Here is a 72,089-nt window from a genome sequence, read left to right on the forward strand (position 1 = left end):
GATACTTCTCACCTTTTCACAGCTTCTCACTCATTTACAGACTGTCTTTTACAGCCTCTTGCTAAGGGCCTGTTCCCGCACACACCCTATTCACTTGTATATTTCAACAACACACACACACACTCTTTCTCTCTCTCTCTCTCTCTCTCTCTCTTACCATAGCATAAAAAAAACGTTCATTCCCTAGCGTACATATGATTGCACACAATGATCTCTTTCATTGTCCTACAATGCACGTTGCTATAACACATATATAATGAATGTTCTTACATGTTTGTGTGTATCTCTCTCTATGTTATATATACGTATGTGTGTGTGTGTGTGTGTGTGTGTCTATGTTATATATACGTATGTATGTGTGTCTCTCTCTCTATCCTACATATATATATACATATGTAGTTTTAAGTTTTAAGTTGGTGATAGTTTTAAGTTTTAAGTTGGTGATAGTTTTAAGTTTCTTTTCCATTTATATCAAATGCTAGCACAAACTTCAATTCTATTTTTTGCAATCATATGCATGATCGTTTATACATGATGTTCATGTTTTTTTACTGAAGAAGCATCGATAGCATTAGTGTTATGAATTATAAAAAATGAATTACAAACATGCATTCGTATAATTATGATTATAAAAAATTTAAGCACTCTCAAATCTATGTTTTTAAGAAACTAGTGGGCCAACCCGTGCTTCGCACGTCCCCTCACATGGTAATTTTGTGCAACTTTTCTTTTGTGACCCATGCTTCATGTGTATAGAATTGGTTTTGTCAAAAAATGGAACCAATGGGCAAAGTGATAGCATGAAGTCATTGTCAAAGGTTTGAAGGTAGGAATCCTAGCTCCATATTTTTCAAATCCCAGATCAATAAGAGCATACCCCACTCGCTCTCACTCTCTCTCTCTCTCTCTCTCTCTCTCTCTCTCTCTCTCTCTCTCTCTCTCTCTCTCTCTTTTACCGTAGCACAAAAAAGCAAAGTATTCATTCCCTAGCGTACACATGACTGCACTCTTCTCTTGTCCTACCATGTGTCCCTCCTCAATGATTAAAATAGATAGTACAGAAAAAGATATAAATATAAAAGTCATAAACTGAATGTTCCGACATGTATGTGTTGGTTGTAGGTAATGGAACAAATTGACAAAGTGATAGGACATATATACTTGTTGTTAGTGGAGTGGAAGAAGCTATTGTCAAAGGTTTGAAAGTAGAATTCCCAGCTTCATATTTTTCAAATCCTAGATTAATAAGAGCCTGCCCCACACACATGTTAAATTTACAGCAATGTGATAAGCTATGGTGGATCAAATGCTAGAATCAACATCATTAACAAAGAGATTAGACGATGATTAAGACATGATTAGTGAGCAATTAACCGATAGCTTAATGTAGGCATGGATAATCAAAAACCAGCAAATTCTCATTAGGCCAATGTCTCAATTTATAGAGTTTACATCTAAGCATCTAATCCCACTGATATCTCCTTGATTCACTCCACCTCTCTTGCTTGATTCTCTCCACCTCTTCCTCCCACAATATCTCCACACATCCTAAATCTTCTCATGCTACCCTTTATTCTCTCCCAGTAGATACTTGTCACCTTTTCACAGCTTCTCACTCATTTACAGATTCTCTTTTATAGCCTCTTGCTAAGGGCCTGTTCCCGCACACACCCCATTCACTTGTATATTTCAACACCTCCCCTTAAGTGAATACTCCTAGCACACCTGAACCTTATACCAAGTTTCCCTCTTACTTGGTAGTCCACGACCAGTGCCTCAAGTCCCTAAACTCATATAGTCCTTGACACTCTTCTCTCTCTATGTGTCCAAGACTACTACAACTGCCCGTGACCTTGACTAAAGTGCTCACACATACATCTACCACATGGCCTACATCATCGGTGGCTCGGAGGTGGTTTCACTCTGTTGGGGCTACTCTATTGGGGCAGGTTACATTGGGTTGTGGGGTTTCTCTCTCTCTCTCTCTCTCTCTCTCTCTCTCTCTCTCTCTCTCTCTTAGAAAAGATGATCTCACTCCACTTTCTTAGGAGCCTCCATGAAGTTTGCCGATGTCGTTCCTTCTCCACTGGGTTTGTTGTAGCAGTCTCTTGCCATGTGTCCTGGCTTTCCACAGTTGTGGCAAGTGAAGGTCCTTCCTCCTACTCTGCCTCTTCCTCGTCATCATCCTCGAGAGAATCCTCCTGGGGTGAAGAATGCTTTTTCCACTCCAACTGTTGAGTCGAGCCATTTCTTCTCTTTGACCTTGGTCTCTTGCTCTAGTAGAGCTCCTTCTATCTCGTGTAGCTTCAATTCAGGTGCATTCTTTAATGTTGCTACAATGTTTTCATATTCACCTTTGTCTACACTCTTCAGAAGCACTCTTTAATGTTGCTACAATGTTTTCATATTCACCTTTGTCTACACTCTTCAGAAGCACTGGTAGTGCCTCATCATCTTGTACCTTTTTGTTGCCAATGGCTGCCAATTGTTGATTAATATTTTTATATTTGTTCAAGTGTGTGATTAAAGGTTCACTTTTCTTCATATCCAGTTTGTAGAATTGAATTAATAGATTTATCTTTGAATTTTTTGCTTGAGTGCTAAATAATTTATTGAGTTCATCTCGTGCATCTTTTGCCCATTGTATCCCTGTAATGTGATGAATGATTTCATCATTTAAACTGAGTGCGATAAGTCCTAATGCTTTCTTATTCCTGCTCTTCCACTCATTTCCCCACTCACCTCTGGGCATTCATCTCTTCCCTCAACTAGCCCCCACAGATTTTTCCTCATGAGCAAATACATGGTTTTTGTTTGCCATGTATAAAATTGCTCCCCATTAAATTTGGCTATCTCTTGTGCCGTGCTCATGATGATGTGAAGGAGGTCTTACCTCTTGATCCAATTTCAAGACTCAAGGGCAGTGTCTACCCTTTTACAACTCAATGTGGTGTTTAGGTGATGATTATAACAGATTTATCAGCATAAATTCACTAGAAATTACATTAAACCAAGGGTGACAAATCTATACTGAATGGTTGGAGTATCAAACCATCTCTGAATTGTAATCTAAAGTTATAGGGATCTGTATCAGATACCCAATGGTTAATTTGAACCCTCAATTGTACCAAAATATAGTGATTAGTGTTGATTAATCATTGATTAACAAAATAATCCTCTATTTTGTGTGCAAAAAATAGAGTATGCGGGGAGTCCAGATCTGGGGCTTTAGAGTTCAAATGAGCTCAACTCCTTTCAAAGCCATAAATAGCAATTAGTCTAGTAGAGGACTAAGCCAAGAAACACAAGATTTGACCAAACATTGAAAGATTAATCTCTGTTTTACCAAAAGCTTGGATCTCACTGTAGACTTGATGAAATAAAAAACTGTCTTCACCAGCTTGTAGAGCACCCTTGAAAACCCCTGGGTCCAAAAGGAATTAGACGCATTGTACCTAGTGTGCAGACATGATCTCAATTTAACTTCAAAAAAAAGGCGCCTGAGAAATTGCAATAATTTGCATCGCCACCAGAAGGCGGTTTGGCGATTCACGTTGATGGGCTAGAGCATAGGGATTGTGGCTATGTGGGGCTAGAGTCTTGAAGCCTTTGAAAATGACCAGAAAGTTGATTATCTACTAATCCTAATTAACTAGATGATTAGCAAGATATGGACTCATAAATTTGATGGATTTAAGCTAGGCTCTGATACCATGTTAAATTTATAGCAATGTGATGAGCTATGGTGGATCAAATGCTAGAATCAATATCATTAACAAAGAGATTAGACGATGATTAAGATGTGATTAGTGAGCAATTAATTGATAGTTTATGTAGGCATGGATAATAAAAAACTAACAAATTCTCATTAGGCCAATGCCTCAATTTATAGAGTTTACATCTAAGCATCTAATGCCACTGATCTCTCCTTGATTCACTCCACCTCTTTTGCTTGATTTACTCCACCTCTTTTGCTTGATTCTCTCCATCTCTTTCCAGAATATCTCCACACATCGTAAATCTTCTCATTCTACCCTTTATTCTCTCCCAGTAGATACTTATCACCTTTTCATAGCTTCTCACTCATTTACAGACTCTCTTTTACAGCCTCTTGCTAAGGGCCTGTTCCCGCACACACCCTATTCACTTGTATATTTCAACACTACACACACTCTCTCTCTCTCTCTCTTTTACCATAGCACAAAAAACAAAGCGTTCATTCCCAAGCATACATATGACTGCACACAATGATCTCTTTCATTGTCCTACCATGCACGTTGCTATAACACATATATAATGAATGTTCTTACATGTTTGTGTGTATCTCTTTGTATGTTATATATACGTATGTGTGTGTGTCTCTCTCTCTCTATGTTATATATACGTATGTATGTGTGTCTCTATCTCTATTCTACATATATATATACATATGTAGTTTTAAGTTTTAAGTTGGTGATAGTTTTAAGTTTCTTTTCCATTTATATCAAATGCTAGCACAAACTTCAATTCTATTTTTTGCAATCATATGCATGATTGTTTATACATGATGTTCATGTTTTTTTACTGAAGAAGCATCGATAGCATTAGTGTTATGAATTATAAAAAATGAATTACAAACATGCATTAGTATAATTATGATTATAAAAATTTGAAAGTACTCTCAAATCTATGTTTTTAAGGAAACTAGTGGGCTAACCCGTGCTTCACATATCGCCTCACATGGTAATTTTGTGGAACTTTTCTTTTGTGACCCATGCTTCGTGTGTATATAATTAGTTTTGTAAGAAAATGGAACAAATGGGCAAAGTGATAGGATGAAGTCATTGTCAAAGGTTTGGAAGTAGGAATCCTAGCTCCATATTTTTCAAATCCCAGAGTAATAAGAGCGTACCCCACTCTCTCTCTCTCTCTCTCTTACCGTAGCAAAGCAAAATATTCATTCTTTAGCGTACACATGATTGCACTCTTCTCTTGTGTCCTGCCACCATGTGTCCCTTCTCTCCTCAATGATTAAAATAGATAGTACAGAAAAAGATATAAATATAAAAGTCATAGCAAAGCAAAATATTCATTCCTTAGCGTACACATGACTGCACTCTTCTCTTGTGTCCTGCCACCATGTGTCCCTTCTCTCCTCAATGATTAAAATAGATAGTACAGAAAAAGATATAAATATAAAAGTCATAAAACTGAATGTTCGGACATGTATGTGTTGGTTGTAGGTGATGGAACAAATTGACAAAGTGATAGGACATATATACTTGTTGTCTCAGTGGAGTGGATGAAGCTTTTGTCAAACCTCCTCTCAAGTGAATACTCCTAGCACACCTGGGCCTTATACCAAGTTTCCCTCTTACTTGGTAGTCTGCGACCAATGCCTCAAGTCCCTAAACTCATAGTCCTTGACACTCTTGTTGAGATTCAAGCTCGATGTCAGCTTGTGCCAGTTGCACTATGTGCTTGCATGTTAGGTAGTAACATGTGTGGGACATAAATGACCGCATCCAGCTGGTCATAGTGCGTGGACATTAGCTAGGGTTAGCTATGTGTGGACACAACGCAAGTAGTGTGTTGTAGATTATGGATTATGGCTTTATGCATTGGGTGTGTAGGGAGATGGCTTCCCTCTATGGTTAGGGTTTGCATAATACATCAGGGTTTTCTCCTGTGTGTGTGTCTCCTCTCCCTTTACCTGTTTTTCATCATGATATCAGAGCTTGGTGCGCTCTATTAGGGTTTATGAGTGAGTGAGAGAAGAGGGAGAAGAAGCTGTGAAGAAAAGCTGTGAAGAAAAGCCATTGTATCCCTGTGATGTGATGAATGATTTCATCATTTAAACTGAGTGCGATAAGTCCTAATGCTTTCTCATTCCTGCTCTTCTACTCATTTTCCCCACTCACCTCTGGGCATTCATCTCTTCCCTCAACTAGCCCCCACAGATTTTTCCTCCTCATGAAGCAAATACATGGTTTTTGTTTGCCATGTATAAAATTGCTCCCCATTAAATTTGGCTATCTCTTGTGCTGTGCTCATGATAATGTGAAGGAGCTCTCACCTCTTGATCCAATTTCAAGACTCAAGGGTAGTGTCTACCCTTTTACAACTCAATCTGGTGTTTAGGTGATGATTAACAGATTTATCAGCATAAATTCACTAGAAATTACATTAAACCAAGGGTAACAAATCTCTACTGAATGGTTGGAGTATCAAACCATCTCTGAATTGTAATTTGAAGTTATAGGGATCTGTATCAGATACCCAATGGTTAATTTGAATCCTCATTTTCACCAAAATACAGTGATTAGTGCTAAATAATCACTGATTAAAAAAATAATCATTTGTTTTGTGTGAAAAAAACAGAGTATGCAGGGAGTCCAGATCTTAGAGTTCAAATGAGGTCAACTCCTTTCAAAGCCATCAATAGCAATTAGTCTAGTAGAGGATTAAGCCAATTAACACAAGATTTGACCAAACATTGAAAGCTTAATCTCTATTTTACCAAAATCACCTACAGATTTTATGGAGAGCTTGGATCTCACTGTAGACTTGATGAAATCAAAAACTATCTTCACCAGCTTGTAGAGCACAGTTGAAACCCCATGGGGCCAAAAGGAATTAAACGCATTGTATCTAGTGAAGACAAGATCTCAATTTAACTTCGGAAAAAAGATGCTTGAGAAATCGCAATAATTTACAGCTCGAGAAGGCGGTTTGGCGATTCGCATTGATGGGCTGGAGCATAGGGATTGTGGCTATGTGGGGCTAGAGTCTTGAAGCCTATTGTTAGGCCTGGAGGGAGATCAAGCCCCTCCACCAGCTCTGGGTACAGAAGGCTTATTAAAAAATGACCAAAAAGGTGATTATCTACTAATTCTAATTAACTAGATGATTAGCAAGATAATGGGCTCATAAATTTGATGGATTCTAAGCTAGCCTCTGATACCATGTTAAATTTATAGCAATGTGATGAGCTATGGTGGATCAAATGCTAGAATCAACATCATTAACAAAGAGATTAGATGATCATTAAGATGTGATTTAGTAAGCAATTAACTAATAGCTTAATGTAGGCATGGATAATAAAACACGAACAAATTCTCATTAGGCCAATGCCTTAATTTATAGAGTTTACATCTAAGCATCTAATCCCACTGATCTCTCCTTGATTCACTCCACCTCTTTTGCTTGATTCACTCCACCTCTTTTGCTTTCTAGAATATCTCCACATATCGTAAATCTTCTCATTCTACCCTTTATTCTCTCCCAGTAGATACTTCTCACCTTTTCACAGCTTCTCACTCATTTACAGACTGTCTTTTACAACCTCTTGCTAAGGGCCTGTTCCCGCACACACCCTATTCACTTGTATATTTCAACAACACACTCTCTCTCTCTCTCTCTCTCTCTCTCTCTCTCTCTCTCTCTCTCTCTCTCTCTCTCTCTCTTACCATAGCATAAAAAAAACGTTCATTCCCTAGCGTACATATGATTGCACACAATGATCTCTTTCATTGTCCTACAATGCACGTTGCTATAACACATATATAATGAATGTTCTTACATGTTTGTGTGTATCTCTCTCTATGTTATATATACGTATGTGTGTGTGTGTGTGTGTGTGTGTGTGTGTGTGTGTCTATGTTATATATACGTATGTATGTGTGTCTCTCTCTCTATCCTACATATATATATACATATGTAGTTTTAAGTTTTAAGTTGGTGATAGTTTTAAGTTTCTTTTCCATTTATATCAAATGCTAGCACAAACTTCAATTCTATTTTTTGCAATCATATGCATGATCGTTTATACATGATGTTCATGTTTTTTTACTGAAGAAGCATCGATAGCATTAGTGTTATGAATTATAAAAAATGAATTACAAACATGCATTCGTATAATTATGATTATAAAAAATTTAAGCACTCTCAAATCTATGTTTTTAAGAAACTAGTGGGCCAACCCGTGCTTCGCACGTCCCCTCACATGGTAATTTTGTGCAACTTTTCTTTTGTGACCCATGCTTCATGTGTATAGAATTGGTTTTGTCAAAAAATGGAACCAATGGGCAAAGTGATAGGATGAAGTCATTGTCAAAGGTTTGAAGGTAGGAATCCTAGCTCCATATTTTTCAAATCCCAGAGTAATAAGAGCATACCCCACTCGCTCTCGCTCTCTCTCTCTCTCTCTCTCTCTCTCTCTCTCTCTCTCTCTCTCTCTCTCTCTCTCTCTTTTACCGTAGCACAAAAAAGCAAAGTATTCATTCCCTAGCGTACACATGACTGCACTCTTCTCTTGTCCTACCATGTGTCCCTCCTCAATGATTAAAATAGATAGTACAGAAAAAGATATAAATATAAAAGTCATAAACTGAATGTTCCGACATGTATGTGTTGGTTGTAGGTAATGGAACAAATTGACAAAGTGATAGGACATATATACTTGTTGTTAGTGGAGTGGAAGAAGCTATTGTCAAAGGTTTGAAAGTAGAATTCCCAGCTTCATATTTTTCAAATCCTAGATTAATAAGAGCCTGCCCCACACACATGTTAAATTTACAGCAATGTGATAAGCTATGGTGGATCAAATGCTAGAATCAACATCATTAACAAAGAGATTAGACGATGATTAAGACATGATTAGTGAGCAATTAACCGATAGCTTAATGTAGGCATGGATAATCAAAAACCAGCAAATTCTCATTAGGCCAATGTCTCAATTTATAGAGTTTACATCTAAGCATCTAATCCCACTGATATCTCCTTGATTCACTCCACCTCTCTTGCTTGATTCTCTCCACCTCTTCCTCCCACAATATCTCCACACATCCTAAATCTTCTCATACTACCCTTTATTCTCTCCCAGTAGATACTTGTCACCTTTTCACAGCTTCTCACTCATTTACAGATTCTCTTTTATAGCCTCTTGCTAAGGGCCTGTTCCCGCACACACCCCATTCACTTGTATATTTCAACACCTCCCCTTAAGTGAATACTCCTAGCACACCTGAACCTTATACCAAGTTTCCCTCTTACTTGGTAGTCCACGACCAGTGCCTCAAGTCCCTAAACTCATATAGTCCTTGACACTCTTCTCTCTCTATGTGTCCAAGGCTACTACAACTGCCCGTGACCTTGACTAAAGTGCTCACACATACATCTACCACATGGCCTACATCATCGGTGGCTCGGAGGTGGTTTCACTCTGTTGGGGCTACTCTATTGGGGCAGGTTACATTGGGTTGTGGGGTTTCTCTCTCTCTCTCTCTCTCTCTCTCTCTCTCTCTCTCTCTCTCTCTCTCTCTCTCTCTCTCTCTCTCTCTCTCTCTTAGAAAAGATGATCTCACTCCACTTTCTTAGGAGCCTCCATGAAGTTTGCCGATGTCGTTCCTTCTCCACTGGGTTTGTTGTAGCAGTCTCTTGCCATGTGTCCTGGCTTTCCACAGTTGTGGCAAGTGAAGGTCCTTCCTCCTACTCTGCCTCTTCCTCGTCATCATCCTCGAGAGAATCCTCCTGGGGTGAAGAATGCTTTTTCCACTCCAACTGTTGAGTCGAGCCATTTCTTCTCTTTGACCTTGGTCTCTTGCTCTAGTAGAGCTCCTTCTATCTCGTGTAGCTTCAATTCAGGTGCATTCTTTAATGTTGCTACAATGTTTTCATATTCACCTTTGTCTACACTCTTCAGAAGCACTCTTTAATGTTGCTACAATGTTTTCATATTCACCTTTGTCTACACTCTTCAGAAGCACTAGTGCCTCATCATCTTCTACCTTTTTTCCAATGGCTGCCAATTGTTGCTTAATGTTTTTATATTTGTTCAAGTGTACGATTAAAGGTTCACTTTCCTTCATATCCAGTTTGTAGAATTGAATTAACAGATTTATCTTTGAATTTTTAGCTTGAGTGCCAAATAATTTATTGAGTTCATCTCATGCATCTTTTGCCCATTGTATCCTGTGATGTGATGAATGATTTCATCATTTAAACTGAGTGCGATAAGTCCTAATGCTTTCTCATTCCTGCTCTTCCACTCGTTTTCCCCACTCACCTCTGGGCATTCATCTCTTCCCTCAACTAGCCCCCACAGATTTTTTCTCATGAGCAAATACATGGTTTTTGTTTGCCATGTATAAAATTACTCCCCATTAAATTTGGCTATCTCTTGTGCCGTGCTCATGATGATGTGAAGGAGGTCTTACCTCTTGATCTAATTTCAAGACTCAAGGGTAGTGTCTACCCTTTTACAACTCAATGTGGTGTTTAGGTGATGATTACAACAGATTTATCAGCATAAATTCACTAGAAATTATATTAAACCAAGGGTAACAAATCTGTACGGAATGGTTGGAGTATCAAACCATCTCCGAATTGTAATCTAAAGTTATAGGGAGCTGTATCAGATACCCAATGGCTAACTTGAACCCTCAATTGCACCAAAATAGAGTGATAAATGCTAACTTATCATCACTGATTAACAAAATATACGTATGTATGTGTGTCTCTCTCTCTCTATCCTACATATATATATGTATGTGTGTCTCTCTCTCTATCCTACATATATATATACATATGTAGTTTTAAGTTTTAAGTTGGTGATAGTTTTAAGTTTCTTTTCCATTTATATCAAATGCTAGCACAAACTTCAATTCTATTTTTTGCAATCATTTGCATGATCGTTTATACATGATGTTCATGTTTTTTTACTGAAGAAGCATCGATAGCATTAGTGTTATGAATTATAAAAAATGAATTACAAACATGCATTCGTATAATTATGATTATAAAAAATTTAAGCACTCTCAAATCTATGTTTTTAAGAAACTAGTAGGCCAACCCGTGCTTCACACGTCCCCTCACATGGTAATTTTCTGCAACTTTTCTTTTGTGACCCATGCTTCATGTGTATAGAATTGGTTTTGTCAAAAAATGGAACCAATGGGCAAAGTGATAGGATGAAGTCATTGTCAAAGGTTTGAAGGTAGGAATCCTAGCTCCATATTTTTCAAATCCCAGAGTAATAAGAGCATACCCCACTCGCTCTCGCTCTCTCTCTCTCTCTCTCTCTCTCTCTCTCTCTCTCTCTCTCTCTCTCTCTCTCTTTTACCGTAGCACAAAAAAGCAAAGTATTCATTCCCTAGCGTACACATGACTGCACTCTTCTCTTGTCCTGCCATGTGTCCCTCCTCAATGATTAAAATATATAGTACAGAAAAAGATATAAATATAAAAGTCATAAACTGAATGTTCCGACATGTATGTGTTGGTTGTAGGTAATGGAACAAATTGACAAAGTGATAGGACATATATACTTGTTGTTAGTGGAGTGGAAGAAGCTATTGTCAAAGGTTTGAAAGTAGAATTCCCAGCTTCATATTTTTCAAATCCTAGATTAATAGGAGCTTGCCCCACACACATGTAAAATTTACAGCAATTTGATGAGCTATGGTGGATCAAATGCTAGAATCAACATCATTAACAAAGAGATTAGACGATGATTAAGACATGATTAGTGAGCAATTAGCTGATAGCTTAATGTAGGCATGGATAATCAAAAACCAGCAAATTCTCATTAGGCCAATGCCTCAATTTATAGAGTTTACATCTAAGCATCTAATCCCACTGATCTCTCCTTGATTCACTCCACCTCTCTTGCTTGATTCTCTCCACCTCTTCCTCCCAGAATATCTCCACACATCCTAAATCTTCTCATGCTACCCTTTATTCTCTCCCAATAGATACTTCTCACCTTTTCACAGCTTCTCACTCATTTACAGATTCTCTTTTATAGCCTCTTGCTAAGGGCCTGTTCCCGCATAAACCCTATTCACTTGTATATTTCAACACCTCCCCTCAAGTGAATACTCCTAGCACACCTGGACCTTATACCAAGTTTCCCTCTTACTTGGTAGTCCACGACCAGTGCCTCAAGTCCCTAAACTCATATAGTCCTTGACACTCTTCTCTCTCTATGTGTCCAAGGCTACTACAAGTGCCTGTGACCTTGACTAAAGTGCTCACACATACATCTACCACATGGTCTACATCATCGGTGGCTCGGAGGTTGTTTTACTCTGTTGGGGCAGGTTACATTGGGTTGTGGGGTTTCTCTCTCTCTTTCTCTCTCTCAGAAAAGATGATCTCAATCCACTTCCTTAGGAGCCTCCATGAAGTTTGCCGATGTCGTTCCTTCTCCACTGGGTTTGCTGTAGAGCAGTCTCTTGCCATGTGTCCTGGCTTTCCATAGTTGTGGCAAGTGAAGGTCCTTCCTCCAACTCTACCTCTTCCTCGTCCTCGTCCTCGAGAGAATCCTCCTCGAGTGAAGAATGCTTTTTCCTCTCCAGTTGTTGAGTCGAGCCATTTCTTCTCTTTGACCTTGGTCTCTTGCTCTAGTAGAGCTCCTTCTATCTCGTGTAGCTTCAATTCAGGTGCATTCTTTAATGTTGCTACAATGTTTTCATATTCACCTTTGTCTACACTCTTCAGAAGCACTGCTAGTGCCTCATCACCTTCTACCTTTTTGCCAATGGTGGCTGCCAATTGTTGCTTAATGTTTTTATATTTGTTCAAGTGTGTGATTAAAGGTTCACTTTCCTTCATATCCACTTTGTAGAATTGAATTAACAGATTTATCTTTGAATTTTTTGCTTGAGTGCCAAATAATTTATTGAGTTCATCCCATCCATCTTTTGCCCATTGTATCCCTGTGATGTGATGAATGATTTCATCATTTAAACTCAGTGCGATAAGTTCTAATGCTTTCTCATTCTTGCTCTTCCACTCATTTTCCCCACTCACCTCTGGGCATTCATCTCTTCCCTCAACTAGCTCCCACAGATTTTTCCTCATGAGCAAATACATGGTTTTTGTTTGCCATGTATAAAATTGCTCCCCATTAAATTTGGCTATCTCTTGTGCCGTGCTCATGATAATGTGAAGGAGGTCTTACCTCTTGATCCAATTTCAAGACTCAAGGGCAGTGTCTACTCTTTTACAACTCAATTTGGTGTTTAGGTGATGATTACATCAGCATAAATTCACTAGAAATTACATTAAACCAAGGGTAACAAATCTGTACTGAATAGTTGGAGTATCAAACCATCTTCGAATTATAATCGAATTGTAATCAGTTATAGGGATCTATATCACATACCCAATTGTTAATTTGAACCCTCAATTTTACCAAAATGTAGTGATTAGTGCTGAATAATCACTGATTAACAAAATAATCCTTTGTTTTGTGTGTGCAAAAAACAGAGTGCAGGGAGTGCAGCTCTGGGGCATTAGAGTTCAAATGAGGTCAACTCCTTTCAAAGCCATCAATAGCAATTAGTCTAGTAGAGGATTAAGCTAATCAACACAAGATTTAACCAAACATTGAAAGCTTAATCTCTGTTTTATCAAAATCACCTGCTCTACTGATTTGATGGAGAGCTTGGATCTCACTGTAGACTTGATGAAATCAAAAACTGTCTTCACCACCTTGTAGAGCACCCTTGAAAGCCCGTGGGGCCAAAAGGAGTTAGACGCATTGTATCTAGTGCAGACAAGATCGCAATTTAACTTCAGAAAAAAGGTGCCTGAGAAATTGCAATAATTTAAAGCTCCAGAAGGCGGTTTGGCAATTCCCATTGATGGGCTGGAGCATAGGGATTGTGGCTATGTGGGGCTAGAGTCTTGAAGCCTATTGTTAGGCTTGGAGGGAGATCAAGCCACTCCACCAATTGTGGGTACAGAAGGCTTATTGAAAAATGACCAAAAAGTTGATTATCTACTATTCCTAATTAACTAGATGATTAGCAAGATAATGGGCTCATAAATTTGATGGATTCTAAGCTAGGCTCTGATACCATGTTAAATTTATAGTAATGTGATGAGCTATGGTGGATCAAATGCTAGAATCAACATCATTAACAAAGAGATTAGATGATGATTAAGACATGATTAGTGAGCAATCAACTGATAGCTTAATGTAGGCATGGATAATCAAAAACGAACAAATTCTCATTAGGCCAATGCCTCAATTTATAGAGTTTACATCTAAGCATATAATCCCACTCATCTCTCCTTGATTCCCTCCACCTCTTTTGCTTGATTCACTCCATCTCTTTTGCTTTCTAGAATATCTCCACATATCGTAAATCTTCTCATTCTACCCTTTATTCTCTCCCAGTAGATACTTCTCACCTTTTCACAGCTTCTCACTCATTTACAGACTGTCTTTTATAGCCTCTTGCTAAGGGCCTATTCCCGTACACACCCTATTCACTTGTATATTTCAACACCTCTTTCTCTCTCTCTCTTTTACCATAGCACAAAAAATAAAGCGTTCATTCCCTAGAGTACATATGATTGCATACAATGATCTCTTTCATTGTCCTACCATGCACGTTGCTATAACACATATATAATGAATGTTCTTACATGTTTGTGTGTCTCTCTCTCTATGTTATATATACGTATGTGTGTGTGTGTGTGTGTCTCTCTCTCTATGTTATCTATACGTATGTATGTGTGTCTCTCTCTCTATCCTACATATATATATACATATGTAGTTTTAAGTTTTAAGTTGGTGATAGTTTTAAGTTTCTTTTCCATTTATATCAAATGCTAGCACACACTTCAATTCTATTTTTTACAATCATATGCATGATCGTTTATACATGATGTTCATGTTTTTTTATTGAAGAAGCATCGATAGCATTAGTGTTATGAATTATAAAAAATGAATTACAAACATGCATTCGTATAATTATGATTATAAAAAATTGAAAGCACTCTCAAATCTATGTTTTTAAGAAACTAGTGGGCCAACCCGTGCTTTGCACGTCCCCTCACATGGTAATTTTGTGCAACTTTTCTTTTGTGACCCATGCTTCGTGTGTATATAATTGGTTTTGTCAAAAAATGGAACCAATGGGCAAAGTGATAGGATGAAGTCATTGTCAAACGTTTGGAAGTAGGAATCCTAGCTCCATATTTTTCAAATCCCGGAGTAAAAAGAGCATACCCCACTCTCTCTCTCTCTCTCTCTCTCTCTCCCTCTCTCTCCCTCTCTCTCTCTCTCTCTCTCTCTCTCTCTCTCTCTCTCTCTCTCTCTCTCTCTCTCTCTTATCGTAGCACAAAAAAGCAAAGTATTCATTCCCTAGCGTACACATGACTGCACTCTTCTCTTGTCCTACCATGTGTCCCTGCTCTCCTCAATGATTGAAATAGATAGTACAGAAAAAGATATAAATATAAAAGTCATAAACTGAATTTTCCGACATGTATGTGTTGGTTGTAGGTAATGGAACAAATTGACAAAGTGATAGGACATATATACTTGTTAGTGCAGTGGACGAAGCTGTTTTGTCAAAGGTTTGAAAGTAGAATTCCCAGCTTCATATTTTTCAAATCCTAGATTAATAGGTGCCTGCCCCACACACATGTTAAATTTACAGCAATGTGATGAGCTATGGTGGATCAAATGCTAGAATCAACATCATTAACAAAGAGATTAGACGATGATTAAGACGTGATTAGTGAGCAATTAATAGATAGCTTAATGTAGGCATGGATAATAAAAAACCAGCAAATTCTCATTAGGCCAATGTCTCACTTTATAGAGTTTACATCTAAGCATCTAATCCCACTGATCTCTCCTTGATTCACTCCACCTCTTTTGCTTGATTCTCTCCACCTCTTCCTCCCAGAATATCTCCACACATCCTAAATATTCTCATGCTACCCTTTATTCTCTCCCACTAGATACTTCTTACCTTTTCACAGCTTCTCACTCATTTACAGATTCTCTTTTACAGCCTCTTGCTAAGGGCCTGTTCCCACACACACCCTATTCACTTGTATATTTCAACACCTCCCCTCAAGTGAATACTCCTAGCACACCTGGACCTTATACCAAGTTTCCCTCTTACTTGGTAGTCCACGACCAGTGCCTCAAGTCCCTAAACTCATATAGTCCTTGACACTCTTCTCTCTCTATGTGTCCAAGGCTACTACAAGTGCCCGTGACCTTTACTAAAGTGCTCACACATACATCCACCACATGGCCTACATCATCGGTGGCTCGGAGGTGGTTTTACTCTGTTGGGGCAGGTTACATTGGGTTGTGGGGTTTCTTTCTCTCTCTCTCTCTCTCTCTCTCTCTCTCTCTCTCTCTCTCTCTCTCTCTCTCTCTCTCTCTCTCTCTCAGAAAAGATGATCACACTCCACTTCCTTAGGAGCCTCCATGAAGTTTGCCGATGTCGTTCCTTCTCCACTAGGTTTGCTGTAGCAGTCTCTTGCCATGTGTCCTGGCTTTCCTCAGTTGTGGCAAGTGAAGGTCCTTCCTCCTACTCTACCTCTTCCTCGTCCTCGTCTTCGAGAGAATCTTCCTCGGGTGAAGAATGCTTTTTCCTCTCCAGCTGTTGAGTCGAGACATTTCTTCTCTTTGACCTTGGTCTCTTGCTCTAGTAGAGCTCCTTCTATCTCGTGTAGCTTCAATTCAGGTGCATTCTTTAATGTTGCTACAATGTTTTCATATTCACCTTTGTCTACACTCTTCAGAAGCACAGCTAGTGCCTCATCATCTTCTACCTCTTGCCAATGTGGCTGCCAATTGTTGCTTAATGTTTTTATATTTGTTCAAGTGTGTGATTAAAGGTTCACTTTCCTTCATATCCAGTTTGTAGAATTGAATTAACAGATTTATCTTTGAATTTTTTGCTTGAGTGCCAAATAATTTATTGAGTTCATCCCATGCATCTTTTGCCCATTGTATCCCTGTGATGTGATGAATGATTTCATCATTTAAACTGAGTGTGATAAGTCCTAATGCTTTCTCATTCCTGCTCTTCCACTCATTTTTCCCACTCACCTCTGGGCATTCATCTCTTCCCTCAACTAGCCCCCACAAATTTTTCCTCCTTATAAGCAAATACATGGTTTTTGTTTGCCATGTATAAAATTGCTCCCCATTAAACTTGGCTATCTCTTGTGCCGTGCTCATGATAATGTGAAGGAGGTCTTACCTCTTGATCCATTTTCAAGACTCAAGGGCAGTGTCTACCCTTTTACAACTCAATCCGGTGTTTAGGTGATGATTACAACAGATTTATCACCATAAATTCACTAGAAATTACATTAAACCAAGGGTAACAAATCTGTATTGAATGATTGGAGTATCAAACCATCTCCGAATTGTAATATGAAGTTATAGAGATCTGTATCAGATACCCAATGGTTAATTTCAATTTCACCAAAATATAGTGATTAGTGCTGAATAATCACTGATTAACAAAATAATCATTTGTTTTGTGTGAAAAAAATAGAGTATGTAGGGAGTCCAGATCTGGGGCCTTAGAGTTCAAATGAGGTCCTCCTTTTAAAGCCATCAATAGCAATTAGTCTAGTAGAGGATTAAGCCAATTAACACAAGATTTGACCAAACATTGAAAGCTTAATCTCTGTTTTACCAAAATCACCTGCAGATTTGATGGAGAGCTTGGATCTCACTGTAGACTTGATGAAATCAAAAACTGTCTTCACCAGCTTGTAGAGCACCCTTGAAAGCCCCTGGGGCCAAAAGGAATTAGACGCATTGTATCTAGTGCGCAGACAAGATCTCAATTTAACTTCAAAAGAAAGGTGCCTGAGAAATCGCAATAATTTGTAACTCTAGAAGGCGGTTTGGCGATTCGCATTAAATGGGCTGGAGCATAGGGATTGTGGCTATGTGGGGCTAGAGTCTTGAAGCCTATTGTTAGGCCTGGAGGGAGATAAACCCCCTCCACCAGCTGTGGGTATAGAAGGCTTATTGAAAAATGACCAAAAAGTTGATTATCTACTAATCCTAATTAACTAGATGATTAGCAAGATAATGGGCTCATCAATTTGATGGATTCTAAGCTAGGCTATGATACCATGTTAAATTTATAGCGATGTGATGAGCTATGGTGGATCAAATGCTAGAATCAACATCCTTATCAAAGAGATTAGACGATGATTAAGATGTGATTTAGTAAGCAATTAACTGATAGCTTAATGTAGGCATGGATAATAAAAAACGAACAAATTCTCATTAGGCCAATTCCTCAATTTATAGAGTTTACATCTAAGCATCTAATCCCACTCATCTCTCATTGATTCACTCCACCTCTTTTGCTTGACTCACTCCACCTCTTTTGCTTTCCAGAATATCTCCACATATCGTAAATCTTCTTATTCTACCCTTTATTCTCTCCCAGTAGATACTTCTCACCTTTTCACAGCTTCTCACTCATTTACAGACTCTCTTTTATAGCCTCTTGCTAAGGGCCTGTTCCAGCACACACCCTATTCACTTGTATATTTCAACACAACACACATACACTCTCTCTCTCTCTCTCTCTCTCTCTCTCTCTCTCTCTCTCTCTCTCTCTCTCTCTCTTACCATAGCACAAAAAATAAAGCGTTCATTCCCTAGCGTACATATGATTGCACACAATGATCTCTTTCATTGTCCTACCATACACGTTGCTATAACACATATATAATGAATGTTCTTACATGTTTGTGTGTATCTCTCTCTATGTTATATATACGTATGTGTTTGTGTGTGTCTCTTTCTCTATGTTATGTATACGTATGTATGTGTGTCTCTCTCTCTATCCTACATATATATATACATATGTAGTTTTAAGTTTTAAGTTGGTGATAGTTTTAAGTTTCTTTTCCATTTATATCAAATGCTAGCACAAACTTCACTTCTATTTTTGCAATCATATGCATGATCGTTTATACATGATGTTCATGTTTTTTTACTGAAGAAGCATCAATAGCATTAGTGTTATGAATTATAAAAAATGAATTACAAACATGCATTTGTATAATTATGATTATAAAAAATTGAAAGCACTCTCAAATCTATGTTTTTAAGAAACTAGTGGGCCAACCCGTGCTTCGCACGTCCTCTCACATGGTAATTTTGTGCAACTTATCTTTTGTGACCCATGTTTCGTGTGTATATAATTGGTTTTGTCACAAAATGGAACCAATGGGCAAAATGATAGGATGAAGTCATTGTCAAAGGTTTGGAAGTAGGAATCCTAGCTCCATATTTTTCAAATCCCAGAAGAATAACTATCCTTAGACTTAAATCCAATTTATGGAATTAAATCATAAGTTTACCATAATTTTATTTGCATAAAAGCATAAAAAGCCATTTTCTTAACCTCTAGCTTAACAAGCTTAGAGATTGATTTTGAATTAAGAATTTATCATTCATTTGCTTAAGAATTAGTCATAGGAATGACTATTCTTTTGGGGAGAGAGAGATATACTTAAAAAGCATCCTAATTAAGCATAATGATTATTTTTTTTGTGATTAATCATTAGAATTCTTATAGAAAGCTTGATTTGCATTGAAAACAATTAATTTGAAACTTCTCAAGCTTGAGAGGGGTTGAGAAGTGAATTGAATACCATAACAATCACACCACATGATGCATATCTACATCAAATACTTCTAAAGTTGGTGTCTCAAGGCTTCCCATCCTAAGTGCCAAGTGTGTTTTCTCCTTCTTTCCACCAAAAGCCATATGCTCCACTCATCATATGTATCCATTAAAAGGATTCCAAGTGCTAAAGTCCTTCTCTGCATGAGGTTGCTATTTCCCACCATCAGTCAAACTGCCATCCTCAACCCCTATATCCCTTCATCATTTGTTCTTTCAAGTGTGATGTGACATTTTGCAAGTGCTCGAGAGATTAAAGGATATAAGAGTGCTCAATGCTTATGTCATTCTCTCTCTCTCTCTCTCTCTCTCTCTCTCTCTCTCTCTCTCTCTCTCTCTCTCTCTCTCTCTCTCTCTCTCTCACCGTAGCACAAAAAAGCAAAGTATTCATTCCCTAGCGTACACATGAATGCACTCTTCTCTTGTCCTGCCATGTGTCCCTGCTCTCCTCAATGATTAAAATAGATAGTACAGAAAAAGATATAAATATAGTAATGGAACAAATTGACAAAGTGATAGGACATATATACTTGTTGTTAGTGCAGTGGAAGAAGCTGTTCCATCAAAGGTTTGAAAGTAGAATTCCCAGCTTCATATTTTTCAAATCCTAGATTAATAGGAGCCTGCCCCACACACATGTTAAATTTATAGCAATGTGATGAGCTATGGTGGATCCAATGCTAGAATCAACATTATTAAAAAAGAGATTAGATGATGATTAAGCTGTGATTAGTGAGTAATTAAAGGATAGCTTAATGATTAAGATGTGATTAGTGAGCAATTAACAGATAACTTAATGATTGAGATGTGATTAGTGAGCAATTAACGGATAGCTTAATGATTAAGATGTGATTAATGAGCAATTAATGGATAGCTTAATGATTAAGATGTGATTAGTGAGTAATTAACGGATAGCTTAATGATTAAGATGTGATTAGTGAGAGCAATTAATGGATAGCTTAATAATTAAGATGTGATTAGTGAGCAATTAACGGATAGCTTAATGATTAAGATGTGATTAGTGAGCAATTAACGGATAGCTTAATGTAGGCATGGATAATCAAAAACCAGCAAATTCTCATTAGGCCAATGCCTCAATTCATAGAGTTTACATCTAAGCATCTAATCCCACTGATCTCTCCTTGATTCACTCCACCTCTTTTGCTTGATTCTCTCTACCTCTTCCTCCTAGAATATCTCCACACATCCTAAATCTTCTCATGCTACCCTTTATTCTCTCCTAGTAGATACTTCTCACCTTTTCACAGCTTCTCACTCATTTACAGATTCTCTTTCACAGCCTCTTGCTAAGGGCATGTTCGTGCACACATCCTATTCACTTGTATATTTCAACACCTCCCCTCAAGTGAATACTCCTAGCACACCTGGACCTTATACCAAGTTTCCCTCTTACTTGGTAGTCCACGACCAGTGCCTCAAGTCCCTAAACTCATATAGTCCTTGACAGACTTCTCTCTCTATGTGTCCAAGGCTACTACAAGTGCCCGTAACCTTGATTAAAGTGCTCACACATACATCTACCACGGCCTACATCATCGGTGGCTCGGAGGTTGTTTTACTCTGTTGGGGCAGGTTACATTGGGTTGTGGGATTTCTCTCTCTCTCTCTCTCTCTCTCTCTCTCTCTCTCTCTCTCTCTCTCTCAGAAAAGATGATCTCACTCCACTTCCTTAGGAGCCTCCATGAAGTTTGTCGATGTCGTTCCTTCTCCACTGGGTTTGCTGTAGTAGTCTCTTGCCATGTGTCCTGGCTTTCCACAGTTGTGGCAAGTGAAGGTCCTTCCTCCTACGCTGCCTCCTCCTCGTCCTCATCCTCGAGAGAATCCTCCTCGGGTGAAGAATGCTTTTTCCTCTCCAGCTGTTGAGGCCAGCCATTTCTTCTCTTTGACCTTGGTCTCTTGCTCTAGTAGAGCTCCTTCTATCTCATGTAGCTTCAATTCAGGTGCATTCTTTAATGTTGCTATAATGTTTTCATATTCACCTTTGTCTACACTCTTCAGAAGCACAGTTAGTGCCTCATCATCTTCACCCTTTTGCCAATGTGGCTGTCAATTGTTGCTTAATGTTTTTATATTTGTTCAAGTGTATGATTAAAGGTTCACTTTCCTTCATATCCAGTTTGTAGAATTGAATTAACAGATTTATCTTTGAATTTTTTGATTGAGTGCCAAATAATTTATTGAGTTCATCCCATCCATCTTTTGCCCATTGTATCCCTGTGATGTGATGAATGATTTCATCATTTAAACTGAGTGCGATAAGTCCTAATGCTTTCTCATTCCTGCTCTTCCACTCACCTCTTCCACTCATTTTTCCCACTCACCTCTGGGCATTCATCTCTTCCCTCAACTAGCATCCACAGATTTTTCCTCATGAGCAAATACATGGTTTTTGTTTGCCATGTATAAAATTGCTCCCCATTAAATTTGGCTATCTCTTGTGCCGTGCTCATGATAATGTGAAGGAGGTCTTACCTCTTGATCCAATTTCAAGACTCAAGGGCAGTGTCTACCCTTTTACAACTCAATCCGGTGTTTAGGTGATGATTACAACAGATTTATCAGCATAAATTCAATAGAAATTACATTAAACCAAGGCTAACAAATCTGTACTGAATGGTTAGAGTATCAAACCATCTCCAAATTGTAATCTGAAGTTATAGGGATCTGTATCAGATACCCAATGGTTAATTTGAACCCTCAATTGTACCAAAATATAATGATTAGTGCTAAATAATCACTGATTAACAAAATAATCCTTTGTTTTGTGTGCAAAAAACAGAGTATGCGGGGAGTCCAGATCTGGGGCCTTAGAGTTCAAATGAGCTCAACTCCTTTAAAAGCCATCAATAGCAATTAGTCTAGTAGATGATTAAGCCAAGAAACATAAGATTTGACCAAACATTGAGAGCTTAATCTCTGTTTTATTAAAGTCACCCTGCTCTACAGATTTGATGGAGAGCTTGGATCTCACTGTAGACTTGATGAAATCAAAAACTGTCCACCAGCTTGTAGAGCACCCTTGAAAACCCCTGGGGCTGAAAGGAATTAGATGCATTGTATCTAGTGCAGACAAGATCTCAATTTAACCTTAAAAAAAAGGTACTTGAGAAATCGCAATAATTTGCAGCTCCAGAAGGCGATTTGGCGATTCGCGTTGATGGGCTGGAGCATAGGGATTGTGGCTATGTGGGGATAGAGTCTTGAAGCCTATTGTTAGGCCTGGAGGGAGATCAAGCCCCTCCACCACTTGTGGGTACAAAAGGCTTGTTGAAAAATGACCAAAAAGTTGATTATATACTAATCCTAATTAACTAGATGATTAGCAAGATAATAGGCTCATAAATTTGATGGATTCTAAGCTAGGCTCTGATACCATGTTAAGTTTATAGCAATGTGATGAGCTATGGTGGATCAAATGCTAGAATCAACATCATTAACAAAGAGATTAGACGATGATTAAGATGTGATTAGTGAGCAATTAATTGATAGCTTAATGATGATTAAGATGTGATTAGTGAGCAATTAACTGATAGCTTAATGTAGACATGGATAGTAAAAAACCAACAAATTCTCATTAGGCCAATGCCTCAATTTCTAGAGTTTACATCTAAGCATCTAATCCCACTGATCTCTCCTTGATTCACTTTACCTCTTTTGCTTGATTTACTCCACCTCTTTTGCTTGCTTCTCTCCACCTCTTTCCAGAATATCTCCACACATCCTAAATCTTCTCATTCTACCCTTTATTCTCTCCTAGTAGATACTTCTCACCTTTTCACAGCTTCTCACTCATTTACAAACTCTCTTTTACAGCCTCTTGCTAAGGGCCTGTTCCCGCACACACCCTATTTACTTGTATATTTAACCTACACTCTCTCTCTCTCTCTCTCTCTCTCTCTCTCTTTTACCATAGCACAAAAAATAAAGCGTTTATTCCCTAGGTACATATGATTGCACACAATCATCTCTTTCATTGTCCTACCATGCATGTTGCTATAACACATATATAATGAATGTTCTTACATGTTTGTGTGTATCTCTCTCTATGTTATATATACGTATGTGCGTGTGTGTGTCTCTCTCTCTATGTTATATATACATATGTATGTGTGTCTCTCTCTCTATCCTACATATATATATACATATGTAGTTTTAAGTTGGTGATAGTTTTAAGTTTCTTTTTCATTTATATCAAATGCTAGCACAAACTTCAATTCTATTTTTTACAATCATATGCATGATCGTTTATACATGATGTTCATGTTTTTTTACTGAAGAAACATCGAGAGCAATAGTGTTTTGAATTATAAAAAATGAATTACAAACATGCATTCGTATAATTATGATTATAAAAAATTGAAAGCACTGTCAAATCTATGTTTTTAAGAAACTAGTGGGCCAACCCGTGCTTCGCACGTCCCCTCACATGGTAATTTTGTGCAACTTTTCTTTTGTGACCCATGCTTCGTGTGTATATAATTGGTTTTGTCAAAAAATGGAACCAATGGGCAAAGTGATAGGATGAAGTCATTGTCAAAGGTTTGGAAGTAGGAATCCTAGCTCCATATTTTTCAAATCCCAGAGTAATAAGAGCGTACCCCTCTCTCTCTCTCTCTCTCTCTCTCTCTCTCTCTCTCTCTCTGTGCCTCTCTCTCTTACCGTAGCACAAAAAAGCAGAGTATTCATTCCCTAGCGTACACATGACTGCACTCTTCTCTTGTCCTGCCATGTGTCCCTGCTCTCCTCAATGAATAAAATAGATAGTATATAAAAAGATATAAATATAAAAGTCATAAACTGAATGTTCCGACATGTATGTGTTGGTTGTAGGTAATGGAACAAATTGACAAAGTGATAGGACATATATACTTGTTCTTAGTGGAGTGGAAGAAGCTATTGTCAAAGGTTTGAAAGTAGAATTCCCAGCTTCATATTTTTCAAATCCTAGATTAATAGGAGCCTGCCCCACACACATGTTAAATTTACAGCAATTTCATGAGCTATGGTGGATCAAATGCTAGAATCAACATCATTAACAAAGAGATTAGACGATGATTAAGACGTGATTAGTGAGCAATTAACTGATAGCTTAATGTAGGCATGGATAATCAAAAACTAGCAAATTCTCATTAGGCTAATGCCTCAATTTATAGAGTTTACATCTAAGCATCTAATCCCACTGATCTCCTTGATTCACTCCACCTCTTTTGCTTGATTCTCTCCACCTCTTCCTCCCAGAATATCTCCACACATCCTAAATCTTCTTATGCTACCCTTTATTCTCTCCTAGTAGATACTTCTCACGTTCTTACAGCTTCTCACTTATTTACAGATTCTCTTTCTTAGCCTCTTGCTAAGGGCCTGTTCCTGCACACACCCTATTCACTTGTATATTTCAACACCTCCCCTCAAGTGAATACTCCTAGCACACCTGGAACGTATACCAAGTTTCCCTCTTGCTTGGTAGTTAAGGACCAGTGCCACAAGTCCCTAAACTCATATAGTCCTTGACACTCTTCTCTCTCTATGTGTCCAAGGCTAGTACAAGTGCCCATGACCTTGACTAAAGTGCTCACACATACATCTACCACATGGCCTACATCATCACGGTGGCTCAGAGGTGGTTTTACTCTGTTGGGGCTACTCTGTTGGGGCAGGTTACATTGGGTTGTGGGGTTTCTCTCTCTCTCTCTCTCTCTCTCTCTCTCTCTCTCTCTCTCTCTCTCTCTCTCTCAGAAAAGATGATCTCACTCCACTTCCTTAGGAGCCTCCATGAAGTTTGCCGATGTCGTTCCTTCTCCACTGGGTTTGCTGTAGCAGTCTCTTGCCACGTGTCCTGGCTTTCCACAGTTGTGGCAAGTGAAGGTCCTTCCTCCTACTCCGCCTCTTCCTCGTCATCATCCTCGAGAGAATCCTCCTGGGGTGAAGAATGCTTTTTCCACTCCAGCTGTTGAGTCGAGCCATTTCTTCTCTTTGACCTTGGTCTCTTGCTCTAGTAGAGCTCCTTCTATCTCGTGTAGCTTCAATTCAGGTGCATTCTTTAATGTTGCTACAATGTTTTCATATTCACCTTTGTCTACACTCTTCAGAAGCACTACTAGTGCCTCATCATCTTCTACCTTTTTGCCAATGGCTGCCAATTGTTGCTTAATGTTTTTATATTTGTTCAAGTGTATGATTAAAGGTTCACTTTCCTTCATATCCAATTTGTAGAATTGAATTAACAGATTTATCTTTAAATTTTTTGCTTGAGTGCCAAATAATTTATTGAGTTCATCCCATGCATCTTTTGGCCATTGTATCCTGTGATGTGATGAATGATTTCATCATTTAAACTGAGTGCGATAAGTCCTAATGCTTTCTCATTCCTGCTCTTCTACTCATTTTTCCCACTCACCTCTGGGCATGCATCTCTTCCCTCAACTAGCCCCCACAGATTTTTCCTCATGAGCAAATAAACTTTGAATAATTTGTAAATTGCTTTGTTCTGCATTGTAGATTTGCACCAATGCTTGAAAATCTCCGAATTGTAATCTAAAGTTATAGGGAGCTGTATCAGATACCCAATGGTTAACTTGAACCCTCAATTGCACCAAAATAGAGTGATAAATGCTAACTTATCACTGATTAACAAAATAATCCTCTGTTTTGTGTGCAAAAAATAGAGTATGCGGGGAGTCCAGATCTAGGGCCTTAGAGTTCAAATGAGCTCAACTCCTTTCAAAGCCATCAATAGCAATTAGTCTAGTAGAGGATTAAGCTAAGAAACACAAGATTTGACCAAACATTGAAAGCTTAATCTCTGTTTTACCAAAGTCACCTGCAGATTTGATGGAGAGCTTGGATCTCACTGTAGACTTGATGAAATCAAAAACTGTCTTCACCAGCTTGTAGAGTACCCTTGAAAGCCCCTGGGGCCAAAAGGAATTAGACGCATTGTATCTAGTGCAGACAAGATCTCAATTTAACTTTAAAAAAAAGGTGCCTGAGAAATTGCAATAATTTGCAGCTCCAGAAGGCAGTTTGGCGATTCGCGTTGATGGGCTGGAGTATAGGGATTGTGGCTATGTGGGGCTAGAATCTTGAAGCCTATTGTTAGGCTTGGAAGGCTTATTGAAAAATGACCAAAAAGTTGATTATCTACTAATTCTAATTAACTAGATGATTAGCAAGATAATGGGCTCATAAATTTGATGGATTCTAAGCTAGGCTCTGATACCATGTTTATTTTATAGCAATGTGATGAGCTATGGTGGATCAAATGCTAGAATCGACATCATTAACAAAGAGATTAGACGATGATTAAGATGTGATTTAGTGAGCAATTAACTGATAGACTAATGTAGGCATGGATAATCAAAAACCAACAAATTCTCATTAGGCCAATGCCTCAATTTATAGAGGCATTCTCATTAGGCCAATGCCTCAATTTATAGAGTTTACATCTAAGCATCTAATCCCACTGATTCACTCCACCTCTTTTGCTTGATTCACTCCACCTCTTTTGCTTGATTCACTCCACCTCTTTTGCTTTCCAGAATATCTTCACACATCGTAAATCTTCTCATTCTACCCTTTATTCTCTCCCAGTAGATACTTCTCACCTTTCTACAACTAGTTTGCATGAACTTGGGAACAATGTTTTTGCAACATTTTGTGATGTAGAAGCTTCAATCACCATGTCTCATGTGATATTCTCTTTGGGATCTAGAATTTTTTGGGTGGTAAAGGTTCCCTTACAATAATAGTCTTCTCTTTGTTAGAATTTGGGCTACTGAAGCTTTTGTCCATCGCTAAGGAGACTTGGGAATTTGAAGCGGTGGTAGTGAGACTAGTGGTATACATTTATGTTTTTGTCCATCACTAAGGAGACTTGGGAATTTGTTAAGTGGTGGCAGTGAGGCTAGTGGTATACATTTATGTTTTTGTATCCAAATACAATGGTTACCATCGTAGTAGCCTTGAGCTTTCAATAAGCATTTAGGTATCCATTTTGGGGTAACTTATAATTTGGATTTCCTATGACGAACCATAAGGGCTAGGTAATTGAATGGATATTCGTAGAGGTGCTGTATGCTCTCCTTTGACTTCCCCCGGCTTGTGCAGATTTCAGAGTAGCTTCTAGTCGTTTGCTGCTGTTGAATTTTCTTTTCTTTAGCCTCTTGTTGATATTGAGCTTTCTTAGTTCTGCTTTCTCCTTGGTTGCCTTCTTATCATGTGTGACCCATAAGTTTTCCTCGATAAGAAGACCATAATACTTTTTTAATTTACTACCATTAAGAAAGACAATGGTTTCGACCCCGTCAAGGGTTTCAACACACATAGTACCTTGAGGTGCTATTTCATAGACTCAAAAGGGTCCTTTATCGGTATACTTTAGTTTCTTTTTTTTCATTCGCAAACTCCGTACATAAGTAGAAGGTCTCCCTCATTGATTTCCTTATCCTCAAGATTATTATCAAACCATTCTTTTCATTGATCCTTTTCTGATAACATGTTCTGCACTGCAATTTGTCTTTCTTCCTCTAGTCCTTCAAGAATGAACAGCCAGTCGGCCAATATGTTACCCTCAAGTCTCTCAGTCACTACCACCCTTAAGCTAGGTATCATGAATTCCTAGGGCATTATTACCTCAACCCTATATACCATCTTAAATGGTGTGCAACCAATTGCAACTTTCTAAGAGGTTTGGTAAGCCCATAGAGCTACTATGAGCTTGAATTACCAATCGTTGAGCTTTAACAGTTTTTGTTAGTATGAAAATGAGGACTTTGTTGGTGCTCTCAACTTGACCAACTGCTTGTTAGGGGTAGTATGAAGTAGACTTGCGGTATGAGATCATGAACATTGTGGTGAGATGTTGGATTACATCATTTATAAAGTTTTTTCCTTGGTCACTCATTAGCTCAAAAGGACAACCAAAGCAGGTAATGATATTTTCATAAAGAAACTTAGAGGTTGTCACATCATCTGCTTTTCATCAAGCTCTCTCTTCAACCCATTTTGTGACATAATCCGTAGCTATTAAAATATACATTGCTTGGGTGATACATGCAGTTGGATGATTGATGGGTCCCACAAAATCAATGCCCCATTTCATAAAGGGTTCTAGAAGTTTAATAGGGTGCAAGGGAATCATGTTCTTCTTTTGTGGTTTAGCACATCGTTTGGCACTCGTCACATCCTCTGATAAATAGTGCATAATCATTGAAGAGCGAGGGCCACCAATACCCCGATTGAAGTATTTTTCTTACCGTAACATCTCCTACAAAGTGTCCACTGGCTACCCCTTGGTGTGGTTATTCGATGATATATAAGTATTCATCCTTTCTAGAGCAGCATCTCAATATGTCATCCTTACCTCTTCTATAAAGAGTTCTAGCAATCAATTGGTAAGGTTTTGCTTCTTTAAGCAACTTCATTGGCTAGATCTTTCCTTAGCTTCTTTACTTCTAGAAAACCATTAGCTAGAGAGTTAACAATTTTCTAGCTCCACTCTAGTATAGCCTCAACTTTAAATAGTGTAGCATCAGGTAGATCATCATCTATTCTAGTTGGTGCTTCACCAATATGTACACGACATAGATGATTAGCCCATGATATGTTTCTTGCCAGGTTGTACCACTGCTGTGAAATCAAATTCAAGAAGAATCAACAACCATCTAGTGATTTTCCCTATGGAGCAAGGTTTATTAACAAGGTATAGTAAAGCTTGATGATAATCAACATAGAAAACAAATTTATTAGCTAGAAGCTAATGTTGGAATTTCTTCATGGCATATACCATTCCTAAACCTTCACGATCTGTGGTTGTATAATTCATCTCAACCTCAGATAACTGTCGACTAACAAAACTTATAGGGTAGTCTAGTTTTTGTTTGCCTAGCTACGTAGGCTAAGACACACCCAATTGCAAAGTTAGAAGCATCATTATGCACATGGAAGATAACATTCCAGTTTGGCACTCATAGTATGGGAGCACTAGCCGAAGTTTGCTTTAAGGTATCATAGACTAGTTGGCATTCTTCTGTCCACTCGAATATAATAAGAAGCTTGTACAAGGAATGTAAAATCTTGGTATATAAGAGAATGAATAACCTATATTAGCCTACATGTCCCATAAACCTTTGGACTCCCTTATAGTTTGTTGGTGGGGGTAATTCAAAGATAATTTTGATTTTACCCTCATCTGATAAAGTGTGCATCATTCAAATACCTTTCGTAAGCAGGATAAAAGCTCTTTCCATGAGACGAATCAATGCACAAATCATCTAAGAAAGCTTCAAGAAATGTCTTTAGAAAAACTTTAAGGCAATTTTCATAAGCCGTTAGAATGTGGCCGATGCATTTGTTAAGCTAAATAGCATAACTCTATATGCATAAACGTCATGTTTTGTAAATAAAAGCAGTTTTCGCTTGATCCTTCGGAGCAATGGAAATTTGGTTATATCATCCTAAATACCCATTTAAGAAGTTGTATGCTTCCTTGCTAGCTACTTGTTCAAGGACATGTTCTAAATATAGCAAGGGTTAATAATCTCATCTTGGTTATATCATCCTGAATACCCATCTAAGAAGTTGTATGCTTCCTTGCTAGCTACTTGTTCAAGGACATGTTCTAAATATAGCAAAGGTTAATAATCTCATCTTGTTACTACATTGACCTTTTTGATATTGACACATACTCGTAATTTCCCATTCTTTTTCGACACAACCACAATGGGTGACACCCAGTCCAAATGTTCAATCCCATAGATCAATACACATTTAATGAGCTTGTCTATCTCTTATTTAACAATGTCAAATAGCAAACTTTGGATTCATTGGATAAGGTCGCTGTTTAGCATTTGGTACCATGGGGATTGTGTGCTGAACAACCTCAATATGTACTGCTTTCATATCATGATAAGTCCATGCAAAGCAATCCTTGTATTCCTTAAGGAGATTAATAAGTTTAGCTTTTTGATTTGGAGCGAGGTCTTTGGCTGTAAATGAAAAGATGCAGGGGAGAAGTGAGCTTGAGCTCTTGCAAGCACACACACACTCACACAAACCCTAGAAGAGAACACACAAGGTGAGAGGTTGAAAATTCTTCTTCTTCTTCACCCAACAAAAGAGGTCTACCAAGAAGATAAAGTGACTAACACACATAATAGAGTATATACAAGCAGTTCATAATGTGAACACGCTAAGAGGAGTGAGTAGATGTAGACTAGTCGGTGTAGTCCAGCTGTAGACTCTCTAGCGAAGATATGTCAGTGCCAGCTCTATCAAACCCGTCAGTGATATAAATGTAGAAAGGGTAATGCAGGCGCCTCGTGAGTGTCACTCATGTTGAGCTTGACATCTCAACACTCCCCTCACATGTGAAATAGGTGCCTCCTTCATGAGGGAAATTCCCCACACTGAGGTGTCAAAAATGCATCATTTCTTCTAAATATCTCTTCTTTTTTAACTAATAACCTTGTCCTTAGTCAACTCTTCATCTTGGTCCACTCAATGACTGTGATTGCTGACCTACATTTTGTGCAACCACATTTCCACTTACATCAGCCCCAACAACATCCTTTTCAGCAGCATACCAGCTACACATCTCATCAAATACAACATCCCTGCTTACCCTCAATTCACGTGTAGCAGGATTATAACATCTATATCCCTTTTGCTGAAGGGAATACCCAATAACATTTTTTTGCTTTTGGATCCAACTTGGTACGTAACTCATCTGGCACATGCACATATGCAATACATCCAAAAACTTTCGAGTAAGACAAATCACGTTTCTTGCCAGTAAACTTCTCCTCTGGCATTACATCATGTATGGCTACAGTAGGAGTCCTGTTCGTGATATAAACTGCTGTAGACACAGCCAACCTTAGCCCAATAGCTATGTGGCATATTCTTCTCAGCCATCAATGCTCGTGTTATCTCTGCAAGGTGCCTGTTTTTTCGTTCAGCAACTCCATTTTGTTACGGAGTGTATCTACATGTAAATTGTCTCTAAATGCCATTCTTTCACAAGAATTCAAAGAACTCATTGGTGAAGTATTCTCCCCCTCCATCTAACCTTAGGCATTTCACATACTTTCCTGTCTATTTTTCAGCCATAACTCTAAAATTCTAAAAATGAGTGAACACTTCACTCTTCTCCTTCAAGAAGTATGCCCACTCTTTCCTTGTGTGGTCATTAATGAATGTTACGTAGTACCTACAGCCACCCATAGACATAGTCTTCACAGGACCCCATTCCTACTCACATTTCTATCATGTGAAAATACATGTTTTGTTTGCTTTCCAAATTGACATGCTTCACAAACTTTTTGCATACCTTCAACTTTAAACTTAGGCAGCCTTGTCACAACCATTAAAGCCTTGCATGGATTAGGAAGCCCTCATCAACCTTACCATCAACAAAATAAGAAGCCATACACAAAGCACATACAAGCAACAAGAAGCCACACACAAAGCACATACACTTGTAGGCCATCCAAATATTTGAAAAGCCAAAGAAGTTGTTGATTGCACCAAAATGGACTTTTGAGTCCCTCGTTTTGTAACATGTCTATTCAGATAAAGACCATTGGAGGAACCTATTATGCGCATGTGTAGAGAACCATAAAAGCTTATACATAAAGAATTCGGGTTCAGGCTTCAAAACGCATCGATATAGTTTTTCCTAGTAAAGAAAAATAGAAACCATAAGTTTATCAAGCAGTCTATCGAGTTGAGGCACAAAAAAAGCGAGTGTGATTTCTTATGTTGAGCCCCTCTCAACATGAGTAAGGAGACAATTAAAAACATGCCTTGTTCCCATCATGTATTCGGGTAGATAAGCAAAAGTAACCTCATTACTGTGCTACTATTACTATGCTATTGTGCTCTCTGACTAATTCAACTAGGGAACTAAGTTGCTATTGCCTCTTCTTCTTCAACTCCAATTGATACCCTTTGCTAAAAATATAACTCGAGAAGTATTTTAATGTAGGTTAGAGCTAGATAAGAACTCTTGCTGAGTGGCTGATGAAGGCTAGGTTGTCGATAGTGAAGTGCAAAATGTGAAAAAAGAAACCAAAGGCCATCTCATCATATGGTTGCTTGTTTTGCTCAGCTTCACCATCTCATCAAATGGAGATTGTCTTTTAGTAGAGCTGCCCACACACATTAAGGGGGGCTTGCTTTCTCATAAACTAGCATTACGTAGCTAGGAAAGCTTCTCTAGCCTCCCCTTTCCATGCGAGCATCCAATGCATGTTGCCACCATTAATGTCAGAGCTACCACTATCCCATTGGCCCACCTCTAACATGTGTGCATGCCTTACTCAGACTCGAGCATAGACTCTTATAAGTCCTCACATACATTGTAGAGTTAGTTTTGCCTCCTACCTTCACACTGTGTCCCCGAGCCAATGCATTAAGAAAATTGTAAATTGTAGAAGGTGAAGGGATTGGTATCAAAAAGGGAAGGAAGGGGACATAGGAGTAGCCAATGGTAGTCTTCAAGCTCTATCGCTCAGGTGGGGGAGTAGTCCAATAAATGGTAGAGTCTTCAAACTCTACTAGGTAGAGTCTATCACTTAGGTGGGAGAGTAGTCCAATGAATGGTAAAGTTGTCAAACTCTAGGTAGAGTCTATCGCTCAAGTGACGGGGTAGTAGTCCAATGAATGGTAGAGTCTTCAAGCTCTATCAAAAGGGAAGGAAAGGGACGCGGGAGTAGCCCAATGGTAGAGTCTTCAAGCTCTATTGCTCAAGTGATGGGGGAGTAGCCTAATGGTAGAGTCTTCAAGCAAGTGATAGGGGAGTAGCCCAATTGTAGAGTCTTCAAGCTCTATCACTGAGGTGTAGGGTTCAATTCCCAATGAACTCAACTTGCCCTTCCCATTCCCTAAGGTAAGTAACACTCCTCGCACATTGTAGAGAAAAAAAACTAAAGGGAAAGGATAATTTTTTTTTTGTTTTTGGAAATAGATAGACACGTGGTAGCATTCCCTTCGTAAGCAATCTAGTTTGAGGTAACAACATCACTTAAAAAAGCCCCTTAAAAAAAGAGAGTTTTTGCATCAATGCTAATGGGTTTGTGAGGAAAGATACCTTGTGCACCCGTGTTTCTATATATGTATCTTAGAGGTCGACATAGCCAGCACCGAAGCTGAGCTTCCCTTCATTCAGTGCACTCAGTGCCCACTTATTTGGTAAACGCAACCCTAATCCTAGCCCTACCTCTCACCAGATCTGATGGACGCTTTTTGCATCCATGGCTCCGCCATTGCAAAGCTTACATGCTCGCTGATTGCACTCGATCTGTAGTGAAAGGTCTGCTCTCAATCCTTCAGCCGGAAAGCATTTTTGGCTCGTTGTTTGGTTCGAAAGAGCCATGGCGGGCTATGGCGATTACAATCAGAAAATAGACTATGTGTTCAAGGTAGTGCTCATCGGCGACTCTGCGGTGGGGAAATCTCAGCTTCTCAATCGTTTCGCTCGGAATGAGTTCACTCTTGATTCCAAAGCTACCATTGGAGTGGAGTTTCAGACTAGAACGATTGTAGTAGATCACAAGACCATCAAAGCTCAGATATGGGACACTGCAGGTCAGGAGAGGTAAGATTGTTTTTTAGATTTATTCCATCTGCTTTTCTAATATGTTTTTTCCTTTTTGTAAAGAGATCTATGAGCCCGTTATGTTTGATAGGCATTTTGACCTTGGATTACAGTGGAAGCTAGGGTTTGATAGCCATTTTGGCCTTGGTTTGCAGTGCAGATTATAGTTTGATAGCCATTTTGGCTGTGGTTTGCAGTGCAGGGTAGGCATTATGGCCTTGTTTTGCAGTGCTGATTAGCTTTTGATTGACATTTGCACCTGGTTGTCAGTGAAGGCTAGGATTTGATAGCCATTTTAGCCTTGCTTTGTAGGGCAGGCTGGGGTTTGTTTGACATTTGAGCCTTGGTTGTTAGGGTTTGATTGCCGTTTTGGCCTTGGTTCGTAAGGTTTGGTAGCTATTTTGGTCTTTGTTGGTAGGCAGGTTTGGGTTTGAAAGCCTTTTGGGCCTTGATTTGTAGGGCAGGTCAGGGTCTGATTGCCATTTAGGCTAGGGTGTGTTAGGGTTTAATTGCCAGTTGGGGTTTGCTTTGTAGGGTAGGTTAGCATTTGATTGCCATTTTGGCCTTGGTTTTTAGGGCAGGTTAGTGTTTGATTGAAATTTTGGCCTTGGTTTGTAGGGCATGTGTGAGGGACTCCTCCCAAGGATCACCTAATACACGGGCATAAACAACAAGATTAGAGAAACTAAATAAAAGGGGTGTTGGCAAGCTCACCACCCAACCGTAGGTTCGCGTCAACAAACCTCCCTCGAGCGAGGGACTAAGGTTCCACTTCCACGAGTCCATGCGAGTCAGCCCTGGCGTCCCATACCACCAATGCATGCCCAGAGGGTCCTTTTAAGTTTGGCAAGACTACCCATGATCCACCACATCCATGGCAGGAGTAAGCCTCTTGGTCCAAGTCTAGACCACAGTGAATCAATAATAATCCAAGACTCACTTATATAGTGCTTAATGCTACTATAAATAACAGTCTAGTCATAAATAGTTAGTAACCTTGGTTTTATTAAATTTTAACCTTAGCCACTTGAATGCGCTTACTTTTTCTAATCGTAGGGTTTCCCTAACCTTGTTGGATTAGTCCCTAAGCCCAAGGGTTAGTGCTAGGTACTTAACATTCCTCCCCACTCAAGACATTTTCACTCTTGGAAATAAAAGGAGGAGAAACCAACTACTTGCATCAACTGTCTCTGAAATTAGTTTTATACCTGTCTATCAAATCTTCATATCCAGGTATCAAGGAACACATAAACCATCCTTCAATCCTCCAATTTGTCATGGAATTGGAAACCTGAAATCGTGGAGACAACTATCTACTACCTGCAACGTCATACCGATCGTTTCTAGGATTTGGTATCGTACCTAGGGGATATTGAACTTCCCTCTCATTGACTTCTAACTATTTGGCACCACAACCGTGTCTCCTTCAAGCTATCAAAGTGTGAGGGAATATGGTTTTTAACCCAACACCTACCAAACATACTTCCATAACCATATGCCTAGTAGTACCATAGCCAAACTCGACCACAGGGATGCACCTCTCCCAATAAAACAGTCGCCTGGAGTCGTATGCACAAAGCATAACCTCCAAAACCTGATCCCACCCTCTCCGTTTGCCTATCGGAATGAGGATGATCAGAAAAACACAATTTTGTCGAATCTCTGGATAACCTGCTATAGGAACGTCACGACCATAAGAGATTTCTTCCCTAATCTCTGCACAAATCCGGTACACAGACTCAATCATCATGAAACAACAACCCGGTTCAGAATATGGTACTAACTATCTTCCACTCTTTGGAATGATCCATGAGTCTTGGTCTAAATCAATGGAGCCCCCTTAGGGAAGTATACCATGCGAGAGGTTCACACAATACACGCAATCACTTAGTTGTGTCTTCACTCCCAGCTTCTGCACAAGTTTGGCATTAATGAAGTTCAAAAAAGGATGTGCACAGTCTCCCCTAGCACCTACTTATACATATGTGTCAAGTTAAGGCAAATGAGCTGCCTTGGCCTTGGCATTGGGACAACTCTCCTCCATATGGCCCTCCTGACGGCAAGAGAAACTTATGTCCTCCCTAATGTGCTAGAGGATCTACTGATGCTTATGATCCTTCTTCAGATTGGGTTCACCCGAAGATTGGGTTTGGTCTTGTGGAGCCTTCTCAGACTGAGAAGAACGTCTCTGACAAATCCAAGAGCGTTAGGGGGGCCTTGGGATTAGGAAAAGCAGGTGGATTCAGGTGGCTAATGTTCCGCTCCCATCAGTGCATGTTAGTTAACCGCGGCGTCCCATACCATGAGTGCCTACCCATAGGGGCCCTCGGCAAGACTACCCGTGATCCGCCATGTGGTAGGACCAAGCCTCTTGGTCCAAATCTAGACCACAATGAATTAATAACAATCCAAGACTCACTTATATATAGTGCTTATTACTATTATAAATAACAGTCCAATCATAAATAGCCAATAACCTTGGTTTTATTAAATCTGAACCTTAGCCACTTGAATCCACCTACTGTTCTTGATCCTAGGCCCCCCTAACCTAGCTGGATTAGTCCCTAACCGCAAGGGTTAGTGCTAGGTACATAACAGCACGTCAGTGTTGGGCTACTATTTTGACCTTGGTTTGTAGGGCAGGTTAGGGTTTGATTGCCATTTTGGCCTTGTTTTGAATGGTCTGTAGGGCTTGGATTATACAAATCATGTGTGTAAAAGTTATAATCGTGATATTTTGAGGGTTTGATGCTTATTTTCACCTTGTTTGTAGAGTCCGTATCTTCCTTGTTAAAGATAACATTAATGATCTATTAGGACTTGATATGCATTCTGGTTTTCCTAGGGCTTGGATTAGCCTATACCATTTGTGTTGATTTTAAATTATGGTTTGGTACACATATTGGCCTTTTGTTAGCAGTGTTTTATGAAAGTAGGGTTTGATACTCATTCTGGCCATGTCTTCAAGCCTCCGTAGGGCTTGGGCAGCCTGCGTAAACTAATATGGATGGTAGATTAGGGTTCTTGTTCCAAAACTCTTCTTTGGGCTTGGATATTCTGCACGCTTTATTGACCTCACACAGTACATGTAACAGATATAGAGCAGTTACCAGTGCATACTACAGAGGTGCAGTAGGAGCTATGTTGGTATATGACATCACCAAGCGGCAAACATTTGATCATATAGCTCGTTGGCTTGAGGAGCTTAAAAGTCATGCCGACAACAACATCGTGATCATGCTAGTTGGTAATAAGACCGACCTGGGCACTCTCAGGGCAGTTCCCACTGAGGATGCAAAGGAGTTTGCTGAGAAAGAAGGGCTCTTTTTCTTGGAGACATCAGCTTTGGAAGCCACTAACGTAGAAAGTGCATTCTATACAGTGCTGACAGAGATCTACAGAATAGTCTGTAAGAAGTCTTTGATTGCAAATGAAGAACATGGGAACGGCAATATGGCTCTGTTGACAGGCACTAAGATTGTCATTCCAGCGGATGGTCAAGAGGCCCAGATCACAAAGAAGGGTTGCTGTGCATGACTGCTCTCTAAGCAAAATGATCATTGCAAGCATGATACTATCACATTGTAGCTGAAGGTTTCAAGTTGTATGTATGGTCAATGGAGTTTGATGCTCTGCAATTGGGGAGGATATGGTCAGCAAGGTTCTTTGTGTAATCTAAAATAGTGACATGCTATAGAAGCAAAAATACTAAGAAGTCTGGAGAGGCTCTCATGCCGGCAATATAGGGTGGCGTGCTTGGATATTATACTTATTTCCTCTTATAGGCTCGCACCGAATGTGAATGGTGCAATTGTTTTAAATTGGGTCACTCTCTGTATGAGGAGTGCCAGGAAGAAGGCTTCAGATCTGGTCTTTTTTGCCTTGCTTCTCTTTGCAGGCTCGCACCATAAATGTGTGCTAATGTGCTGAGAATCCAACTGCCCAAATCAGAAGTATTAAGTGTGATTCCACAAATGATTGCAGTCTAGTGGAAAGGTCTCCTATACTAATATATATTTTCTGGCTGACCTATGTCACTCATGGTAGGTCTCTGGCGTTAATAGAAGTCGATGAAGAAGGTAAAGTTTTGAGGTAAAGGGTACGCTTCAATCAGGCTTGAGTGATCTGTAGTTTGTAGTCCAGTCACATAGTTAAAATGAACATGGTTTTTTCATTTCAATTTCATGTTTTTTTTAGCATTGCAAGGTTTCTCAAGCCAGTTATGATCACCCAAGACATAAGTGCAGCATGTGCTTATTATTTTCTGCATAGGTCAAATTGAAACTGCAAAGGATGCTTGAGCTCATCAGGGTGCTGGATAAGGACTAGAAATCGAAGATTTGTGGCATTCAAGTGTGTGATTGTAAAGTCTTCTGTCATCTCTTATTGATTAAAAAGTGGATAAGGACTGGAAATTGGAGATTTGTGGCATTCAAGTGTGTGATTGTAAAGTCTTCTGTCGTCTCTTACTGATCAAAAAGCCAAGGTTTGTAATGGCTTTGCACAGTATTTAGAGATGCAAATGACAACTTGTCAAATCCCCAAGGGTCTCCTTGTAGTGCGATCCTGATACAATTCCCGAAACATGCAAAACAAAGCCATAAACTGTGAAGCGGGTGTAGGCCTAACTCACCCAACCATGCTAACTATAGGCAAACCCCACAAGACTAGGCTATCCCCATTGAGCCACGTGTTGAGCTAACTAGCAAGATGCTCCATGATGTCCCATAATGCCACGGAGCTACCCTCATTGCACGGGTCTCGAGATTGTTGTCGGCCTTGGTTGCATGAAGCATGTGCACGTCTACACTAGATCTAGGCTCCTGACCGTAGAGCTCTCGCATGAACTCGCGATACTCTTATTAGCTGATTGACCTTGGTCACTCTTTTATAGGCTCTTGGCCGGTCACCGAGTGTCCACACTTCTTTTGAGCAGTTATCTTCTTGATTCATTCTTAATCAAGCTCTCGTTATTCTTAATTCTCTACACAGATTTAAAAATTTGGTTGATCTTCCCTAGGCTTTTCAAATTTGCACCGTTCTTGTGACTCTAGGGCATGTGTTGCATGTAACATGCGCATATAACCCAAGCACGAATGAAGTTTTCGAGATTTTTGATGCATTTATGCTAAGCATAGCACAATAATCAAGAGTCATTCTCGCTAGCTCTCTTCTAGAGCATCGAGATTATGCAATGCACTTCTAACAAGAATTGGTAGTGAAAACTCCATTTAAGATGGATCTGAGGCAAAAACATTCAGAGTGCAATGCACTTCTAACAAGAATTGGTAGTGAAAACTCCATTTAAGATGGATCTGAGGCAAAAACATTCAGATGCCCTCCTCACCTTACTATTAGATCATTCCATGGCCTTAGATGCGGTATGGGACAGCCTCTACCAAGACGAGATAAACAAGCTGCCCATTTTGTGGAATGACTCCATATGCATGCTCCTAATTGGATAGAGGGCAAGCCTCTTCTACCAGTGCATGGAAGGACTACAAAGGCTACCAAGAGACATAGAGGGATAGGTTGAAAGTAAGGATGCATGGAGTTCAGACGAGAATGGCATGGTTGGATTCAGCCATCCGCTTGCCCTTTAAAGAGAAACAAGTACACCCCTCTCTTGGTAAGGTGTATGCTTGCACATTGGTCTATAAACCAACGTTGACATTGGTATCCCACAAGTCTAATAGCAAGGAGCTTTGATTCTACCAATGGCTCCTCCCATATCATATTCCTTGGCATCTACCAGTGGCTTCTACCATGTTATTTATATGCATGCTTCATCCTCTCCTTTTATAGTAGAGTCTTCAAGGATCATCACTTCATTCCAATGAATCTATCAATTTTCATTGACCTGTCAATCATTGTCGGATTTCCAAAAAGGTGTCGACCTTACTGTCTGTGCACAGCTTTAGGCTAGGAATTGCATGATTTTTGCAATCTTTCCTCCACACATGGTATGCCATCTATAGGAGATTTGTAGTGGATTGATAATGCCTTTTTTCTTTGGACTTGGTTGACATGCATCCCAATTTATTGTGTCCACTTGGGTCCTCACAAAGAGAACATTGGGATGATAACCATGTTACTAGAACCAATACATGCTTACTCCTAAGGGATTATGGAGCTCTTGTAGAAGTTGGAAGGTTACATTCTTCTTTGGTTTCCGACAGTCTATTAAAGGGTGGAAGTTAATGACTAACGCAGCTCTTGCAAATGCAAAACCATTTAACTTTGCTTGTGTTCCATATCAAGAGGAGTGTATTATATTACTTGGAGAGCGTCGCATAGATGCTATGTTAAAACAATACTAGTATTGGACCCGTGCGTTGCTGTGAACGACCAAGGTTCTAGAAAAGAACTGGTTCCCTCTCTATAGCCTCTCTTTCACTCTCTATCACTCCTAGGCTTGCTCCCATCTCTCTCTCTCTCTCCCTCTCTCTCTCTCTATCTTCCCCCCCCTCTAGGCATGCTCCCATCTCTCTCTCTCTCTCTCTCTCTCACACACACACACACACACACATACACACGATCCTCTCTCTCTCTCTCTCTCTCTCTCTCTCTCTCTCTCTCACGCAGACACACTCTCAAATGTTTACATGACTTGTAACATGTTTATCTCATGAACTTCTTAGGGAAGACCACTTTCTCTCGGTCACTCGTGAGATGTTTGAGAACTTACACTCTCTAGACTTGCGTTGCATACATATTGAGGCAAACTCATAGCAGAGTACTATGCGCCTCCCATGAAGCTTTGGGAGGCCCTCCCCAAGAATGCATCACTGCAATCTCTCTATATCGATGCCAACCAAGATTTGTGCCCCTACCACCGGCCCTCAGCACCAACATTGCTCCATCAAAACACTTAGGCTTATAATCACATTAACACTTTTTGAATACGGTCTGTAGAAGATTTGCATTAGTCTCGCTCACAGAACACCATTTCTTTAACCAGAAGACTTCATTTGGCAGGTAGAATCGAAAAATGTGCAAGTCAATGAGAGATGTGTTGGTCTAAAGCATCTTGCCACACTACTGTGAAGGCCCATCTTGGTCAAGTACCTTAGTTCTTGATAGCTTGGACTATTAATGGCATTCTTAATGACCTTGCCCTTAGAGGGACACCATTGGAAAGCAACTCTGCGATCTTAGCCCAACTTGCTCGGAATCATGAAAATGCAAATCGCGTAAAGGTGCTGAAGTCGAAAGGGATTAACCAAGTACTACCCACAGTGGTCTGACTCTTCCTTTGTGGCCTCCCTTATTCAAGAACGTGAGGAGTCAAGGAACACGATGCACCACGTTCTTGTGTTTTGGCTAAAGTATCTCCCAGCATGCCACATAGGAGTCGAGGAAGAAAATACACCATATGTAATAGATGATATATTGTTCTTCATGTGTGGTGATCCATGGGAGGGTCCATGTTACGACCTTCAACAACTAGAAGGCCTAGATAATGAGATCTAGAGAAGGTTAAGCTCGATTTTTGCAAATGGCAGCATCCAAACTTAACTTTTTGGATCCTCTAGAGTCTTCTTCTAAGATATCAACCAAGACGTGACACTGAGAAATTATAAAAACAATTAGCCATGGCCAGCCTCAGTAGCTTTTGTAATCATTTGTTTTCTCTCTTCTTAAGTTTTGGGCACCCAAGTGTGAATAAGGGCCAGTTGTATAAATACTAATTTCTCATAATGCAAAGACACAATCTCCCTTTGTGCTTGTCTCCTTACTCTCTTGTGTGTGTCTATGATGTGTGTGTGTGTGAGAGAGAGAGTTGAGAGGAGAGAGTGCTCTATTCTTAGTGCATGTTCCTCTTGTGCTTGTGTCTATGAAAGTGTAAGAGTAGAGAGGAGTGAGAGGAGAAAGGCAACCTCTTGGTGATAGCTTGAGCGAGGAGATGAAGGAGTGAAGCTAACAACCACTAGTGCAATTGGGAATCTTCAAGAGATACAGGCTTGGAGCCAACAAGTTTCCTATGACACGTTAAGGTAAGAATTTCCAAAGTAAGTACTCAAGGAAGGATAGAGTATCCGTTAACATTTTTGGCACCGCTGTCGGGGAAGCAATCGGTCTCTTTCTACTCTCTTTGTACTCCTGTCATCTTCTTACAAGTTCCTTCTCCCTAGATGTGGCTTCTTGAAGCTCTGTGGATGGTTGAGAAGTGGATAAGGTTTTGAGAAAGGAGAAAAGGAATGGTTGTTTTTTGTTGTTTTTGCATTTTGTATGATTGTTTGCATTAATAAATAGCTGAAAAAGCTAAAAACAAGCCATTTTTTGCATGCGCTTTGCATGGTGGGAGCTCATTAATCACACGACATGATTATGGAATAAAGCCTCTTTTTTGCATTTTTCTTAATTATGAAAAATTAAAAAAATAAGGAGCCATTGGTTCTTTTTCTAATTATCACATTAATATTCATGTTGCAAAGGACCAAACTAGAAACTTTGGACTAGAAAAGTTGAGATTTAACCTCTAACATCGATTTTTTATTAAAACCTGCAGAATCACATCCACATGATTCTACAAACTACAAAATCACACCCGTGATTTTTTATCACAGTCGTGACTAGGTGAGATTCTAGCTATCCCCATTGATCTTGAGATTAGGCATTAATTTTGACCAATTAGATTTGATCTTATCTTATCTTATACAACTGTGAGCATGGTTCATGACCTGATAGGTAAAACATTGACATCATCAATCACAGTGATCTAACTTGGCAATATGATTGGAATTCCAACTAAAATAGTTACTAGGGATCTCAAGGAACTTAGATGTACCACCACTGAACTTGTTAGGGTAAAAATCATCACCGTGATTTTGCAATGAATCATGGCTGTGATTCTTGACCTTGCAAAATCACGTCAATTGAGACTTTGATTTTCATCAAGTTTAGTGCTCAAGGGTATTCCTAATGACACCTTGACACACTGGGGGTAGCTTCAAACAACTAAAAGTGTAAGAAAATTTTACCATGATTCCTAGTGTGGTCACGCCTGTGATTCTGCAAGAATCTGGTAATTGCAGATTTGAGTGATTTCAACTATGTGCAAATTGAATTTTTGCCAATTAAAAAATTTTCATTCACTTAAGGTTGAGAAGGCTTGTTGGTGATGACATTGCCCCTATGACGATAGTGCATCAAACCAACTGGAATCCTCCTACTAAAGAAGCCTAGGGTTAGCTCGCTCGGCCAACACATAAAGAAGTGTGTTTGGTTTATAGAGACTGAATTCTATTGAATCATCAAGTTGTGAGGAAACAATGGAAAACTTTCTTAATGAGAAATTAACGAGGAAGAAGGGCACTTCTTCTCTAACATGATATGGTGGATTCATGGGCTTAGCCCAAGGGATCCTAAGATACACATGTGAGCCTAAAAGAGAAGCTCCACAAGCTAGCAAGTGACGGCCAACGAGCTTAGATAGGGAAATAGACACTGGAAGACTCGAGAGAAGAGGGTAACAATCGACGGAGGAATGGTTTACCAAGAGAAAGCAATGCTCAACCCGTGGTACAACTTACTCCCAAAATTACAAGGGACTCTAAAAGTGCCTAAAGGATGGGTAAAATGTATTTTCCTACTTCTAAGGAACTAGAAAGATTAAGGGAAGCGCAAGCCCAATTTAGGAAGCTTGAACATGAGAACGTGATCCTAGATCTCCACATGGAATTAGTCGAGAGATGTGCCTTTGACATGGCAATGGATGGGGAAGGGCCGTCTAATCTTAGTGGATTAAGACACAAGGAAGACTTCATCGCACCACAAGACAGTGCTAGAGAGATGGAGGAAGGCATGCCACCTCTAGAACTTATTTGTGGAGGAGTCTTGGGAACTTATTTGTGGGGAAGATCTGACTACTATCGCAGCACCTCTCTAAGGAAATAATGATCTATTGAGATAAAACCAACACCAAGGCGGAAGTAGACATGATGATGAGGACCCTAGAGTTTCAAGAGTATATGAGAGGCATGTTGTACCTAGGAGGATGATGATGATATTAACAGAAATGTGGGAGCTATTCCAATACCACCTGACCCAAGGATACATGTAAAGCAACATGCTGGAGCCGCTCGAGGCCGAGGCAGGGGTGGAGCAGCCATCTTGCTCAAACTACCACTTTCTATTACAGACATAGAAAATGAAATAAGCTAGGGAACAAAATTGACTACGTATTGTAGTGCTTAAATTCTTGCTCTTGCCTTTTGTTATGAGCTTTCCTTGGAGTTTTTATGCACCTTGCTTTGGTGGGTTTCTTCGATGAAGGCGTGGTGCATGAGTTTCTGTTGTTGCTCAGGTGGAGCATGAGATCCTACTTATTGATTGGATGGAGGGCGATTTTTTGCTTGCTTCTCCTTGTTTCTTCAATGGAACCTAAGATTTTTTCTTGTTTCTTGGATGTAGCTTGAGTTTCCTCGTGTTGCTGAGGAGGAGCCAAACTTTCTTCAAGTTGCTTAGCTATATATAAATTTAGAGTTTGCCTGTAACTTATTACAAATAAATTTCACTACCACTCTCTCTCCGCATTACAAAGTGGCAAAACCTATTGGTATATATGTGAAACTCATTCATTAATACATATAAAAGAGTCACATAAATCTCATTACATCTACATTGATTTAAAAACTATTTAGTGAGACGAGTCTCATTTCTTTCAAAATTAAAAGTACAGTTAGCACTATGGTTCTACTCGTTTTCTTCTTCCACATTTTTTATAAGCTCTTATCGAAGGATGGTTTCTTCATTGTCAGTTATGTAGCCATACGCATGCCAAGTCCCTAGTATAAATATTGATAAATGTCTCCTTCTTTGAATGACTCTTCTTTCTTGGTTTAATTATGTCCATTTATAGTGATGCGAGTACTGCGGTGGATGTGTCTAAGACATGGGCGGCTATACTTCATTGTGACACGGATCATCGCCCGCATATCCATAGTGCGTCCCAAATGACCACCGTCCCACTAATGATGAAATTAGTATTTGAGGGAATATTCCAAGGAATATTTGCTATACTTTAGTACGGTTGTACCCCTCATCATCTCCTAACCATCAACTATATCACAACTACAACCCCTTCCAGCATCTAAGTTGGGGTTCCCACCACTAAAGATATGTCACCCCTTGCTTCTCCTCATAATGGGGGCCGTGCAAATGTGCACCATACATCAATGTGAGATACATGCTGAGAGGCAGGCATTCAACATATACTAACACCCCCCCTCAGTGTCCACGTGAAGATGAACTAAGAGTTTCTTGGCCCAATGCCAAGTCCATGAAGATGTCAAGAGTAAGCTGGTCCTTCCCAAGAGCTTTGGTGAAGATGTCGATGTAGTTCTGCTTCGTAGAACAGTACTCCAGCTCCACAATCTCATCCTCGATCAACTCTCACACATATTGAATCTCAATATGCTTCATGTGCGAGCATGAAACACATGGTTCTTTGCAATGGCCATGCAACTCTGATTGTCGCATTGTAAGGTCATGGCCGCCCTCATTGGAACTCCCATATCTGCTAGAATCCTCCTCAACCATACTGCCTCACAAGCAGCAAAATAAGCGGCCTTGTACTCTACTTCAGGTTGAAGAAAGTGCCACCGTGGGTTGCTTCTTACTAACCAAGAGAACACACTGGATCCAAGTGAGAAGCAATATCCAGAAATTGACTTTCTAGTGTCACAATCTCTAGCCCAATCGGAGTCACTATATCCCACTAAGGAGTCACCAGACATTTATGTAATTACATACTCAATGGTACCTTTGATGTACGTGAGCACATGCATTGCTACATTCCAATGACTTTCCCTTGGTTTTTTGGAGAACCTTCTCAACACACCAACTACATAGCAACTTAGCAATGACTTTCCCTTGGTTTGTTGGAGAACCTGCTCATCACAACACGTCAACTGCATAGCAAATGTCTGGTCTAGTATCCCAATGTGCTTCATGTACATCTTGATGTCAACCGAAGGTGAAATTTTCTTAGAAGGAAGCCTAGAGTTTACCTCCATTGATGTACTTATTGGCTTGCAGTCTATCATACCAAATGCCTTCAAGATCTTTGCTGCATACTTCTGCTCAGAAATGAAGATTTTGTCAGATTCCTGGTGGACCTCAATCCCCAAACAATAAAGCAAAAGCCCCAAGTTTGTCATCTCAAGCTCAGAGCCAAGCCTTTCTCATGTTTGTTGAATCAAGTCTTCATGGTTGCCTATGATAATCAGGTCATCCACATAGAGAACAGCTATCACATATTTACCATCCTTTCTAAGTACATACAAGTTAGCATCAAATGTACTTCTAGAAAGATCAATATTTTAAAAAAATGTATCTATTCGTTTGGTACCATTCCCTTGGGGATTTTTAAAGCCCGTATAAAGCCTTCTTCAACAACCTGCAAATCTTATTTTTTGATCTGGGTAGCTCAAACCCTGGCGACTAAGAAACATACACCTCGTCCTTGAGATGTCCATTTAGAAAAGTTGATTTTACATCCATTTCAAGTACTGTACGAATGTTGGTCATTCAAGCTGTTGGGGAAAAGGTTTCACTGATATCAAAACCTTTAACGTGTGAAAAACCTTGTGCAACTGGCCTGGCTTTGTATTTCTCCAATGAACCATCGGATGTATACTTAGCTTTTCACACCCACTTGGTGCCAATTACTTTCGTTTTGGTGGTTGATTAACCAGCTCCCAAGTGTTGTTTTTGATGATGCTGTCATACTCTAATTGCTTTGCCACCTTCCACTTTGGATCTGCCAAAGCTTCTTCTACATTTGTGGGCTCCTTCACTAGATCCATTATCTTAGCCACATCAACACAATGTGTTCAAAAGACCTTCTTTGCTCCTCTATTCTCTTTGATCTGTGTAAGCCATCTGTTGAAGTTTCTTCAACATCAGGTGGGGGGTTGTGATCATCAAAGAGTTGCCTTACCCACGTAGGAAGTGGCTGTCCTTTAGGTGGTAGGGGCAGGCTAGTGTGCTTTCTGAGAGTCGTCATCACCCAAACACTCGTCCTCTAGCCTTTGGATCAAATAATCGATATGCCTTAGTCTTTGTACTGTATCCACGGAAGATACATTTCTTGCTTTTGTTGGCAACAAGCTTAGTTCTATTTGCATCTGGTATATGCATGTAACATTCACAACCAAATGTTTGAAAATGAGAAGATGAAGGCTTCTTACCTGAATAGGCCTCATATGGTGTTATTCCTTTGAGCGCCTTTGTGTAGGATCTATTGAGAATGTAAACTGCAGTGTTGACTGCTTCAGCCCCCAGAAAGAGTCTAGTAACCCTTTCCCTTTCATCATACACCTTGCTATTTCCAAGACTTTGCAGTTGTTGCAGCGTTCCACAACTCCATTTTGTTAAGGTGTATGTGCAGAGCTTAGATGGCAATCTATACGGACTCTGGATGGAGGGTGTACTGAGAGTATAGGGAATATATGCTCACAAGCATTGGATACCTTAGCTTGTGCCAACTATGTCCATTTATAGTGTTGCAGGTAGTGCAGTGGGGACGCATCTAAGATGTGGGCGGCTATGCTACATTATTGAAGCAGCTCACTGCCTACGTATCCCCCCATAACGCGTCCCAAACGACCACCATCCACTAACGATGACATTAATATCCAAGGGAATATTCCCTATACTCTCATTACGCTTGTATCTCTCATCATCTCCTAACCATCAACGGTCACAACTACGACTCCTTCCTGCATCTAAGTTGGGATTCCCACTAAAGATATGTGTACCAATGGTTTCTCCTCATAATGGGGGCCGTAGTACAAATGATATTCCAATGCATGTACTCTCTCTCTCTCTCTCTCTCTCTCTCTCTCTCTCTCTATGTTATTGTAACCATGAGTGAGAGAGAGACCAAGTTTTTTGCTCACGTTTTCTATTATTGTAGCCATTAGAGAGAGAGAGAGAGAGAGAAAGAGAGAGAGAGAGAGAGAGAGAGAGAGAGAGAGAGAGGCTCTCTCTCTCTCTCTCTCTCTCTCTCTCTCTCTCTCTCTCTCTTTGTAGCCATTACAAAGAGAGATACATTAAAACATGTTTACAAGCTAAAACTAAAGAATTTGGGTGACCCAATTACAATGGGCACCCAACCGACCAATTGGCATAAATAAACTGGCAACATGAAGAATCAAGATCCGGATTCCATCATCAATAATGGAAACTACTCAAAACTCAAGAAATAATATATAAATCAGGCTAGCAGCCGACAACACAGTAGCAGAGCAAGCTGCTAGTGGCTAGCTAACAGCCTGCAACATGCAAGAGTGACATAGTCCAATGAGCAGTCAAAGTGACCACAAAAATTCTAAATCTTGAGCTGATACAAAAAAAGAAAACTCAAGTTTGAAATACACAAAGTAAAGCATGCTCATAGATGCAATCATGCATGACAAACCATAAACTACAGGAGCCTGATAGCCCCAAAGACTGAGTCCTCAATATCTGGAGTCTAGGCACTCAATCCTCATCAAAGAGAATTGCGGTGTATATTATATGTATAGTCTCTATACGTATATATAAAAGTGTGTTATGTACTATTACACTCTAATGTGTCTTTTTATTACAATGTTGCTTTACTTTGTGATGTATGGATATAGGTTTTTGAGAATTGTTGGATAATATTTTGTGTCATGGTAGCCATGATAAATTTTGGTGTTATATATATGTGCATAAGTCAATATCGACATACGTTGAGGTATATTTCTAGATGGGGGGACCGTGGTGGGTGAAAACGTGGGTTCATGATAGTACGACCCATCACCTGTATTCCCTTTAATGATGGTGCATGCACGAGTGATTGTTCTACCATTCTTTTGGATAACCCAACCCCTCAAATAATATACCTCGGCATGAAAAAGGCCCTTATTCTTTTAGATAAGCCAACCCCTCAAATAATATACCTCAACATGAAAAAGGCCCTCATTTTTTTCCTCAACCAAATTGAAAAAATGTCAAAGAAATTAGTGGGTTAGAGCTTTTACTTTTTGGAGGATAGAATAGATGGGCTCACCTAGAATCCTCATAGCCCCTGCATTATTCACAAGGGCTTTTCACTTCACAAGAAACCATTGCATACATAGGCACTCCCAAGAGCTAGCACCTGCACCATAAGCCTCATCACATCAACACAACCATCCAAATAAATCTTTGGATGGGGGCATGGTGGGCGAAATCCTGGTCCATAGTACTATCCATCTCCTAGATCCTCTTCTAGTGTGAACTTTGAATGTGCAAGAACCTCCAAATATTCTCAAAGAAACTAATTGCTTGCCATCTCCATTGGACCATTTTCCTCTTCTAATGTGCACTTTGAATGTGCAAGAGCCTCCAAAGATTCTCAAAGAAACCAAGTCCTTGCCATCTCCATTGCCTCTTCTTCAACTACCTTCATCATCACAACAAGAACCTCACCACCAAAGAGCAATAACTAACACTCATATCGAGCTACACCAAACAATTCTCGACCACCACCGGTCATTTTGCCGATCAATGAAGGTGGTCTTGGCACATGAATCCATAAAGCAAAGCCATGGACTGCCCTCTTTCTTTGTAGAGGCCTAAACAAATCACAACCCTAGAGATGAGGCCTCACACCAAGAATTTTTATACAGACATTATGCCACATGTTTTTGCGGGTCAAAACAAATAGATGAGGCCTCACAAACAAGCATTTGTATGCCCATATTACACCACATGGAGCCTCGACATGCTTCCTAACTTAAGGGCAACAACCAAACTCTATCTCCAATAGGCTCCGAATCATGTGGATTATTCTCTTCATTAACTAGATCTTTGACCATTCACACCTCTCCAAAATTGGCAACATCATCACCACCAAGTTTGGTGATGCACCATTAGAAAGGGAGGTATGTTAACACTTTGCATGTTAACATAGTTTTACCATTCAAACCTATTATAAGACTTTCATCTAACAAAAACCCATTTTTTGTAAGATGACATTGGACTTTATAAAGCAGCCTTACCCTGAGCTTAATGTCAAATGGGGAAGTAACAAACTACATGTACATATTTGCTTAAGACTAGAACTAGTGCTCATAATGGACTGTGTTTTGAAAATTTTTTGGCCCTATGTGAAAGCTAATCATTTGTATATAAGTCAATTTTGATGTTAATCTTCATTCCCTTACAATAGAGAATACTTTTGAGCTCTTCTTCTTCTCTACTCTTCCTTGCACTTCTTCTCTTCTACTCTTGCTTTCTTGTATTCTATTGGATCTTACTTGCTTGATGGATGCTTTCTTAGATAGATTTGATTGTAGAATCTCTCCCATGAGCTTCTCCTCTCTATTCACCTCTTGTGTGATTGATATCTTCTTCTCACCTCCATCAAGGTGATTGAAGCTTGACCTTCACTCCCTTAGCAAAGGAACCATTTTAGTGAAAGATACATAGCCATTTTTCCACATGGTTCATTAGTCATCACTTTGAGTTTACTCCCTAGCTTCTACTAGCATACAACCTCCATCTCAACAATTTTTTATTAGCCTTCAAAGCTCCCTTTTTTTAGGAGCACACAGGTGTACACAAGTGTTGGGCTTTCCTATCTATCGTATCACATACCACTAATAGAGTATTCTTCTCTATCTCTATTATTATGCAATTTGACTGTGTAATTTATGTTTTAAAGTTTTGTGCTATGAAAGATCCTACTACTGAGTGTGTAATTTGTGTTTTAAAGTTTTTTGCTATGAAAGATCCTACTCCTTATGAGTGTTCTATTGCATACAACACCACACATTATATCCTTCTATGAAGGAACCCTCTTAAAAGCACAAAAAAACTAGCAACAATGAAGAGCTTGCTTAATTTCATCACATGTGGAGATGATGATGCATGCGATAGTTTCATCAAATATTGTCAAGTAGTGGAGATGATGATGCATGCTATAGTTTCATCAAATATTGTCAAGTAGTGGCATGATTTATTTCATCAAATTAAATTAATAAGCCATGTGGGGATGATTCAAAATAACATGACTGGGATGTATAGAATTATTTAAGGATGGAGTTGATGAAGGCTCAAGCTCACCTTAGAGTTTATTTGACATAAAATGTCATCATTTGGCACTAAGATGTTCTCAGAGATCGAGTTGATGAAGGTTGAATCTCACATTAGAGTTTATTTGACACAAAATGTCATTATCTAGCACTAATATTACTAAATTTAGGTGAAAGTCCATGTTCTTGATTCTTGTGTTATGCTTTTACATAGATTTCCATAACCTTGGAATTTTTTAATATCTTTCATTTCTCACATTTTGTTTTTGTTTTTCTCCCAATGTTTCCATAAGTGCAAGTATAAAAGATAATATAAGTGTTGATAAAGTATTACAATGGTTGCAACACTTATATTAATGCTTATAACATTGCTTATAGCACTTACAAGTGCTACAATGTAGCACTTATATTAATACTTATACCGTTGCTTATTGCAAATTTACCTAAGATAGATTGCCATAGCCTTGAAATTTTTGTGAAGTTTTTACTAAAGATAAATTGCCACAATCTTGAAATTTTTACAAAGCTTTCTAGTTTTCAAATGTGGTTTTTTCCTTTGCATTCAAGTTTTCGAGTGCTATTAAAAGTTATTGTATAAATACTAATATAAATCTTGATAAGATGCCACATAATATAGCACTTCATGTACCATCACTTATTGCAACATTTTGTGAAGAGTGTAAATAAACTTCTTTACAATAATGCGCGAGAGATAAAAGTTAATATAAAACTCATATTATGGTTGGGAAATGCATGCTCTAAGGAACGCACAATGAAAGCTTGTTAGGATTGAGAATGTAAGAAATCTCAATGATTATGATCCTAAAACTTCTTAATGATACACAATAGTGCAAGATGTGCTCCTTATATAGTTTTATAACATGCTAACAACTGTAGAATTAAGGTGGCAAACACTAATCTATGGTGTTACCCATGGTGTGTGGGGATAAGAGATAGAGTGAGAAATGTGACAAATTGAAGAGACACTAGATTGCATGACTCAAATATGATTTGATTTGTTGTTTTGTAAAGCTTACACCAAGTACATGCCTTTTGTAGGTTTAGAACCTTACCTTTGGACTCACATATCATACTCACATATAAGCACATGATACATGGCATACACTTATCTTATCCAATTATAGGATGTTCCAGGTGTTCACACATACATACATGAATAAGGCTACACACATACATATAGTTGGACACACATAAGCACAATCACATAACCCTTTGGGGTAGTACACACAAACACAAATAAACACAAATGGGTACACATGTGAACACATACACACATGTGAACACATACACACAGGTACATACGTGAAGCTCCGAACACCCAACAAACCCCCCTTTCGAGCAAAGGTGGTATGACTAAGAAAACCTTTAACTAGTTCTATAATGATCTCGAGACTGTACCATGTTTCCAACTCAGACATGTTTTGCAATCTTTCGAGGTGGTGACTTTGCTACGCTTCTGCTGCTCTAGGTGTTTGCTGCGCTATTCTTTTCTTTGGCTTGCTGCGCGAGTGGTGCCGCCTTACATGTAGGGTGCAGCTGGGTGAGCACCGTTTTTTCTATAATTTTTTCTTGCCACACAAGGTGGTTTCACAATGATTTTTCTTTTTCTTTGACCTTGCTGCTGCAGAAGGTGGTGGTGTTGCTCTGGGTGTGCTTTGTTTTCTGTGCTTATGCTATGCTTCTTTTCATAGCACGCAGGGTTTTTCTTTTTTCTTTTTAATTATTTTTGCTGCATATGTGCTCTTACTTTGGTTCTTGATGGCTGGCTAAGCGTGGTGATCCGCAGGGTGGTGGAGCCATTGCTTTGCTTGTGCAGGCGGCTGAGGCCCTTGTGTCGGCTAAGCTTCCTCCCGCTAAACCCCCCAATGAGCGCCCGGTTCTTTTCTATCAAAGCTTGCACCCTTTTCCTTCCAAGGATTACAAGTCTCACCACCTTTCGTGGGCCCAGTCAATGGCCAGTGACGGGCCCATTTGTAGACATTTGTCAATAACATGTGTTATGGTATCACAAGTGTGCGCGTGGTGTAGTGGATAGGAGTTTCGCCTCCCTTGGCAGGGACCTAGGTTCGAATCCTAGCAAATGCAAAGACATACGGACGGGGTGCCACGTATGCAGGTACCTCGAATTTTAACATAAACCTCTCTCGTGCACCTATCCACTTTAATCCACAAATCCATTATCCCTCCGTCTACATTAAACTGAATAGTATCACTAATCGATACCTAAATTCTTTTATGGTTGCATTGTGTGGTTGGATCAACCCAACCCTTGATCAAGTGCTCAGCTATATTGATACAACACTTGGCATATTTGTTCCCAAAAGAATTTTCCATTACACTATTACTTTGCAGTCGCTCTCTACCATCATATTTTATTTCATTCTTTCCGAACATGATGGCATTATTATATCTCTTTATATGCGGTATCATAACAAAATGTTCCTCTTCTTGATGGGCTTACGTCCCTTTGACATGGTGTATCTTCTCTCATTTTTTTGTGAGGCTGCATTCCATCTTATGCTTGCTTTGGTGCTGACGTCAATCCATCCTATTAAAATAGGCCCTCAAGGCCAACCAAGTGAGATCATCATCAGTGTGAGATAAACACTATGCAAGATGCACATAACAGTAGTAAATGGACATGTGCGGACACAAAACACATACATGCATGTAATGCTCACACAATAACATGCTCTCGAGGCTCCAAAAATAATGCAACAGTGGCGTCCTTCAGGGAAACTAGCCTGCTAATGTGAAACTAGATTTCTGGTTAGATTGGTGCCTTATCCATTGGGCTTCTATAAAGTGTTTTGGACTATCCCATTTTCTTTTCTTCTCCAAACATAAATCATCTTCTTATTTGGTCCTCTAGCCTTTTGTGGAATCTCTTTGTCCCTCTTGCGACTCCCTAGAACATCACCTTGAAATGATTCCCTTTGTTTGGTTGCTTGCCCACTTTGGTTTCTCTCACTAAGGCCACAATTTGTCATGTTTCTAAGAATTTCTAGGTCGTGAAATTTCAATTTTCTTTGGCTTTTGTAGAGCTCTAAATCGTAGTGCTAAATTTGTATCTAAAATGGCTTTTTCTACCTCATACGTTTTGGCGAATGTATCTTCAAGTGATAGTAGCCTTGCTAACCTCACATGGATTTGCAATGCTAGTTGTAAGCCTTGAATGAAGCTCTCTTCTATCATACTCTTGTCAAAATTATGGTGATCGCAATGTTTATTTTTGAGCTTGGCAAACTTACCCACATAGCTTTTCAGTGTAACATTTTCTCCTTGAAAGAAACCACCCAAGGTAATAAGGGCATTTAATGGACTCAGGTTAGGTGCAAAATTCTCAAGATAGGCCGCTACTAACCCCTCCCATGCAGTAATCCTATGGGCTTCATGCTTCTCCATGTCATAGAACCAGTTTTTATCCTTTTTGCTCAAAGTTATTGGAAACCATGCTTTCCACTCATTGGGGTACATATATCCAGTATCACACATTGAGGAATGAAATCTCTAACATGAGTGTTTGCTTCCTCACTCCCAACCCCATCATAAGGCTTTGTATCAACCTTTTTAAGTTTAAGAGGAGTCTTGATTGCACCATTATCTCCCTTACATGCACCATTGCATTTACTCACAACAATCTCTTCAGTTTTTAAAGCTTGGTCATTAACAATCATTCTATATTCTTAGGAAACTAGCCTCATCGTGCTCTAAAGAGTTATCATGTTCTTTATCAATGTATTCAAAAGTTTTGGTTGCAAACTCTCTAGAACTCTTCTGATGCTTTAGCAGTGATAGCGGTCCAATTGTACCACAAGTCCAAAAGAAGAGATAATAACCTAAAATAAAAATGTACTATGAGTTCCATGAAAAAATTATGTAGGTTCACGTCACTGGACCACAATGCAAAGGAAAGGGTTCCACTGGGCATACCACTCTCAAGAAATATTCTGGAGCCTAAGCTTTGGAGCTAAACCCAAGCCTAAGAACACCTAACAAAGAAAGCTGCTCAAAACTAACAACTCTCCTCAACCCCCAAAGCCAAGCCCAACAAAAAAAGGACCTATGGATAGAGTGTACGATCCACCAGGAGTATGTCAATACAATCTCTTGAAAAAAACCTTTCCTCTCTTATATGCAAGATGACATGCTCAACAACACTTAACTTCTATATGTGGTACAAAGGATCAACTTCTTGAATCATGTTACAATATAAGATAATTACAAGATAATATTAACATTGTATGAGCTTTGTCACCACTTGCCAGACACAAATAATGATATTATTGGCAACACTCGAGAGTGAGAGAAATTGAAAATGTATATCATATTTTTATTATTAAATGTATCACAAAGAAAAACATCAATGAATATAACCCCCCAAAAAAAAAAATCTTATCTGTTTTCATCTCTCTTCTTGTTGTTGTGCTGAGTGTTGAACACGAGCTCTCTTGTGTTGCTTTATTGTTGATTTTTAAAAAAAATAATCGCACAAGGTGTGCAGGCCGATTCTCTTTCTTGTGTGTAGGCGATCCAAGGAGCCCGCAAGCACCTGCCTTACGTGTAGGATGCACCGTTTTTTCTCCTTTTTGCCACGCAAGGTGGTTGCAATTATTTGATTTTTCACCTTGCTGCTGCTGCTGCGCAAGGTGCTGCTGTTGCTCTAGGTGCTGTTTGTTTTCTACGCTTACGCTATGCTTCTTTTCGTGCGTAGGGTTTTTTTTTTTTAAATTGTTGATGCGTACGTGCTCCTGCGTTGGCTCTTGATGGCCAAGGCTAATTAGCGTGGTGATGCGCAGGGTGGTGAAGTTGTTACTTCGCTTGTGCAGGCGGCTGAGGCCCTTGTGTCGGCTAAGCGTCCTCAAACCCCCCAATGATCGCTCGGTTCTTTTCTCGAAGACTAATCTATTTTATAGTATCACTAATCGAAGACTAATCTATTTTGTGTGTGGCCGGATCAACCCAACCATTGATAAAGTTCCCGAAAGCGTTTTCCATTACACGATTACTTTGCCGTCTCAAAATACCATAAGATTTTGTTTCATTCTTTATATGTCGTACCATCACAAAATGTTCCTCTTCTTGATGGGCTTGCATCCCTCTGACATGATGTATCTTCTCTTCTCATTTTTTTGCGAGGTTGCATTTCATCTTAAGCTTGCTTTGCCGCGCTGATGTCAATCCATCCTGTCAAAATAGCTCCTCAAGACTGACCAAGTGAGATCATCATCGGTGTGAGATAAATATTATGCAAGATGCACATAACGGTAGTAAACAAACATGTGCGGACACAAAACACATACATGCATGCAATGCTCACACAATAACATGCTCCCGCGAGGCTCCAAAAAAAAAATGTAACATGTGACCCTCTTGACTAACCGCTTAATTTTTTCCCTTGAAAAGTCCTTCAAACTCGACAAATTTATGCTGTTTATACATTTTAACTGAGAAATCTCAAATATCCACATGTAGACTTTGGATTTTGGAATTTCTTTTTATCCACACCTGAATTAAAGTATAAAGAGTGTTCCTATTTATTTTCTCTGATTTTTATTGAAAATTTTAGGCTCTATTGGTTTTCTTTTATTTTGAGACTCATTTTTAAATGCTCTTGTTTAACTATTAGGTTTTTAAGCTATCCACACGTTTAGGACTCTTTTTTGTAGTGTTATGAGGGTCTTTCCCAAAAAATTTAAGTTTCTTTCTTTGCTATACGAAATATTTAAATCTCTATCTATAACCTTGAGTTTGTATAGTTTTTTAGCTCATGTCTTCCTTTTCCCACATTTATGGCGCTTGATCTTCTCAATCATGAGACCAGGTTTAAGTTTGAGGATGAAGGGTGTGTTGATTTTTGGTGCCATTCAATTGGAGCCGCCGCAAACTCATCTTTCTCTTTATTCATCTTTCTGTTCAAAGATATCCATTATATTAGGATATATAAAACGACTTGCTAACCAAGCGCATAGTGTTTGTACATTCGCTTAATATCGATGATAAGTAAGAAGCAAGGATCGTGTAGCTCTCAAATACGTTAAATGAGAAAGAAAAATAGTGTGAAAATTTGTAAGATATACAACATGATATGCAAATAGAAAATGCTCACTTGTAATAATGTGCAAAGATTGGAGAACATTAATAGGAAGATATAAACCATGTTATTAAAGAGGATTGCATTAGGACCACGTCAGTGTCTGAAGAACCTAAAACCAATCAATAGATTGGCCATTGGAGGTGGACAATGGAAGCACCGAATCAAAGCATGCAAAAACATCAGGTAAATGTTACCAATTTAGATGATGAAGTGGACATCCCAATTGCAAAAGTTCTCACAAAATATATGGTAAAACTTGCACTTCAATCTTTGAGGTTTAAAATCAATCTCTGAGGGCATAGCAAGGGATTATTCACACAAGGCCAGTAATACTTTCACAGCTAGTGATGCTCAAGGTATCTGTGGATAAAGTGGGGATAAGCTCGCAATCATGTTCTATGATCTACAAGTATTTGGATCAAGGATTTAAGACCGTGTTAAAGAGGAAAAGAGTTTTGTCTCTCCCAAAACCCTTTCATACATCACAAGCACGGAAAGTGTTGAATGCAAAGATCTTGGAGCATGTTCATCTTTGTTCGTAAATATCACGTTCAAACGAGGTAATATTCGGTGTTGGACGTGTGCATGTGTGTAAGGTATAATCTAGAATATATAACATAAAGGTGGTGGTTTTCTAAAAATTTTCTTTTGAAGCTTAATAAAAGTGAAATTGTAAAGAGTCAAAAGCTCGAACAAGTTAGCATGACCCTCATGAATAGAGCATTGAATTCTAATACCGTATTGCATAATCCGAATTATTTTAGTGTGAATCAAAAAATAAAATATGATGGCTGGATACATTTGAGGTACCAAGAGAAGATCATGATATATTGAAGTTGTTCTTCTATTTAATGGAAATACCAGATGTTGGCAAACATCAAAGTAATGATTTTGGTGAGTACTAGCTAGAATGGCATCTTCAAGGAGATCTAAAAACTTTGAAGTGCATGTTTGGTGTGTCAAATGTAACTTATTTAGAATTTCCTTGCTTGTGATCGAGAAAGAAACACAAGGATGAAAGAAAACATTGGATTGCACATATATGCCAACATGGTGCCCTAACCCCCGTAACCAACTTGGAGGAGGTCATGGACAAAAAATGGTACCAATGAATCCAGAGTGGAATCCTATTCTAGATATCATATCCTTGACCGTCTATTTTTACACTTTCCATGCAACTAATGATTATAGAGAAATTGGTATATCAATATATGTGTGTTTTGTTTACTCTGATGCTAAAGCCACTTTTGTAAGAAAGTGGAACAAGTTTTATCAGAGATTGAATCACATCCAAGGTCCTATACACGAGCCTTTGGTTGGGCCGCCATCTGTAGTGCCTTGAATTTTTTTGACATGTACACGCCTTAGGGATCTGCACACCAATTTTCGTTTGATTCTGTTTAAAAATGTGTAGATATTTAAAATTATCCAAACTGGCTCACCGTGGTCTTACTCCTCCTCCAATGATACTTTGAGGTCGTTGCCCTGAATAAGCCTAATATGTCCCCACCGATGATATTTGGAACTGTGGTGGAGACCCAAATAGCTGCTCTTGCAACCTCTCAAACTCTACATCCGAGATGTCGTACTTGGGAGCAACATTTTCAATGGATGCTTGGACTTCGACGATTACGGAGACGTCGCTAATGCCATCATAACAACTGATTTCATTAACAACAAGTAGAGCATCCTATATCTCGAAGTCAATGAAATCATCATTTGCATCTCGAACAAGCATGCAATACAACTTGCCTTCTCGGATGTCCAAGAGCTCCAAAGACATCTTGCAAGAGCAAGTACTCCTCATCCTCTATGATGACGGGAGCCAAGGATACAAGTGGTGGTTGAGGAGAATGAAGAGATGGCTCTTGCGGGATGCTTGTAAGTGCACTAGTCAAGAACCTTGCTCAACCTTCGCTTGATGGTCTAAGTCGATTCTACTAGCTCCTAATCTAGGTATGTCAACCACGCAATGTCAGTGATAAGATCATCACAATCAAATGACTCCTCAATGTCTAACAATAAGATGTAGATGGCAAAAGCAATATCATGTTCAAGGAGGTAGGGATGAAGGATGTGAGGAATATTTTTTCAACTTTCTTGTGACTATCTCCGCTCTTCATGGAGAATAGAAAGTCCATAGGGAAACCCCTAGACATAGAGTCAGATGGAGAAAGTAATTTCATCACTTCTCGAGCAAAACATTGCCAAGATTTAGTTGTCTCACTCTAGGTTGGATACAAAGCGCTCAAGCTCTATAGTTTTGCAAAATCTATGGTAGATGTGGTTTGCAAGACGAGTGTAAGAAGTGCTACTGATCCACTCATCAAAGGTGGCACGATCAGCCATGATGAGGGCAAGAACAAGGGAGTAAGGTAGAAGCTAGGGAGTGGACAAGTTGTGAATGTGAAATGCAAATGAATGAACTCACTAGTACTTATACCCACTTATATTTACACTTATTATACTTAGAACTATACTTACACTTGAATTTACTACCACTCATATTTGTATTTTTACTTAGAGATAAAGTGACTTGTATATATGCTTATAGTTACAATTCTAATAGAAGATCAAAAAAGTTGTCATTACTACACTCTAATTATAAATTTCACAAAAGATATTTTTTAAAATTAATTTGAGATACTCATTGTTTGGACATAATGAGGCTAGCATTGAGGTCAGTTCATTACAGTGTGCGCGAAAAGTCCTATATATGTTGGATTGGTGGCTCACTTGTGATTATTAGAGTCCTCTGGTAACACTCTTAGATCTTCAGAGTTTTGTGGTGGACTTTAGATCTTGGGATTGAGACATCCCATGCGTCCACTGGATAGTCACATTGGTGGTTGTGAGGACCATGGTCATGGGGACTAAGGTCCAAGACAACTGTGACGGTTGGGAATGCAGAGTTAATGTGAATACTGGCGATGCCAAGTTCTGCAGCCTCTAGCTCAGGGGTGGCTTCCCGTTGTACTCAGTTCAGAGCCTATGGTTGAATGGCAAGTTAATAGGCATTTGGATTGCCTTAGTAAAGAGTCAGCCTTGGGCAAACAGCATTGGGCAAGCACACAAGTGAATTTGTTGCTTGGGGTGTTTCATCTTGGGTTTGCCTTTAGCATGTGAAAAGAATCTAATTAGCAATAGTCAGCGAGATGTGTCAGAAGAGGACAAAAGAGATCACCCAACAACGGTCTGGCACTACCCGAGGGGCTATCAGGTCAAATACTCAGTTCACCTTGACCTAGTCTTGGACCAGAGCAACCACCACACCCAAGAGGCTATCAGGTCAAATATTCTCATGTTCACCTTGATCTAGTCTTGGACCTGAGCACCCAAGCCACGTGCTGTCAAAACTCCAATAGCCAACTTGTTAACTTCAACAGCAAGAATGAGAGCTTTAAACTGAGTTGCTTGAAATGTTGGCATATTTGTATACCAATTTAACCCATTGAGAAGCGTGCAATGGTGCAGAGAAAGGAAAGAATTCTTTTTTTTTTTTTGGGGGGGGGGGGGGGGGGTGGCAAACATAAGCTTCACTTTGTTTAATTTCAAAAGACTTCCTCACATACACCTTTGGAGACTAAGTCACTACACCATACTGTGCGCACAAATGAAATTGTCAAATTTGACCAACCAACCAACCAAAAAAGCTCATGATTAAGAATGCAAAGATAGACATATGCCTACAGCCTAAACAATGAAGCAGAGATCACACACCATACTGTGCACAAATAAAATTGCCAATTTCGACCAACCAACCAGAAAAGTTCATGATTTCGAATGCAAAGAGAGACATAGCCAAGGTACAGCCTAAACAAAGAAAAACCCTCTAACCAGAAAAGCTCATGATTTAGAATGCAAAGATAGACGTAACCAAGGGTAACACAGCCTAAACAAAGAAACAATCATTAGCCATAAAGGTACTTAACAGGCCCCCCTCCAATTGATCCTTTCTAGCCTGCCTCACTTACACATACATACGAAGCATACGGTCCACCTAAGTTGAGAATAGTCCTGCACTCTGGCTGACCACTCATTCTCATGGCGACAAAGCTGCACCTTAGTTTCACCATGTACTTTGCAGAACACATTAAAAATTTAAGGCACACAATAATTTATCAAGTACATAAAATGGAAGTCAAGCTACAAGCTATGCCACAGTCAAGTAGCAGAAGGGAAGGAAAGCACAAGCTGATGTTTGAAAAGCAGCTGTACACAAGCATCAAAAGCCTGACCGATCATATGGTTCTGATAGTGTCCCCGTAGCTATTAGTGTTTTTTCTGTCCAAAATGCACTGCTGGGCCTGCCTACCTTTTGCCTTCAGCCTACTGCACAATCAGTTCATGGCATATTTCTGAGTCCACGCTCGGGCTGTCTCCTCATACCTGCCCCTTTGATTCTTGTAGATGTGAGCAATCTCTGGGACAAGAGGATCATCTGGGTTTGGATCCGTGAGCAGAGAGCAGATGGACAAGAGAACCTTTGAGATGGTCAGTGCTGGGCTCCATTGTTCTTTGAGAATGTCTAGACATATACTTCCATTTGAGTTGATGTTGGGGTGGTAAACCTATGCAAAAATTTATTCGGTTTGTCTTGACTTTATGAAAGAGCAGAACATGCCTTCATTGGAGTGATAATACAGTAAAAAAGAAACGCAATGCCTGGGTTAATATAGCAGAAAACAAACCACATCAATGAAACCCTACGGTCATCTGGTTTCTTAACACATCGACAGAAACAGCAGAAAAACAGTAAACAGTAATGCAGAAACATCATATGTTGCAGAGGCAGGAGGGACACCCCTAGCGAAGCAGTTATACGAAAACCTAGCATAGCGAGCAGGCTGGAAATATACACATAAAAAAACCCCTCAATTTTCTCCAGACGCGGAAGGCAACCCTGGCAGAAAACCTGAAAACACATAGGCAAGATCAAGAAGAAGGGCATCTGCTTTCTTTAAATAACTTCTAGCACAAAGAAAAGACAAAACCCTAACAGAAACCCTAACGCAGAGAGAGTGCATATGCACGGATAGGCCCTAAAACAGCACCCATACACAGACAAAACCCTCACAGAGATGGCAGAGCAAAAAAAGCACCATTTTTGCTGGTAGTTGAAGATAAATTGGACTCACCTTAGTCTGGAAATTGACCTTGGGGGGCTTGAAGGGGTAGTCCGGGGGGAAATGGATCATGACGAAGAAGACGCCCCCTGCGTAGGGGCTATCACCAGGTCCCATGATGGTTGCCTGCCAGTGGAAAATATCCTCACCGACGGGGCCAGCGCTGCAGGAGGTCGGCGGATCCTTCTGCAGGTCCTGCAGCTCCTTTTGAATCCGCTTGGACGCCATTAAACCTCGTACTGAAAGATTATACAGAGATTCCGCGGGCGAGAAACAGAGATAAAAGGGGGGAAAAGAAAGATGGAGGTTCACAACTTTATGGCTATGGGCCAACGCAAGGGCAAAGAGCAGCGATTAGATGTGCGAGAGAAGAAAACAGGGAAGGGTGAGAGAGACAACCTACGTGGCTCTTTACATTGTCCAGCTAGTCGTCCAGGTCGGCCATCGCTCCTGTCGATCCCATTCCCATTCTCGAAAGATCAAAACCTTTTTTCCAACCAATCAAAATAACGATAACTCTTCAACCTGTTTAAAAATGTAGTACAAAATCCTAGCCTGTTGAGCCGGTAAATACACTAGTATGCCACAAAAAATTATAGCTAATCTATCTATAAAAAAACAAAGCTTCGTTTGCCTACAAAACATGGCAGTTTTTTCCCCCTCTGACGTTGCATGCACACTGCCGACTCGCCCTCTAGACCAATGTGATCTCGCCTTGACGTTGGTGGTCCGGCTTATGGAGAAGAGACCATGGCCTTCTCCAACCAAGAGTCACACCAAAATGAAAATAAGTCTGCGTCACAAGTTGCAGAGTCTGCAGACTCTTTACGCCAGACTCTACGATTTAACTAAGTATCACATCTTACAAAAGCCATATGTGGTCTTATATTATGTTTTAAAACATGCTTACCCCTCTTTGTTGTAAACATTCCCAAGTGTTCCCTAATGCATTGTAATACATCTTCCATTTGTCTTCTTATTGAGAAAATTTGCATGTTTGTATCCTTACTTTTAACCCATCAATGTTGTAAATGGCGGGTATGCATGTTACTTTAATTATTGTAAGTCAATTGACCATTTAGTATAAAGATTCCATCATCACTCTAAAGGTCTCCATTTCCAATCTAGAAGCTTCATGATGAACTTTGAGTTGTAGACTCTAATTATTATCTCGATTACGTGGAGAGAATCAAGTTGCTTCGGCATGTGCATCTTCTGGAATAGTTGCATTGTTACTTTCAAATAGATGTATTACACACTCATGTTTCAAAATCCCATTGGTTCTGAATTCTTTTAGCACATTTAGTATTAAAGCTAATCGTCCATTGGCCAAAATGTTGAAGCTTGCAAGATTGATCATTTGGGATGAGGATCCAATGATGCATAGGTATGCATATAAAGCATTGGACAGGACTTTAAAAGATATCATGCAAAGTGATATACTGTTTGGTGGAAAAATTATGCTCTTTGGTTTAGGCAAATCTTACCTGTTGTTGCAAAGGGATAACGTGAGGATATTGTTAATGCAACCTTGTGACGGTCATATATTTGGAGATATGTGAATGTTTTAAAGCTCACCCAAAACATGCGAGTCATTTAGAGTGGTTATGATTGTACGAAACTAGAATTTGTCAATTGGACTTTACAAATTGGGGATGGCTCTATAGACCATCAAAACAATCAAGGTAGAGTGGTAATTCCACCACGAATGTTGATCTATGGGAACTCCCTGCTAAGTTTGTAGAATGTGTGTACAAAGATCTTTAAAGAGCGGAGGATTATGCATGCATCTTCAAAGATCGTGATATTCTTGCACCACAAAATCAAGAGGTGGATGACATTAATGAACTAGCCTTGACTGCATTACATGGTCTTGAAAGAGAATACCTCAGTGTAGATTTGGTTGTTTCTTTTGAGAGTGACTAAATATTGTATGCAATTGAGTACTTGGATAGTTTGAACCTAGGTGGTGGTTACCCTCCTCACCACTTTCTTTTAAAGGTGAATGCTCCTATCATGCTGCTCCTTAATTTGGATTCTCGTCGGGGACTTTGTAACAGTACCAGACTAATTGTAAGCAATTTTACTCAAAGGTGATAGAAGCAGAAATTATTACAGGTACAAACATTGGAGACAAGGTCTTCATTCCAAGGATAACATTCATTCCATCAATGCTTCAATTTCCTTTTAACATAAGAAGGAGACAATTTCCTATGAGGCTAGCTTCTGGTATGTCAATAAATAACAAACATTGAGTGTGTCAGGACTTTATTTGGCCACACAAGTATTCACACATGGAAAATTGTATGTTGATATGTCACGTGTTAGATCATTAGATGCAGTGAAAGTGTGTGTAAAAGATATTGTGGACCATGAAAGCAACAACAAAGGTACAAATAAAGTCTACACAACTAATGTTGTCTACAAAGAGGTATTGCAAATGGAATCTAGAAGAAAGTAATCTATGCCCATAAGGTGTAGGATGAGCTATTGATACAGGAGCCTAAAAATGCTAGAGACTACATTCATAGATATCTTTGTGTTAATCAAGCAAGCATTTGGAAGGAGAATGTTTGCAAAGATGTAACATATGTGCAATCTATGTTGTCTTTCAGTGTACATGCTTTCAAGTTGATTAATGTCTCTTTTAGAATGTTTTTTTTTTGGTGATGCGAAGACATGAAGTTAAATAGAAGTTGGATGGCTAAATTCCTTCAATTTATGTCCCACACCGGCGTTTCCATTACCGGTAATATTGAATTAATATATATAAATATACTTACATTATGTGGAATAAATGCTTGATATTGAGGTAAAGCCATCATGCAGATCCACAAGTATGGAGTGCCCCATCTACTGCTCAAGGGGTGGTTCAAATTTTTGAGATAGCTATAGGGACATGGTGAGTTCTTATTTGTTTTTATAACATTTGGATAAGAAAATGTTTTGCTTTTGACTTACTTTCCTTTATAGTGGCATTATTATTTTTTCTTGCTTAGTTGAAAATATTGAATGTCCATATGTATATGTATATATATATATATATATATATATATATATATATATATATATATATATATATAGAGAGAGAGAGAGAGAGAGAGAGAGAGAGAGAGAGAGAGATTGACCTCATAATCCTTTGTAAATGATTAGAGAGCGAGAGAGAGAGAGAGAGATTGACCTCATAATCCTTCGTAAATGATTAGTGAATTGTAGTGTTATATTTGATATCACTGGTAATATTGCATAGGATGGATGTAGCAAGGAGATCATTTTCATCTACTTATGGCGATACACAAGATATTGAAGGTATTAGTTTCGATGTTTGCTATAATATAGTCATCATTGTTTACCATAATTTATTTAATTTTCATGGCTCAGTTGTATACCCTTCGTCTTGGGACAAACAACAACATCTCTAATGATCGAACTATTAGAGTGTACATGTGTATTATAGTATAAAAACTTACCTTTTTATAGTTTTTGTGTTTAATTGTAAATATAAATTGTTATTGATACATTTTTTTAAAATAGAGAATATCTTTATATTTTGGAACCTAGATTATTGCTAGGTTTGTATGGTCTAGATACTTACAACGAGAGCTTTGGACTCCTTGGAATTTACAATCTAAGATTGGAAAAGATTGCGGATCAACTTCATGTACATGCAATGATTGTAGACTATGAAAAGCCTAATAAGTTAGATTTTTGGTGTATAGGCACTGGACATTATAGAATTTTTTGATTTTCCATTTACAAGCATGTTCAAATGCCATTCGTCTTAAATGTTGATCCATTGAATGAGTTTTGTAAGGTTCTATCTTTCAGCTTTTTTATTGTTTAAAATTATATCTTTCAATAGCAAATGTTATTGTCTTATATTTATTTTTTGGACAGATGGTGACAAGGAGTATAGGCTTTCAAGTAGAGATAATCTAGTCGCTCGGAGATTGTTTTAATGGTTTGCTCAACTGTGTTTGGTTGTTACCACTAAGTGGATTGGAATGCTAGTTACATATGTATGACAAGTCTGGTGCTTATTAAAAGAAAAGTAAGTGTTTTAGGAGCTCTAATATTATGGCAAGCATGGTGTGGATATATATGTGTAGGTTGTCAAGTTGATGACCATGAGGCCCAAAGTGGGCTTCAAATATAAGGCCTTTTTCTCCTCTTCCCATGAGGATGAGAATACTCTTGCCTGCCATTCAGAGACAGGTTATGCCACTAGTTCTCTCTAATTTAGCATTACTAAAAATGCATTATAATGTCGTTATTTTCCCCCCATCAATTTTCTTCTAAGAGAGAGCACTACATGCTTCAATATGTTCCATTTGATTATATTCAAATTCAACAATTCAAAATTCATCCATTTGTTTTTACATGTTAGTGTAAGTTATAATCACTAATTTATTTACCCTTTTAACTCATGCTTTTAGTTACTTAAGCATGTTGCACGTTAGCCAAAGCATAATTCAATGTCCATCAAAAAGCCAGTGATCACACCATAGCTGATTTTCTTTGGTGCCACATAAGTAGAAATCTTTTTCATTGCCATCAATCTTAGCTCTAATTGCTTAATTTCATCAGCAACAAGAAGTGCCTTTATTTCCAATAGAATAAAGGAGGATATAGTGGCTATCAGATGATGGCAAAGAGGCTCTATCAAGCAATGGCAAAGAGGCTCTATCAAGCAATGGTTCAAAATAAGATATGGTGATGTGTTTGTTCTAGGGATGATCATTACACAAAATCATTGCTCAAATGTCAGAAGGGAAAGGCATGTTACTTTTAAAGACATATACGTGATATGAAAATTAGGAAATTGTACTTATTTCTTTGACTATAATTTTTAAGGGTATGGAATTCATTATACCCATTCAGACCCATTGCTTTTTTTTGGTTTTGTGTGATTCTCTTCTTTTCAAAGTTGTATGAATAGATTTTGATGTTGCTAACACATGCATTATTAAAAAATCACATGCTTAGAATAATACTTATTAAAAAATGTATTTCCAAATAATATTATTAATATTCCAACAATTTACAAGCACATATAGTCCACATACGAAAGAGAAACAAAGTCAATTATGTGAACAATGTTAATTTTATTGATGTATATATTGTTCAAAACATCATGTGTGGAACAATCCTCAGTAAAATGTGTAAACATATATGTGTGGAACAATACTTAGTAAACATACATGTGTAAAAAATGTTAATGTACAAAAATATGTACCTCATGTTAACATATATGTGAAAAAAATGCTAATGTATAAAAATATGTAGCTTATGTGAAATGAGCCAAATCTTCTTGGATCAAACAATCCAAAGAGCCACACTATCATGATCTTTAAAGATAGAAAAGATTCTCAATTATCATCCTTTCAATATTAATAAGGGTGGTTCAATCATCTTTTTTTTTTTTTTTGAGAGAGAGAGAGAGAGAGAGAGAGAGAGAGAGAGAGAGAGAGAGAGAGAGAGAGAGAGATGCATGTGTGTGTGTGTGTGTGTGTGTTTGTAAGATTATGCCGTAGTGTGTGTGTGTGTGTAAGATTATGCCGTAGTGTGTGTGTGTGTTTTTGAGAGAGAGAGAGAGAGAGAGAGAAAGAGATGCATGTGTGTGTGTGTGTGTGTGTGTGTAAGATTATGCCGTATTATTTTATTATGGGGGTAGGTTGAGGAAGTATACCACACCCCCTTACTTGTTGCTGAGAAGCCAATCGCCTCATCCGGTTGTTCCATTTTTCTTGCCATGTGGCTTCATGGTCATCATGGGATCAAACATTATAAATCATGTGGCTCATTCACACTCACCTTCCTAATCTTTGCTAGTCCTTTCCATGGGCGATTTGAGCTAGGCACTCCTTTACAAACCTACATATGAGCACTCATATAATTATATGAGCACTCATATAATTATGGCAACTATGCAAAAAATGTACACCATGGAACACAAGGGCCGCCATGGGATGCCTATTAGTGTGCATTTGCCTTGCCATCTCCTATTTGACCTTTATCACATATGTTTTTTTTCAAAACTTGGAATCCATGTCATCAAGTGATAAACAAGAAACTTTTTCTACATGTAATTATGAGTGTCTATCATTATACTTCCACCTTTGCAATTGGCTTGTAAAGGTGGAAGTATGATGACTGTCTATCATTATACTTCCACCTTTGCTAGTATTGCAATTGGCTTGCAATACGAGTAAACTGGGATGGCAAGTAACCAACCCAAGAAGATGGAGAACAAACAAGTGTGAGCATGGAAGTCAATGAGTACAAAACTGATTGGAGTTTCCATCCTTGGGGGTTGAAATAAACAAGGAACATCTACATTCTGGTTAGTAGTATATCAAATAAAATAATCTAAAGTCATATTGCCAATTTAAAATTATTTTGGAGAGGATGGCATAGGGTTTTGTAATTAGACAAGGAAAATGTGTGTTTGAGAAATAAAAGCTTTAGAGTTTCATACTTGCAGAGAGAAATTCCTCATGTGTTCCTAATTCTCCACCCATGGCCTTTTGAGTCCAAATGGATAGTGATGACTTTTTTGGAAAGGTGTGCCTCACAATCAGACATGTGGCATTACTTACAGATCGGTATTCACACACTTGGACATGTTTAAGACTTAAAAGGTGCTTCCCCATACCATTGTCTCATGAGCTATGGGGCCTTCTTGTGGAACTAAATTATTTTTTCAGGGAAAGAAATCCCACTAATGCCTTCGGTGTGTGCGATGGGATATATTAGTAGTTGTAGATGGTTATAAGGTCAATTGTACATTTTCCCATTTTTGCCAACATACTCACTAGTACATAGATGGGATATATTAGTAATTGTAGATGGTGATAAGGCCAGTCATATGTTTTGTCATTTTTGTAAACATACTCACCATACCATCATAGATTTATATGCACTATACCATCATAGTAGATACCATCATAGATTTATATGAGGAGCCAATATTTTCTCTCTTATATCTCATCTTTTTTCAAAAAGGTATGTAGCTTTTATCATACCCTCTAGTTTTCCATCTATGCTCTTATTTAAGGAGCACACACCTAAAGAAGCTTGCCATCCTGTTTGAGTTGTTTTGCCAATAATTAAGTTTTATTTTACGCAATTAAGTTTTTTTGTGCAATTTCAACATTGTTTCTATCCTTGAAGGTCTGTGTATGTCAATGTGTGATTTTGTTTTACACCACATCCCGTGTTTTCTTACACTCTACTACTTACACTCTACTACTTACATATGAAAGAGAATCATGCTACACTTTACATCTAGGTCATTAGGTCATTAGGTCATCTAGGTCATTAGGTCATTAGGTCATTAGGATAAGAGGTTCTTCCACCGTTACTTTTTCTTTGGAATTGTGTACTTTTTTCTTTTCAAGAAAATCACATGTAAACTTAAAACTCAAATAGCTCAAAGTGAGTGAAACATTTTACTCACACTAGAAGTGAATCAAATGAAATAAGATAAGCACTAAGCATAATAGTCACTCTAATCATGGAATTAATGTGATTAGAACAATAAAAAGATAAGGATAAAGAATTCCATAATGCATTTGCTAAGCTCTTATTAATCAAAATAGTAGAAAATACATGTTTATATAGGCTTACCAAGAGCTCTCACATGCTCCGATGTCAAAGGCTATTGCCACAACCATTCTAGATATATTATTGATAGCACGTGTTTGGTAGCATGCTTTAGCCACACTTGCTAGAAAATCAAGCTTATTGCCCCTCCCCAAAGCTACTATATATTTGCTTTTCTACTCACATAGCTCACAATGTACTTTCAAGAGCTTTTAAAAGGACTAAAATTCACCCTTCTAGCACCCTGCTATTACAATTGCCCATATAGAGCTCTTGAAAGAGAATCTCTCTCTCTCTCTCTCTCTCTCTCTCTCTCTCTCTCTCTCTCTCATAAAGAGAATGTGGGGGAGAGGGAGAGCTTGAGTTCCTTGTAAGCAAACACACATACATAAGAGAAAACAAAACACAAGAGAGAGATGGAAGGCTAAATTTATTTCTATCTTCTTCTCTTCTCTACAACTATAAACTAAAGAGATAAGAGTACATGCTATAAGGGAAATTACTCTCCTACTATGACATATAACGGTTGGTCCATAGTGGTCCATAGTGTGAACCTGACTATATGAGCTGGCACTATAATTATGCCATAATCTCAGTAGGGGATTTGGGAGGTCACTTTTGGGATGCATAAGAAAGTCCAACTCAACATAGAGAGAGAGTATGAGAAACATTAAAAAATAGCAAAGAACACTAATATAAATAGAATAAAAAAAATAAAATTATGTCATTCTTATAGCCTTTATGAAATAGTTATAATTGAAGAATGGCCATGTCATTAATATATCAGTTTTCAAGGACGTACATAGAATAAGTCGTTATGGATTTAGATATATTCTTCGTATCAATCATTATAAGAAGATTATTCTATGAAGTATAAAATTTCACACCTATCATCTTCTTTGTATTTTCTACATAGCATTTAAGTCTCATTTCGAAAAGCAGAAACATAGTGACTATGGTGAACAATAGAAGAGATTTTTATAATTATTATATAGAGATTGATAGAGAATATGAGCCACTTGAGAAATGAAACAAGATGCATGCTTTGACTCCATTAGCGGCGGCGACTAATATGTGAATACAAGGAAAGAAGGACATGAATCTATAGACAAATGGAAGGATTTATCCAAATGATCCTATTACAAATTCTACAACTCCATTCTCAAATGTCACAATTATTCTTTGATTTACACCAAGTGATGGAATAAATGGCTTCCATGGATATACAATAATGCATCCTCATGCAGAAAATGAAGCCCTAAAGTTTAAGAAACATCTCAGTATATCAGAATGCTAGAGATTAATGGAAGAGAATGAGAAGATTATACAAAAGCTAAGGTCAAACACAAAAATAATCGTCACATTAGAAAAGAAGCTTCTTGAAGCAAGGAGAAATAATACTATACTTGGTGTTCATTCAAGAAAGAAGAAACTCAATAATATAGAGCTCCTCTTAATCAGTGGTGGAGGCCTTTAAAAAAGAGTTCAAGGAGCCAAGTATTCTTCGTTTTATTAACCATTTGTTAATTTTTCTTTAGATTCATTTACAAACCCTTTAATAAATTATACTTTTTATTACAAGAAAATTCTTCATCTAGATAAAGAAAAAATCAATCCATGCAAAGTTATTAATGGATATAGTAAGCTTATTTATGTTTTGATTATGCCTACTATGTGTGAGAAAAAAATGGTACAGAAACCTTAAGCTTGAATAAATTCATTGAAGAGTTTTTACGAAGAAATACAAATGTATACAAAGAAATACAAATGTAATTCAAGAAACACTTAATAATGTGGGTATTAGCTGCGTGAGACAGATATTCTCAAGTTTACAAAACATTACAAGGCAAGCTAAGAGACAACAATATCAAAGAAAATATTATACCTCAACCTACGTTTGTAAGACAAGAACGTCATACAATGAGCAGTGAATTGATGTAATATCTTGGAGAGGCATATTATATAGAGGATATCTACCATGGAAAGAAGAAAGATCTTATTAATAAATTCAATAATATTATCTTCGATCTTGTGATAATTCATACTTCAATGGCTAAATATTTTGATGATATTACTCGTGAAGAAGTCAAAGGTGTGCTTAAA

The 72,089-nt window shown here is 38.8% G+C and overlaps 2 protein-coding genes across 3 annotated transcripts; one reads left to right on the forward strand and one right to left on the reverse strand.

Moving 5' to 3' along the window:
• Positions 1 to 33,549: 33,549 nt before the first annotated feature.
• LOC147641906 (ras-related protein Rab11A-like) lies at positions 33,550 to 38,266 on the forward strand. Its single transcript, XM_086800989.1, has 2 exons — positions 33,550 to 34,086; positions 37,182 to 38,266. The coding sequence occupies exons 1-2, from the start codon at positions 33,863 to 33,865 to the stop codon at positions 37,621 to 37,623; spliced, it is 666 nt and encodes a 221-aa protein (XP_086657115.1). The 5' UTR covers positions 33,550 to 33,862; the 3' UTR covers positions 37,624 to 38,266.
• A 22,884-nt stretch (positions 38,267 to 61,150) lies between these two features.
• LOC147641907 (ubiquitin-conjugating enzyme E2 5A-like) lies at positions 61,151 to 62,884 on the reverse strand. Of its 2 annotated transcripts, none has more exons than XM_086800997.1 (2): positions 62,394 to 62,855; positions 61,151 to 61,826 (listed from the first exon to the last, which is right to left on the reverse strand). In XM_086800997.1, the coding sequence occupies exons 1-2, from the start codon at positions 62,607 to 62,609 to the stop codon at positions 61,596 to 61,598; spliced, it is 447 nt and encodes a 148-aa protein (XP_086657123.1). In that variant the 5' UTR covers positions 62,610 to 62,855; the 3' UTR covers positions 61,151 to 61,595. The 2 variants fall into 2 exon arrangements, with proteins under 2 accessions (XP_086657123.1, XP_086657118.1); XM_086800992.1 differs by lacking the exon at positions 61,151 to 61,826 and adding an exon at positions 61,833 to 62,170 and having other exon boundaries at positions 62,394 to 62,884.
• Between the last annotated feature and the right edge of the window lie 9,205 nt (positions 62,885 to 72,089).

The sequence above is a fragment of the Cibotium barometz genome, chromosome 1, assembly GCF_041138505.1.
Source record: "Cibotium barometz isolate CiBa-2024 chromosome 1, ASM4113850v1, whole genome shotgun sequence".
Taxonomy (NCBI): domain Eukaryota; kingdom Viridiplantae; phylum Streptophyta; class Polypodiopsida; order Cyatheales; family Cibotiaceae; genus Cibotium; species Cibotium barometz.

Coding starts and splice junctions, on each gene's coding strand:
- LOC147641906 (XM_086800989.1), top strand. CDS start 33,863: ATGGCGGGCTATGGCGATTACAATCAGAAAATAGACTATGTGTTCAAG. Junction 34,087..37,181: donor GACACTGCAGGTCAGGAGAG/GTAAGATTGTTT, acceptor TACATGTAACAG/ATATAGAGCAGTTACCAGTG.
- LOC147641907 (XM_086800992.1), bottom strand. CDS start 62,609: ATGGCGTCCAAGCGGATTCAAAAGGAGCTGCAGGACCTGCAGAAGGAT. Junction 62,171..62,393: donor AGGTCAATTTCCAGACTAAG/GTGAGTCCAATT, acceptor ATGTGTTTTCAG/GTTTTCTGCCAGGGTTGCCT.